General features: G+C 51.5%; 2 protein-coding genes and 1 non-coding gene across 5 annotated transcripts; 1 reads left to right on the top strand and 2 right to left on the bottom strand.

Annotated features, from left to right (window-relative positions):
• Nucleotides 1–18,118: 18,118 nt before the first annotated feature.
• USHBP1 (USH1 protein network component harmonin binding protein 1) lies at nt 18,119–27,417 on the bottom strand. 2 transcript variants are annotated; one of them, XM_038740317.1, is made up of 15 exons: nt 27,330–27,417; nt 25,722–25,786; nt 25,124–25,296; nt 24,605–24,720; nt 24,154–24,305; nt 23,709–23,954; nt 23,280–23,402; nt 22,891–23,033; nt 22,508–22,648; nt 21,918–22,100; nt 21,462–21,723; nt 20,180–20,404; nt 19,935–20,026; nt 19,542–19,664; nt 18,119–19,026 (listed from the first exon to the last, which is right to left on the bottom strand). In XM_038740317.1, exons 2-15 carry the CDS (start codon nt 25,773–25,775, stop codon nt 18,846–18,848), a joined length of 2,214 nt encoding a protein of 737 aa, XP_038596245.1. In that variant the 5' UTR covers nt 25,776–25,786; nt 27,330–27,417; the 3' UTR covers nt 18,119–18,845. The 2 variants fall into 2 exon arrangements, with proteins under 2 accessions (XP_038596245.1, XP_038596246.1); XM_038740318.1 differs by lacking the exon at nt 27,330–27,417 and having other exon boundaries at nt 25,722–25,869.
• An 8,775-nt stretch (nt 27,418–36,192) lies between these two features.
• BABAM1 (BRISC and BRCA1 A complex member 1) lies at nt 36,193–61,105 on the top strand. Of its 2 annotated transcripts, none has more exons than XM_038772831.1 (9): nt 36,193–36,365; nt 44,383–44,719; nt 45,837–45,895; nt 46,694–46,814; nt 48,191–48,269; nt 55,124–55,148; nt 55,489–55,618; nt 56,082–56,168; nt 59,086–61,105. In XM_038772831.1, exons 2-9 carry the CDS (start codon nt 44,390–44,392, stop codon nt 59,284–59,286), a joined length of 1,032 nt encoding a protein of 343 aa, XP_038628759.1. In that variant the 5' UTR covers nt 36,193–36,365; nt 44,383–44,389; the 3' UTR covers nt 59,287–61,105. The 2 variants fall into 2 exon arrangements, with proteins under 2 accessions (XP_038628759.1, XP_038628758.1); XM_038772830.1 differs by having other exon boundaries at nt 44,379–44,719.
• Nucleotides 49,297–49,434, bottom strand: LOC119920263. Its single transcript, XR_005448022.1, has one exon. It is a non-coding gene; the product is annotated as a small nucleolar RNA SNORA7 (small nucleolar RNA).
• Nucleotides 61,106–65,905: the final 4,800 nt, after the last annotated feature.

Raw genomic sequence — 65,905 nt, 5'->3', positions numbered from 1 at the left:
CCGGGTTGCAATAGTCTAGGGGGTGGGGGGGTGCTGCCTAACCCCAAGGTATCCTTCCCAGTTTCTTTGCCTTTTTTTTTCCTTCTTCCCAGAAAGTCACTTCCCCCGGGCCCCCAGCATCCTCCTGGCAGCGTTCATACCAGAACGAATGGAGATGGGGGAGGTGAAGCCGGGACAGAGCTGGCTCTGTACCCTGGAGGAGATGCCGGCCTGAACCCCCCCTCCCCCCGACACACACATACACACACGCAAACACCCCTTACCCCATGCAAGTCATTGTGTTTTATTTGTGTCATTTTAAATAATAATAAAGGCACTGCCGTCAGCAAAACGTGCGCATCTGCCCCTCCCCACCATCTCCCCCTCCCCCTCACACACACACACCCCTTAGCCTTAGTAGTGAAGCAAAACCTCGGGCTAGGGCGAGCGTGACATTTCATTTTAGCTACACATACCAGGGGGCCTGGGGAAAGTAACTGGGTTTGAACCCGGGAGGTGAGGGGGGGGGGGAGCCACGGCCAACCGGTTTCCCGCCCCTAGGCCCAAATCTCCGGCCTTCCGAGGAGGCCCCACGGCCACCGGGGACTGGGGTCAGGGTGTCCTATGAAACAGAAGCTCTGGGATCCATTAGCAGATCCCGCCTCCTCTCCCCCTCCTCTCTCCCAAACCTATCCTTCCCATTTGCCCCGCTCCCCTTTTTTCTTACTTTTTTTCTTTTCAAAAAACAGAAAACGTTTGGAGTGGAGCAAACAAATGCCTTTCCGAGTAAGATCTGCTGCTAAAGCAAACGGATTTCAAATGTGCACGCAGTCCTGTTTCAGGGGTGGGGGTGGGGGTGAGGGAGGCACGCAGGCGAACTGAGTTGAAACTCTCCTATCTGAACTATTTTGGAATTGCCCCAAATTCCTCTGCATCCTTCCAAACCGTGATATCACCCCAAAATCAGCTCTGTCCCTCTTCCCCAACACCAGCTAACTGCAGGGAGAACCTAGAAATGGGGGAGAAATTGATCACCTTTTCCCTGACTGGACGTCTCCTCTCTGATGGGTCTCCCTGTTCCTGGATCCGGGTTCTCGTAGGAACGGGCTGTGTTGGGTGTGTGTGATTTTTGGAAACCTCCGGGCGAGACATTGCTAATCCTGTCTGGTGAGCCCAGAGCTCCCCATACATCTCTCTCTGCCCCCGCCCCCCCCCCCCCCAACACACACACACAGCTGCCCAGGGAAGGGGCACCAAGTTCTCCAATACTGCCTTGCCCCTGAGGACCATGAGCCTGGGTAGGGGGGAAAACACAACTATTTACATTTCTGATCACCCTGTTCTCCAAAAAAGGGCTCTTCTCCAAGGTCTTGGAAATCTGCGCCCCCACCCCCACCCCCCCACCCCCATCGTGGGCTGTCACCCAAGCCCAAGCAGAACTTTGTGAAGTCCTTTCATTTGGAAACCTCCCCTCTGCCTTTAGAGCTCATGGGGTGGCCTGCTTCCTCTCTCCCTGCCGGCTAGAGTTGCCCCGGGTACTGCCCTTCTCAGATTGATACAAAAAATGGGCTCAAATATGCCTAAAGGAGGAGAATTTGGGAGGCCTCAACACCCAGACAGCCTGGCCAACTAGGCTGTGACCTCTGACTTGGTCCACCAGTTCATCCAGTCGCATATCAAATCTGTCCAACAGCCCATATCAATCAATCAATCAATCGTATTTATTGAGCGCTTACTGTGTGCAGAGCACTGTATTAAGCGCTTGGGAAGTACAAGTTGGCAACATATAGAGACAGTCCCTACCCAACAGTGGGCTCACAGTCTAGAAGGGGGGTCACAGTCTAGAAGGGGGACTTCTAGACATATCTGAAGGGATTGGCTTTTCTCTGATTTGGATTTCACTGTCAGATGCAGGTGCTCCCCCCCGACACCCCAGCAACTTTAGCCATACCGCTAGATGTAAACTATGAGACGGAAAGGAGAAAATTTATCTGGAGGCTTAGAGAGAGAGAGAGGTCCAGCTGTAGGGGTAGGAGAGGGTTGGGTAGGTGGTTAATGAGTCTTCTAACTCCATTTTAATTTTAGTTAATGGAGTCTCAGTATTAACAATCCAATCCTAGTGAAGTGATCGGAAGGGTGGCAGCCCGCTCCATTGTGCCTCTGCACGGCTCACTTGTTAACGTTAATAATTAACCACCCCAGCGAACTTCAAATGGGGCTCCAGGCCTGGGAAGAGGATCCTCGGGGTTTAATGTCCTGGCCTTTCACCCCTGCATGCCAGCTTGGGCCACAGCAAAAATGAGTTGGCCGGGCCTCAGCTCCTCCCCTCTCCCACCCAGTGGCTGTTATGCCCTCTTCAACAGCACCCTGGTGGCTAGGGCGGGCAATAGGTGAGGGAGGGAGGGAAAGAGGGAGGTCAAGGCTGAAGGGTGTGCCCCTAGAAGCGTGGGAGTCCCAGATCTGGAAGGGCAGAAGGTGACACAGGGCAGGTTGGAAGGGCGTGGGCACAGCCAGGGAGGGAGGCAGAGCAGAACTTGAGAGATTGGAATGGCAGAGCCATTCAGACAGGACAACAGGACAATAGAACAGGCCAGGCAGAGGGTTTGGCCTCTGAGCCCAGCATGAAAAAAGTGTCAGGGTCACCCTGACAGTTTGGAACCGCATTTCCTTGGCAAAGTTTGAGGGCAGGGTACTGTTTCCCTAGTGCCCATGTATCCAGGTGCCACTCCAACCATCCACACAGTAGCAGACCCACCCCCTTCCGGGTGCCTGTGGGCCAGGTGGGGATGGAGTTCAAAAACACTCTCAGCCTGTAACCAGAGCCTTCCGCCCGGTGGAATGCAACCCTGGACACATGCAGTCTGCTTGCTCGCTTTATCTAAAGCTGCTGCCTGCATTCAAGATCCCTTCTGATCATGGCAGGGTGGCGCTGAAGCAGGCTTCAGGAGCCCAAGTCTGCTCCACTTGAACCAGGCCCCCTGAAGCTGGCAGCTAGAGCTCCTTCATCTCAAAAGACAAAACAAAAGCTGCCACCCCAGAGCTCAGCTCCCCCACAGTCCAGCCCTAAGATTGAGTGAGCCCTGCCATGAGACAAAAGAGAAAACTTCCTAACACCACAGTGAGTGACCCGACCTGGCAAGGTTGTGAAATCTCCTTCTCTAGAAATCAGGAGGTGAGACAGTCTGGGTAGATTTAAGGACTGGCTAACCCGGAGGCAGGGGAATGGACAGGATGGTCTGTGGCTGGGGGGGTGGGGTGGGGGGCCTGGTGGGCAGGGGACTTGCTTCCAGCTCCAGAATTTGGTATTCAGAATGATTGAGCACATGCTGGGCACAGGACACCCCACCAGGATCTTGGGGAACAGAGGAAGGAAATAACCAGCCCTTCCCTGGCCTTGGAGGGGCTCACAGTCTAGTGGGGGGATTCAGTGGACATAAGGCCCAGGGGAAATAACAGTGATGGGGCACTCAGAACTTCCACAAGGGAGACTTCCAGTTAGGCAAGTTTGAGGGGAACAGTGTCAGAGGGAAGAGAAACTGCTGCACAGAGTCCGGAAGCCAAGGAGCCAAGCCTGCTTAAGAATCCTCTCCCAGAGGATCTGCCTCTTCTTGCCCCCCACCCCCACCGCCTCTGAAATCCACACCCCAGAAAGAAGGGAGAAAGCTGGAAGAGGCTTCCTCTCCCTACTCTGGCCCCTTCCCTGCCTCAGCCCCCTCTGGGAGGATGTGTTTATTTTGACATAGTGTCCAGTTGGTGATGCCGTTTGATCTCCGGCAGGGACTGGACTGCCCGGTACTGCTTGGCTAACCCTGATGGCCTGCAACATAAAAGAGCTCACCGTCCTCCCCTCCCCACCCCCCCACCCCCACCCCTATGGCCCTGTCGAGAACCCTGGATGGGAGAGGGAGGTCAGGGGATGAGGCACAGGCGGGGGTGGTGGTGGTGTTTTCTTTCAAAAGGAAGAGGATCGGGGGCAGCCCAGTCAGGGGCACAACATTCCTTAACCAAAAGCCAGAACAGAACAAAGAGAAAAGGCCGGCCCCAGGGAGAAGGTTTAGGGGGGCAGGGAGACAAAGAACCCCACCACCACCACCACCACCCACCTAGCTTTCCTCCTCCCTCCAGTTCCCATCCCAGACTCTGTTGCAACTCAGAAAGACTATTGGTTGGCCTCCACTTGGTGTATGCCGAGTTCCTCCTACTTTATTACTCCTCCTACATGGCCCTCTGAATTTGGAGCCTCCCGCAGATCCCCTAGACTGTAAGCTCATTGTGGGCAGGAAACACACCTACCAACTCTGTTGCATTGGACTCTCCTAAGTGCTTAGTGCAGTGCTCTGCATGCAGTCGATGCTCAATAAATGCCATTGATTGATTGATTGATAGGTAGGGAGTAGGGGCATGTAAGGAGGAGAGAGGTGCTGGCTGTTGCCCGAGCAACTACCCCAAGAGGTTACTCAAGTTTCCCGTGGCCCCTGCACCCTCAGAGTCAGATGGACAGTGTGTCTTTTGAGTGGCTACACAAGTTGTAGTTTGGGAGGGCAGGACAAGAACTCCTCCCTCCCCCACAGCTCCCAATCAATCAGTGGTTTTTATTGACGCTTACTGTGTGCACAGCACTATACTAAATGCTTGGGAGAGTACAGTACAACGGAGTTGGTAGATACATTCCCTGCCTACAATGAGCTTATAGCCTACAGGTCTGTAGAGTACTATAACCACCTCTCCTTCCCATTTTGTGAGTCAGTCCATCCACCTACAAGGAACTGACATGGTTGAGTTTGATGCCAGCTCTCCCAGAAGTGGTGGAAGAGAATTTTTCTAAAACATTGTTCTGCATGTGGCTCCCCGCTCCTCAAAATATGCCCAACCATTTCCTCATCAAACTAAAACTCCTCACCATTGGCTTCAAGGAGCTAAATCGTCTCTCCCCCACCTCCTTATCCTCATTCCCCTCCCACTGCAACCCAGACTACACACTTTGCTATTCTAACACTATCCTACTCACTGTACCTCATTCTCATCTCTCTCACCTTCGACCCTTTGCTCACATTGTCCCTTCTGTGTGGAACTCCCTCCGCCTTCATATCATGTCTGTCTCCCCCTCTAAACTGTGAGCTCACTGTGGGCAGGAATGTGTCTCTTGTTATAGTGTATTCTCCCAAGCGCTTAGAACAGTGCTTTGCATACAGTAAGCTCAATAAATACAATCGAATGAATGAATGAATATCCTAGAAACCACCACTTTCCCCATCTGCAAAGCCCAAATAAAATCATATCTCTCCCGAGAAGCTTTCCCTGACTAATCTCTCTTTTCCCTACCCTCTTCTTCCTCCCTTCTGTATCTCCTGTGTACTTGGGTCTGTACCCTTTTAGCACTTTGTTGCTCACCCAACCCCCATCCCCACAGCACTTATGACCATATCCTTATACTCTGCTTCTTCCTCCATCTGTGTTTATTTTAATGCCTAGCTCTCCTACTAGACTGTTAGCTCCTTGAGGGCATGGATCTTGTCTCCCAACTCTATTGTATTGTATTAGGTGTGGCATAGTAGAAAGAGCATGTGCTTGAAGTCAGGAGACCTAGATACTAATCCCAGTTTTGCCACTTGCTTCTGTGTGATCTTGGGCAAGTCATTTGACTTCCCTTGGAGAAGCAGCATGGCTCAGTGGAAAGATCACCGGCTTGGGAGTCAGAGGTCTTGGGTTCAAATCCTGGCTCCACCACTTGTCAGCTGTGTGACTTTGGGCAAGTCACTTCACTTCTCTGAGCCTCAGTTCCCTCATCTGTAAAATGGGGATTGAGACAGCCCCATGTGGGACAACCTGATCACCTTGTATCCTCCCCAGCGCTTAGAACAGTGCTTTGCACATAGTAAGCACTTAAAAAATGCCATTATTATTATTATTATTATTACTCTCCCATGTGCTTAGTACAGACTACTGTGCTTAGTCAATACCTTCGATTGACCAATGGAGTGTTTGGTTGGTGGGGAGCTGTGGTCTTGAAGGAATATTGGGCTGGACAGAACTGGGAGAGACCCTCTCAGACAAAATCCAACCCGCAGTTTCCCCAGGCCGGACAAGAATCTTTTCATGGGGAAACTGAAACCTGGAGAGGTACAGGACCAGAACCAGAACATTGAGGATGGAACTCATGCTTTTTGACTCTCAACTGTCGGCCTTTTCTCCCCAGGCTCCTTCGGGAGATCTGGTCTGCTCCAGGGCTACCCCTCCATCCTCAGCAGATGGCATGGACCCCCAATCCTGAAAGGAATAGTAATAGAATTGACTAAGTGCTTACAGTAGTAGTATTAGTCATCACTGTTGTCATCATGATGATGATGATGGCATTTGTTAAGAGCTTACTATGTGCCAAGCACTGTTCTAAGTAATAGTATTAGTAGTAGAAGTAGTAGTAATAATTATTAAGTGCTCACTATGTGCAAAGTGCTGTACTAAGCACTGAAAAAGAAATACATGGATCAGAGTTGGACACAAGGCAGAAAAATAATCCAAGCTTCCTTCATCTGGAAAATTGGTGATGGGAAAGGTGGGTGGGGTTCCTCTCTTCTCTTCTTCTGCCCTTTCTCCACCTACAACCCCTCTGGGACCAGCCCCCCTACCTGGGATTTCCCTAGCCCCAACCCTTGATCACCTAAAGGAGTATTTTCTCATTTGCTCTTTTCCCCAGACGCCCACCGACCCAGGGGCAAAGCTTGGCCAGCAGGGGTTCTGAAGGGGAGACCAGTCCCAGAAGCTTCCCTGTTCTTTCGGTTGGGCCTCTCTTCCCCTAAAATTCCCACCCCCTCCCCCAAACTTCCCTTCTCCACACTCCCACCCGCCCCCAACCCAGCATGGCCTCCTGTGTCCAGGGGAGCCAGGAGCTGGGAGCCGAGGATTTAGGTTTCAGCCTCAGTGAAGCTAGAGAATGAGGGCTGTCACGGGTGCGTGCTCAATCCCGTGATCAATACTGCGGCCGGGGGCAGGGGCCCCACGTCATCCAGCCCCCCTCTCGGCTCCACGCAAGGCTGAACACAGCACAGTCCGTCCCCAGTCCTGGAGTTTGCTGGGGGGACCCAGCCAGGAGTCTTCGCCTTCCTGGACCAGGCTTGGGCCACCCTGGTTCCAGGGTGCCAGAGAACAGCAGGAATTGGCCCCTGATGTGAAAGAAAATTTTCAGGGCCCCGCAACCCGGCCCCCACATCAAGCCATTCTGAGCTGGGGTGGGTGTGGGTGTCTGGGGCAAAGCCCAGGAATTCAGCCACGTCAGGGACAAAACCCTGCTCATTTTTCAGACTAAGGAAGAATAAGGCTCTTTCCCTCCACCCTAAAGCCCACCACACACCAGAAATCCTCCAATCCCCCGTTTCCATTTCCCTCTCTGAAGTTGAGAAATAGGACAAGGGGGTCTGTTGGAGTGTGAGGGAATGTGGTAGCCTCTCCCCTCTCCTCCTCTCCCCTCCCCTCCCTCTCTGGCTTCCTTTCCTCCTAACCATTAACCCCAGGGCTGCTCCCTTCCTCCACCCCCTCTCATTGCGGAGCAGCGACCTTTGCCCTCTTCATCCTGTGGGGCTGGGTTAACATTTGACCTTGCCGGGGCTGAAACGCCAACCTTAGGCCTGGGCGGGAGGAGGTGAAGCTCTCCCAACAAAAGGGCCATCCCACTCCCCGCGTCCCAGGACCATCTGCCAGGCTGGGTCCTGTGAGAACCCAGGCCGCTAGCCGTTCTCATTTTCCCCCTTGCTGCCTTGAATCCAGAGGAGCAGCCCAAGGAATTCAGTTCTGCAGGAATGGGTCCGGGGAGGGGGATGGCCCCGATGTTAATCACCCTGCCCTCCAAACCTCTCTTCCCCATCCCCTAGCAGACTTTCTGAATCCCTCTCTCCCCACTTCCTACCAGCCCACCCCCACCGGCCCACACAAACTGGGGAAAACTGCTAAGAGGTAGTGTGACCTAGTGGAAAGAGCATGGGATTCTAATCCTGGCTCAGTCATTTGCCTGCCTTGTGACCTTGCTCAAGTCACTTCTCTTCTCTGTGATTCAGATTTCTCATCTGTCAAGTGAGGATTCAGTATCTTTTCTCCCTCCCCGTTAGATGGTGAGCCCCGTGTGAATCTACTACAGTGCTTGGCACATACTAAGCACTCAACAAATTTCACAATTATTGTTATTAAGTCCTGAGGGGCAGCAATCCAGAGGCCGCCCAACCCCTTTGAAAGGAGGAGTCAAGAGTAGAAGCAGCCAGAGCCAGGCCACCTGGCAGAGCAGGAGGAGAGCACACCTTCTATCCCATGTGGGACAGGGACTGTGTCTGACCTGATCATCTTTTATCTACCCCAGTGCTTAGTGTGGTGCTTGGCTCATAGTGAACACTTAACAAATATCATATTATTACCATTAATTACAGTATTTGTTAAGTGCTTACTATGTGCCAAACACTGTTCTAATTGCTGGGGTAGGTACAAGTTAAACAGGTTGGACCCGGTCCCTATCCCACATGGGGCTCACACTCTTAATCCCCATTTTACAGATGAGTTAATTGAGGCTCAGAGAAGTTAAATGACTTGCCCAAGATCATACAGCAGATAAGTGGTGGAGCCAGGATTAGAATCCAGGACCATCTGACTCCCAGGCCCGTGCTCTATCCACTAAGCCACGCTGCTTCTCTATCATTATTATGATTATTACAAGAGCAGTGTGGCTTAGTAGAAAGAGCATGGGCGTGGGAATCAGAGGAATTAGACCTGGGTTCTAATTCCAGCTGTCCCAGTTGCACCCTGTGTGAACTTGGGCAAGTCACTTCTTCTCTGGGTCTCAGTTTCCTCATCTGTAAAATGGGGATTCAATTGCCTCTTCTCCCTCCTGCTTAGACTGTGAGCCCCATGTGGGACAGGGATTGAGTTTGACCTGATTATCTTGTATCTACCCCAGTGTTTAAAACAGTGCTTGACACATAGTAAGCACTTAAATGGGCAGGGAATTTGTCTGTTTATTGTTGTATTCATTTATTCATTCATTCAGTCACATTTATTGAGTATATACTGTGTGCAGAGCACTGTACTAAGCACTTGGGAAAGTACAATACAGCAATAAAGAGAGACAATCCCTGCCCACAAAAGCCTACAGTCTAGAGCAGGGAGACAGACATCAATAAAAGAAAACAGACATCAATATAAATAAATAAAACTGCAGATATAAACATAAGTGCTGTGGGGCGGAGGGGGGGAAGAGCATAAGGAGCAAGTCAGGGTGATGCGGAAGGGAATGGGAGATGAGGAAAAGGGAGCTTAGTCTGGGAAGGTCTCTTGGAGGAGATGTGCCTTCAGTAAAGCCTTGAAGGGAGGGAGAATAATTGGTGAATTTGAGAAGGGAAAGCATTCCAGGCCAGAGGTAGGACTTGGGCCAGGGGTCGGAGGCGAGACAGGCGAGAACAAGGCACAGTGAGAAAGTTAGCACCAGAGGAGTGAAGTGCTCGTGCTGGGTTGAGGTAGGTGCTTAGTACAGTGCTCTGCACGCAATAGATGCTCAATAAATACGATGGAATGAATCAAATGAAATACAAAAATAATAATATGTTATTGTTATCATTATTGTTATTATTATTTCCCCAGCTAGAATCCTAGAGTGTCCTAAAATCCTAGAATCTCCCTTTTGTCCATTCCCAGCCAGGAGGCAGCTGGAAGGCCATTTTAAGTTGTGAAAACAGAGAAAAAAGAGAGATACCTAAAGGTCACGCAGTATGTCAGTGCAGAGCTGCTGGTTGGTGGGGAGGAGTGGGGAGGGAAGGGTCAGGGCCAGGGGTTGTCAGTGGATGGGGAGGTTGGGTTGGGTAGCAGCCAAGGTCGGGTTGGGGAGGGAGGGCCATTCCCCACCCAGCGTTTCCTGCCCCTTCCTGGTCGACGTTATTTTCACACTCAGAGTGGGAGTCCGACTGTGTCTTCCTGTCCTCTGGGTCAGAGGCTAGAGCTGCAGCCACAGTGGGTGGGAGGGGAGTCCAGAGATCAAGGACTTCCATGCCAGCTCCCAGCTGTACTCCTAACCGGGCAGAGAGACCCCATTGCTGCCCCCTCCCCCACACCCCCACTTCCTCCCACCGGATCAGCCCAGGCAAAGGGAGGAGAACTTTGTTCCTGCTCACCTTCCCTTCAATCTCTCAACTCCTTCACCCGACCAGGGCCTCTTGCCATCCCCTGACCTTGTGGGCCCTGTCAGCACCCCGACCTCTGTTCCCGGGAAAAGCAGACTCCCCCTGCCCCACCCTGCCCTACCACTCCTGGGGTCAGAGCCAGACTCTAAAAATACCTCCCCCAGGATCCCACCAGTCTGGCCTCAGAGCTCCCAGGCCAGTCCTGTCCCTCTCCCTCTCCCCTGGGTCCTCCCCCAATCAATCAATCAATCAATCAATCATATTTATTGAGTGCTTACTGTGTGCAGAGCACTGTACTAAGCGCTTGGGAAGTACAAGTCGGCAACACATAGAGATGGTCCCCACCCAACAGTGGGCTCACAGTCTAGAAGGGGGAGACAGAGAACAAAACCAAACATATTAACAAAATAAAAACTCCCCACTAAATAATAATGCTGGCATTTATTAAGTGCTTACTATGTACAAAGCACTATTCTAAGTGCTGGGGAGGTTACAAGGTGATCAGGTTGTCCCGGGGGGGCTCACAGTCTTAATCCCCATTTTACAGATGAGGGAACTGAGGCCCAGAGAAGTTAAGTGACTTGCCCAGAGTCACATAGCTGACAAGTGGCGGAGCCGGGATTTGAGCCCATGACCTCCGATTCCAAAGCCCGTGCTCTTTCCACTGAGCCACACTGCTTCATAAAAGGACAAAGAACATTCATTCATTCATTCAATTTTATTTATTGAGCGTTTACTGTGTGCAGACCACAGTACTAAGCGCTTGGAAAGTACAATTTGGCAACAGATAGAGACAGTCCCTACCCAACAACGGGCTCACAGCCTAGAGAACAGAAAATTTCAACTTGGAAATGCAGTTCATTCATTCAATCGCATTTATTGAGTGCTTACTGTGTGCAGAGCACTGTACTGAAAGTGCAATTCAGCAACAGATAGAGATAATCCCTGCCCAACAACGGGCTCACAGTCTAGAAGGGGGAGACAGACAATAAAACAAAACAAGTAGATAGACATCAATAGCACCAAAATAGATGAATAGAATTATAGATATGCACACATCATTAATAAAATAAATAGAATAATAAATAAGTGGGAGGGGAGGGGAGGTGGGGGCAAGATTCAGGACTAGGCAGCCCCTTCTGCCCACCACCTGCAGGGGCACAAATGCTGGTCCTGGTTTCCAAGCAGAGGGAGGAGCTAGCTCCAACCCCACTGGGGAAAAGAGCAGAAGGAGAGATGGAAAGGACCCTGACCCTTTTTGCCTGAACACCCCAAAACCACTCCAGCCAGACCGGCCAGACACCCTCATCCCTCTGGGAGTAGTGGTTGTAAGATAATTTATTAAGTGCTTACTGTTTGCAGAGCACTGCACTAAGTGCTGGGAGAAAATACACAGGAGGGAAGTAAACACGGTCTCTGTCCCTCATGGGGTTCACAATCTAAAAGTTTATGTGGGGAGAAGGGATTGGAGGCAGACACAACATTGTCCAGAGTGGTCCATAAGGGGAAGGGGGGGGTTGCCCCCCGCCCCACCCACTAGGGGAAAAAGCTTCTGGAGACTTGACCTGTAGGGTAGCAGACTCAAATCTGGATCCCTGGTCCCTGGGCAGTACACAGCCCGGCTTTCCTGGTCACCCCTTTCTGCCGCATGACACTGGTAGTAGTAGAAGTAGTAGTAGTATTTATTGAGTGCTTGCTGTGTGCAGAGCACTGCACTAAGCACTGGGCAAGAATATACAAGTGAAAACTAGGTATAGACCCTGTTCCTCGAGGGGCTTGCCTTCTATGAATATAGGTGTGGTGGGGACGACTGGAGACATGGTCTGATTCCCTCTCTCCTCCTGCCACACCTACATTGGCAAAGATGAAAGGTCCCTGGACAGTCCATCAGGAGGGCTGGGCAGAGGGGTGGAGGGTGGGGGGGTGTTCTCTCTTCCTGCTTCTGCCACTTCCTAATAGCAGAAATAAAGCTGGGGAGGGGAGGCTCCTGAGAGCCCCTGTGACTTGCAGCCACCTGGTAATTCGGGGTTAGGTTACCACCTCTACCCCACCACCCCACAGCTGGGAGTCACTGCTGCTTAAGCCCCCTCCCCTCTCCCCCGGCTCAGCTCTGTGTCTGTCTCTCTGGGCGTCCCAATTATAGAGACACCTGTGATCCACGCTGCTGGGAAATAATGTCACTCATTCCCATCGGTCCTTGAGGCCGGTCCACAGGGTCCGAGGGGCTACTGCAATCACCCCTTCACTTTGGCTGACTTGTCAGCAGGATTGGGCAGCCTTGTCAGAGAAGACAAGCTCAGGGAAGGGGGAAAAGGGAGCTGAAGAGGGGGCGTGGGCAAGATGGAGTCATGTTGCGAGCAAGGCTGGCTGGGTCCCAGCTTAGTCATCGCGGGCTAAAGGAGGGGCTGGGTGACTGGGAGGGGTATCAATGCATTTTGCCATTTCTGAAATACCATGCAAATGATATGCCAAACAGCATGCAGATCAGCGTTTTGGAGTCAACAGCTCAGCCACTTCTGGCAGTTACAGGACTGCAATCCTGAAGGACAGAGGTCAGTACCAGTTCAGGGACTTGAAGGTGGGGAGGGGCTAGAAAGGCTTAGGTTAGCTGGTCTCCTTCAAGGCAGCTGCCAAGACACCACCAACAAACCACCAGTCAGTTGCCCAGGGGAGATGAACATAGTGCCAGGGGGATGATTCTAGGTGAGCTTCTGGAGTAATAATAATAATAATAATGGTGGTATTTGTTAAGCACTTACTATGTGTGAAGCACTGTTCTAAGCACTGGGGGGATACCAGGTGATCAGGTTGTCCCACGTGGGGCTCACAGTCTTAATCCCCATTTTCCAGGTGAGGTAACTGAGGCACAGAGAAGTTAAGTGGCTTGCCCAAGGTCACACAGCTGACAAGAGTCAGAGCCGGGATTCGAACCCATGACCTCTGACTCCCAAGCCCGTGCTCTTTCCACTGAGCTTGGGCACCTTGCCGGCCAGAGCAGAGGGGTCGTCACAAGAATTGGGACCTGCTAATGACAAGGGGGACATCGGGCCCATACCAAGGGAGTGTTAGATGATGCTTGGCTCTGCCACTGGTTCTCTGGGCAGCTTTGGCAAGGATCCCTGGCCCATTGGGCCCCTGGCTCTTCAGAACAGTTTGCATCCTCCTTGGGAGTTGGGACAATGAATGGAGCCCTTGGCTGGTATCAGGACTCCTGCATGTCAGGTTGTCTGTCTGTCCCCCCCCGCCTCGACCCCATCCCTCCTCCTTGACCTGAGCCTCTCTGGGCTGCCTGGAAGGGGCAGATGGGTCCAAGTAACCACTGAATTCCAGGCAATCCAAGTGTCCAGGAAAGCACAGGGACCACATTTCTATTAATATTTGTAATTAATGAATGTGTGCGGAGAATCTCTCTAGAGTGGAAACAGAGGAGGCCACGAGTGACTGTCTCTCTTTCCAGCAAGGGAGTCTCCTCAACTTTCCCTTTTCTCTGCTTCAGCTCTCTGTCAATCCCTGGCTCTCTAGGTGTCTGGATCCCTGTCTCTCTTTCTGAATCTCTGACTGTCTCTGTCTCCCTCTTTGCACTCTGTTGGTTTCTCTGTCTCTGCCTCACTGTCCCCACAGTCTCTGGGCACATGTCTCTGTGCCTTCTTCCTGACACTGTCCTCTTCCTCTCTCTGTCTGTCTCTGTCCCTGTGTGTGTCTCTCTCTCTCTTCTCTCTCTTCTCTCTCTCTCTCTCTCTCTCTCTCTCTCTCTCTCTCTCCCTCTCGGTCTCTATTTCAAAAGCTCAGTTGCTCTGTGGGCTGTTCCCAGCTTGTCTGGGAGTCCGAAGGGACCCAGAAGCAGAGAGAGGCCTGATTTGAATATGAAAAGGGCCCTGGGCCAGAGAGCTGACCTTCACCCTGGGGGTCAGACTTTACATTCCGTCTGCCACCCGGGCTGGGCCTGCTCCCCCCGGGATCCCCTATGTCAAGAAGGGGACAGACTTACAGCAGCCCGGAGTCAAAGAGTTGAGAAGGGGGCGGGGGTGAGGGCAGAGGGGGATCAGCTGAGCAGGACAATGGGCCAATCCTCAGAGCTGGGGGCAGGGAAGGGGGAGATCCAGACTGCCCTGAAACTGGGTAGGGACAGGACTGAGTTGGTCAGGAGATCTGGAGAAATCTCGAAGCTGCTTTGTGACCAGAGTAAGCAGACTCCCTCCTGTCCCCTCTCCCTGCCCCTCCCCACCCACTCCGTCATCACCAGGACCCAGTGAAGATTCCTCTAGCAGGCTTGGGATCAGCAGAGTTCAGAATGAATGGTATTTATTGCGCATTTACTGTGTGCAGAGCACTGTACTAAGCCCTTGGGAGAGTACAATATAAAAGAATTAGCAGACACATCCCCTGTCCATAATAAGTTTACAGTCAAGAGGGAAGTCAGGAATGGCCCCTTGGGGGAGAATGGGAGCAGGAAGTAATATCCAAGGGCAGGCTCTGATCTGGGCACTACTGAGACAGGGTCAGGGGGGATATTTCTCCCCTCCTTTGCCCCACCCCATCCTCCCATTACTTCAAGTTTTATTTTAAAACCTTCACACCCATACCATCACCCCTCTGCCTCCTCCTCCATCACCCTCCAAAAACATAGCCAGAGAGAAGGTTACTCTGTTACCACCAGTAAGGCAAGTGATGAGTCCAATGTAGTTGGGAACTGAGTGAGAGGAAAGCAGGTGGGCTGCTCCAGCCAGGCAAGATAAGGTAGGATGGCTAGGGATCTGCCTATCTCTCAGCACTCAGAGTGGGGGAAAGCCTCGCAACCCACCTCCTACTTCTTTTTCCAGGGCATATCACTGCTGTTCAAGATGCCCAGGCACAGCTCCCTTCACAAAAGTCTATTTTTTATCCTAGGCTCTCCTTCCTCCTGCTCCCAACACCCCCTGCCAGCACATGAGGTTAGGCAGCCTGGGGTCATTTCCATTTGAAAGGCCGGTGACCTTGGTCGACATCACTCCCACCTCTGGACTCTGACACTTGACCCCTGCCAAGGACTGCAAAAGCTGAGCAGGATGGATGAATAGGACTGAGAGGGTCAGTGACCCCTGGGACAGGCCAATCCCCAGAGGCTCCACAGTCCTGAGCCTCAAAGTACACTAAGGTGGGTGAAGAGAGAGGTTGCTCTCCCTGTAGCCAGCAGGTGACTCTTCCAGGAGAAGGGATTGGTCTCTTGACCTATCCCTCGCCAACCCAATGTTTGTAGAAAGTCCAAGGCCAGTGGAAGGGTCCTGTGAAACTGATGATCCCTGCTCTGTACTGTCAGGTAAGAGATCTGGCCTGTATCTCCCCATTTGATTCTCTAAATCTTCAGATAAGCCAAAGGAGCAAGAACTTTGTCAGCCATCAGCTGCAAGCTGCTTTTCTGAGGTATGTATGGAAGAGGCAGTTAGGGCTTCTGCCTGGCTCCCCCAACTCATGGATATTCTTCCAGGGCCTCCTGCCAACACCACCATCACCTCTCATCTCTCAGTTGTCAGGAGGAGGGACAATTTATTTATTTTCTTAATGATGTGTATATATCTATAATTCTATTTATTTTGATGGTATTGACACCTGTCTACTTGTTTTGTTTTGCTGTCTGTCTCCCCCTTCTAGACTGTGAGCCCATTGTTGGGTAGGGACTGTCTCTATATGTTGCCGAATTGTACTTTCCAAGCACTTAGTACAGTGCTCTGCACACAGTAAGTGCTCAAGAAATACGATTGAATGAATGAATGAATCTTCATCTGGGTTTGGGGTAGGCTAGTGGTCAAAGGGGATGGGAAGCAGGTTTGGGGAAGGTCAGGTGAGTTCTTCTGAATAAAATATGGGCAAGATGGTATAGGCTCTTTGACGTGGCATGGCGTAATGGATAGAGCACAGGCCTGGGAGTCAGAAGGTGATGGATTCTAATCCTGTCTCCCCCACTTGTCTGCTGTATGACCTTGGATGTCACTTCACTTCTCTGTGCCTCAGTGACCTCATCTGTAAAATGGGGATTGAGACTGTGAGCCCCCATGTGGGACAGGGACTATGTCCATCCTGATTAGCTTGTATCCACCCCAGCACTTAGTACAGTGCCTGGCACATAGTAAGCGCTTAACAAATGCCATCATTTTTTTTATTTGGTCTGTGATAGTCTACCAGAACTCTGGATCTGCAGGGCCAGGGGAGTGAATGGTCCCCTTACTCCATAGAGCCATCAGCCCTCGGGGCCATCTTGTGTCCAGAACAACCCCTAAAGGGGCAGACTGAATGAGGTCTAGAGTCCTTGACTCTCCTAGTCTCTCCTCTCTGCTCTCCACTACCCACTGGTTCCTGATGCAGCCTGAGCAATCCCTGTTGAATCACACTGACAAACTAGAATGGGGTCACCCTGTCGCCTCCAACCTCCCCCCTACCCCTTGTTGCATGTTCCCCACCCTTCCAGAGACAGCCAAGTGGCCCCCAGCCAGAGACTGGGCTCTAAGCACTCACTTTACTCTGGAAGACAACAGTCATCATTTCTTATGTGCTACTGCCTCGATGCCCCAGATGTCACCAGCTCTGGGGAGGAGCACAGCTGCCTAGAATGGGAAAGGGCTCCCCCAGCAATCCACATCTCGGGACACAGGGGCAGGGAGAAGCAAGGTATCGGCTCCTATCGGCCCCACGCATAGGACAGTTGGTTTGCCCAAGCTCCCTTTCCCTGGGCTAGGGAGAAGGCAGAGACTCTGGCTGTTATCTCTTTAATGGTCCTGGTTGGGCTCTTTCTGGCCCTTTAAGAGGTTCCCCCCCCACCCACCCACCGAGTTCTTCCTCCCCGCGAGCCTCCCCCTCTCCAGTAGGAGTCCGCCTGCTTCCAGCTGGGGTCTGTGGGGGTCATGCCGTGGAGGACCCCTCCCGGGACCGCAAGGAGACCCCCATTATGGGCGGGGCGGCTCAGACGGCTGGCCGGGTTGAGGCTCCCTGGGGGGCCGCCCGTGACCCCGCTGACAGCAGAGGCGGCCGAGAGGGCCTGGCCCTAGCTGGACTCTGCCTCTCCACCTCTCGCCAGCGCAGCCCCCGGGGCTCCTGGCAGGCGGGCCGGGTGAGAGGGCTCGGTAGGGGCAAAGGGCATGCTGGAAGGGCCAGGGGAGGAAGGGGTAGAGTCCAGTCTCAACCTTCTCCCCCGTCCCTGGGCCTGAGTCGATTGATGTCCGCTCCCTCCCCAGTGCCCCAGTGCCCTCTCTCTCCCGATCCCACGTCTCTTGACATTTTTCCGTCGCGACGGCTTCGCACCCCATCCCAATGGGGCGAGTCCTTCAGGTCACGGGGCAGGCAATCCTGGCCCCGAGGGGGCAAAGCTGGCACGTTGGTTGGTGCCCTCAGGAGGGCGAAAGAGTCTGGCTATGCCCACCTCTGTCTCTCCTACTTGGCATCCTAAAATCCTTCCTTGCCCCCACCCAGCCTGGGTTTGCCCAGCAGTGCCTGTTCCGAAGGGAGGGAAGGGGGGGGGGGGGGAAGAGGGAGAGAGGGGGCAAAGCCTGCGTGCTTCATTTCGGGCTTCCTCTCTGCTCCGGTGGCCTGGAGCACAGAGGCTCGGAGCAGCTGCTCCCTCCCTGTTTCCTGCGTGAGGCTTTTTTATTTTATTTTTTTATTATTTTTTTCTTTGCTTCCAGCTCTCCGGCAGACCAATTTGTCCTGGGAGGCGTCAGAGTGGGAGTGATGAATAGGCCGACGGGGCTGCTGCAATGCAGCGCTGTGTCTCTGCAGGGCTCGCCAACTCGGCTCTCCCCGCGTCCGCCCCCTTTCGCCCCCTCCCTCCCCTGACCCCTAGGCGGGTGTGTGCGGGTGGGGGAGGGGATTGGGGGCCGACGGGGGTGTGTGTGTGTGGGGAGGGAAACACGCCCTGCCTCGCTCCCCCCAGGCTTTTCCAGGAGATGAGTCAAACGAGGGTCCCTCGGTCGACCCCGCCTCCCGCCCCCTCCTCAGCCTCCCGCTCACCCCCCCTCCTCCACGCCTTAGGCTTTAGCAACCCTAGGGGCCGGGTGGTGTGGCTGGGAGCCGACAGCCCCTCCCCGTTCCGGGATCTACCCCACCTCCTTCTCCCTCCTCCACGGCTCCGGGTCCTTGACCGCAACTCTGCAAGGACCGTCCGTTCCCTAGCCCAGGAGGCATCCTTCCGCCCGCCGCCCGGCCTGCTGCTCGGACTGCCTTCTCCCCCAAGTTCTGCCTGGATGGCGAGGGGTTTCGGGCTCCCCGCAAGGACCCCACACGCTAGCCGGGAAAGGGGAAGAGAGAGCAGTCCCGGCCCGGTAGTAAACCAGCTTCAGTCCGAGAGGGCCCTTGACTCGCCCTTTAGGGGATCAGCCCCCACTGAGCTCCCCAACCCGGCCATGCCTAGCCTCGCCGGGATCTAAATCGGCGACCTCAGACCAGCCGCTAGGCTCCCTCCATCTAGGGCGTTGGTGCCCTGTGTACAGGCGCCCTCGCTGGGTAGGCCCTGGTACTGCAGCCACGAGGTCTAGGCTTCAGGAGTGGTTGGGATCCGGGCAAGGGGTAAAGAGGGAGAGGTCGCCGGGAGGGAGAGGCTTCCCAGAATTGAGAGGATGACCATCTGGAGGCTGGCAAGGGGGCAGGCAGAGGGAAAGCTGGTCGGGGGAGAAAGTGGAGGCGTGGCTATTCACTCGTCCTAGCAGTATGGCCCAGCCCTGGGGAGGCGGCTGGGGCGGGACAAGAGCCTCAGAGGGAAGTTTCGCCCAGAGGCCCCACGGCCCGGCGCTCCTCCAGAACCCGGGCCGTGCAGGCCAGAGTTTCAAGCCGCTCCGCATGCCGGGCTGACATCAGCCCCATCTGTGCATCCAGCTGCCGCAGCTGCTCATCCTGCTTCCGCTTGGCGTTGCGGAAGGCCAAAACCAGGGCACTGTGGAGAGAGGGACAGGGCTGGCACGAGGTTGGGGGTGGGGTGAGACCAGTCCCAGGGGAGAGAAAGATCCTACAGGGGTAGGACAGGAGACTCTTAACAGGATCCTGGGGAGGGGGGTTGGGGGGAACTTTCACCGACAAAAGAGACTGAACAAGATGAAAAACACTGAAGTTGCAGCATGAAATGCTCAGAATAGGCAAAAGGAAAAACTTCCTAACTGTCAGGGGGCTTCAGAGTAGGAACAGGCAACCAGTGGAGATTGTGAATTTTCCACACTTTCCTGGAAGGTTTGGGGCATTCACCAAAGCCCTCTAGGCAGGGGACTGGATCAGATGACCTCTCAGGGTCCCTGGCTGTTCTGGGGATTCTGTTTAAGATGAGGAGCTGATGGGCAGAGGGCAGGGTCAAGGCTTGGTGTAGGGAAAGAGTGAAGCTGGATTTAAGTCAAAGCTTGGTGTAGAGAAAGAGTGAAGCTGGATTTAGGGTTGCAGGAGGCACGATCCCTGGCCCACCTGTGGGCTTTGAAGAAGTCACTGGTGAGTTCCACACACTGTGCCCTCTGGACTTGTCCGGTGCTGGCAAGTTTCTCCAGTGATGCCAACAGCTCTTGGATTCGGCTTTGCAGTTCCTGGCCCCTAGCACCCAGGAGCATCACAGCATCCAAGGAGGGTGAGATGTCTCCCAGGGCCCCAGAGATGCCCCGGTACCTCTCTCTACCCAGGGTATCCTGAGACCTTCCCCTCCCCAGCCGGGACTCAGAACCCGATCTGGCAGGCTAGTAGTGGCGGGAGGGGGGTTGCTGCCCCCATCTCCCCGCTCCCCCAAAATGATGCCCAGGACCTCTCAGAGGTCCCAGCCTGGCACAGCTGCCCCTCCTGCAGCATTAGGTCATAGGAAATGCTTACCGAGCCAGAGAACTTTCCAGTTCCTGTGCCATCACCTTTGTGTCCCGGGCCACCCTAGGTTTCCCCAACATTGCATCTCCATCGCCAGGTTCCTGCAAAGACCATGGGGTCTTAACCCCATGGCAAAGCCAACGAAGGGGAAGGGGGCCCAAAACACCCAGAATTGCCACCCCCACCTTGGTACCAGCTTCAGGTGGATCCCTCCCCCAGGTGCCAAGGCTCAGGGCGGGCATCACGGCACTCACCCCAGCACAACTGCTGCAATCACTGTCGCTGCTGATGCTGCTGCCACCGCTGGAGCTGAGCACCGTGCCAAGCCACCCGGGCCCATGGCTCAGCTCCCACTGCAGGTGCTCAAGAAGCAGGAGGTAGGTGGCCCCCTGGGCACGGTGGGCATAGTCCCGCAGCTCCAGCCCACGTTTCTCTTTCTCCAGAAGGCACAGCTGGGTCTTCTGGTCAGCCAGGGCCTCCTATGGCAGGAACAGCAGCTGGGCCCGGATCCGGCTACCCCGAAAGGCCCCACCAGCTTGCAGGAGGTCTCCCCTCAGCTGGGTCTGGTCCGTTCCAGACAATTCCCTTCCTATCACCTCCCACAAATCCTGGCTTCTGGGTGAGTGGTAGGCCTCTGCCGTAGGCTAGGTGCCTGCAGCTGGGTGTGGGTGAAAGAAACCTAAGTGAGTCTTTATCAAAACCATTTTCAAACCCTACGCCCAGCCCCAGGGCTGAGTGCTCAGTGCTGGCTGGGGGTGGGGCTGGGTAGTGAGATTGTCTCTTGGTGGCTTGGTGCCAGCTCTAGAATACCTAGGCACATAATAATAGTAATGATGGTATTTGTTAAGTGCTTACTATGTGCCAAGCACTGTTCTAAGCACTGGGGCATATACAAGGTAATCAGGTTGGACAAAGTCCCTGTCCCACATGGGACTCACAGTCTTAATCCCCATTATCCAGATGAGGTAACTGAGGCACAGAGAAGTGAAGTGACTTTCCCAAGGTCACACGGCAGACAAGTGACAGACAGGATTAGAACCGATGCCCTCTGACTCCCAAACCCGTGCTCTTGCCACTAGGCCATGCTGCTTCTCCCTGCCACCCTTTGGCTTGTGCCCTCTCATGCTTCCCAGGCTCCATTTAAGATTAATAATAATAATAATAATGATGATGGTATTTGTTAAGCACTTACTATGTGCAGAGCACTGTTCTAAGCGCTGGGGGATACAAGGTGATCAGGTTGTCCCACGTGGGGCTCACAGTCTTCATCCCCATTTTACAGATGAGGGAACTGAGGCACAGAGAAGTGAAATGACTTGCCCAAAGTCACACAGCTGACAATTGGCGGAACCGGGATTTGAACCCATGACCTCTGACTCCAAAGCCCTTTCTCTTTCCACTGAGCCATGCTGATTCCCAGTAGATAGCTCCTTGCCCCCTAATGCTAGGCCAGGGACCCCAGCCCCCAGCATAGCAGGAGTTTCCTCTTGCCAGGATTGAGGCCAAAGGGGTGGGATGGTGTCAGCTGGTACCCACTCTGATGGTGGCCAGCTCCTGCAGAATCTGCATCTTCTCCAACCTTGGAAGAGCACCTCCAGGCTGGGCACCCAGCACCGCCTGCATGATATCCTCTAAGTTGGGGCGGATGGGGTCAGGGGCTGGGTGGCAGCCATCCACTTGGGAGATCTTCAGCAGGGCCTGGCGCTCCCTCAGATTCTGGATAAAGCTCCTCAACAGTGTGGCCGCCTCCTGGGAATTCGCCGGTCTTGTCAAGGGATCCACACTGCTGCCCTCAGGACTGGAATGCACATCAAGAGCAGTGCCAGTCCCAATGGGCTTTATCATGCTAGCCCTTGGGGGGGCGGGCAATGAGAGCAACCAGGGTGCCCCGCCCATAGACCCCCCACCCCCACCCCGCCAAACCCCAACAATTCCTGGTACCAGCTCTCCTTCTCCTTGTTCCTTGAGACTGATATGCCAACAATCTCTTACCTGGGATGGGCACCTCTTCCCTCTGGAGGCTCCTCTTCCGCCAGCAGTTTCCCAGCCTCAGCCAGGACCATTTCCATCCTGTCGAAGTTCTCTGGGATTCCTTCTGCTCCGAGGACTGGCGCAATCCCCAGTTCTGCCTGACTCAGCGCAAGCAGCACCCCGTAAGCTTCCGCACATTGCTCGCTGTTGGGACGACCACAGCCCTGAGCCTCCAAAGAAAAAAATGCCCCTCACCCAAACTCCAGCCCTCCCGTACCGCTAAGGTGTCGCTCCCTTCTGTGAATTAAATCCAGTTCCAGTCTCCTTCCCCCAGGCCAGGGGCAACTATGCCTCTGACTAGTGCTCCAGATCCACCAGATGGAGTAAAATACACTTAGGAGGAACTCAACCAGGCATTTTTTTTTAGGCAGGGCCAGCTCCACTTAACCCAGTGAGGGGACATTAAAGAGAAAGGGGCTGGGGAGTATAAAGGGGAGCGGGCATATTCTCTGTACACTTTGGCATCAAATGAGCAATATGCAAATGTATGCAAAAGTAGTAGACTGATTTCAAGAGTCAACAGCTCAGGAGCTCTCTGCAACTGGCCTCACCTGTACTGCAGGGCCAGACGCAGGGCCGTGCTGTCAGACTCCTGCTGGCCCAGCCGCATGCTCAGTGCCTCCGAGTCACTCTTGCACTCCCGCAGGGCTGCTGAGAGCAGCTGGTTCAGGCACTTGAGTTTCTCAATGTTCCTGCCTCCGGACAAGAAGGGTGGCGGGGTGGGGGGAGAAAGGGCGAGAAAGTGAGAGTGCAGAACCAGAAAGGCCAAGGCCCTAGTGCCTCCTCCCAGAGACCCCCCCTCCCCTCATGCCAAAGGGTGCTCTGTTTCCAGAGCAACTCCTGCCCTCACTTGCCCAGGCCATCCTGTGGGTGCTCCCGGCCAGGGGAACCCAGGTTCTTCCCTGCCCTCCCCGTGCCAGGGTTGGGATCTCACCCCCGCAGTTGTTCCATTTGGACTTCCAGGTCTTGCATCTGGGGAACGAGGGGCTGAGGCTGGGGCCGGAGGTGGCCCAGGAGCTGGGCACTGGAGCAGCTCCGGGCTCGTCGGAGCAGGGGATGAGACACAAAGATGGGGTCCTGCCAGGAGAGCACCAACCGTGACCCACCTGGGCCCACCAGAATGATGGGGGGGGCGGGGTGTGTGTGTGTGTGTTTGGGGGGCGGGGGGAGGGACACGAGGGAAGAGAGAATCCCGGTCTCTTCTTCAAAAGTCATGAGTTCAGCATAGCCACAGCTCCTGACACCCTGGCCTGCCCCAAATCCCATCACTCCCACCCCCATTTGCTGCTACTAAGGTACACCTGTTCATTGGCACATACCCACCTGGGATCCCCAGGTCTTGCCCGCTGCTCCCGGGCTGCTAGAGCCACTGATGGAGCCTGCCCTTCTGAGGGGCAGGGGTGAAGATGGCTCCAGCCTCAGCAGAGAATCCTGCAGCTCCTGGACCTGAAGGGGGCAGGGGTGGGGTGCAGGAGAAGGGTTGGCATAAGTACTGAGGGGGCCCCATCCCTGCCCCCTCCCCTCACCGCCAATTCTAGAAACCTAGCTTCTGGCCCAGCTCCCCACCCCCAAGACAGAAGAATGTCTGTTCTTGATTTAAACTTCGCACACCCTCCTGCGGCCTGTGTGCCCCAGCCCCCTTATGTCTAACCCACCTTCCCCTGGCTGTAGTCTGTCCCATCTCCCCATCCAGCCTTTGTCCTTCTCTCTCTGTCCCCTCCTCCTCTTCTCCCTCCTCTCCATCTTCCTTACCTTTTTCTGCAACCTTTCCTTCTCCTCCTGGGCGGCCCGTAAGGCTCCCCGAGAATGGCTCAGCTCCTCTTCCTTGTTCCCCAGTGCCACCCGGAGAGAAGCATTCTGCTCCATGAAGCTGGCCACCTCCCGCCAGTACCAGCTCCTCTCCTCTGTGGGCAGCCCTTGGCCTGTCTCACTCCCGCACTTCCCTTCTTTCTGCCCTCCTGGGTCCATCTCCCAGCTTTCAGCCAGCTCTTCCAGTTTCTGGAAAGATGACATCACCCCACCCACCGCCCCGCGACCCCCATTATCACCCAACCACCCACCCCAGCAGGAGCTCAGGACTGGGCAGGAAAAAGCACTCTTGGTTAGGCCTACCCCTGGCCCTGGGACCCCCTCTGGCCCTGGCCCACCTTGCCCCACCCTGCCCCCTGTATACATCTCCATGCAAGGCCAGGCCCACCTGGTTTGCCTGTCCCAACTCCTCTGTCACTGGCCCCTTCCCATCAGGGTCTGTGCCCTGGTGGCTGGAGGCCCCCTGGCGCCAAGCAAATGCTGCCTTCTCCAGTGATGTCACTGCCTGCTGCAGGTCCAGGAACACATTGGGGCGGTGTCCTGGGGAGAAGCCAGATGCCCCAGCATGAGAGGTGAGAGATGGGAGGCAGAGGAACTGAGGGCTGGGGGAGTTGGGGCGGCGGGGGCGCTGAGGAGGTGGGCTCTGTAGAACTGAAGACCCTTCTCTTTGGGGGGGATAGAAGGGCAGATCCACGAGCCTGGAACTCCCCAGGGACATACCTCTAAGGGCAGGATCCGATCTTGAAGAGGGAACTCAAGTAGCTGGGGGAAACCTAGGGGCACTGGGTAGCTCCATCATCTCTGGGCCCAGCCATCTTCCCAGATGGAACAAAACTTACCCTCCTCAGTGCCCCCAGAAGGAGGCAGACAGAGGCCGCAGGCAGGGGGCTTGGCCCGGCCCTCCCAGGGCAGAGTGTTGTACTCCGAGCTTCGCTCTGCATCCTCTTCTCCCTCCCTGCGGGGATAAAGCTGGAGGCCAGAGACCAAAGAACCCAGGAATCCATGTGCCAAAGCCAACAGCAGGAAGAGGGCACTCCCCACTTCCAATGGCGGCTGGGTACTTCCACCCAGTTTAACCTGGGCCCATCCCTTGAGCAGATCTGGATACCAGTGAGTGGGAACCAACCAGTATGGGCCTTGGAGTGCAGGCAGCCACACGTGTTCATGTGTTTGTGTGTGTACGTTTGTGTGTCCTGTCTCCCCATCAAACTGTCAGCCCCTTGAAAATGGGGCTTGCTCTGCCCCTCCCCACAGCACCCAGTACAGTGTGTGTGGAGAAGGAAGGAGGGTGGGGGGGTGGGGGTTGTGCAGACCCCACCGTAATCTCCCATTCCTCCTGGTGCACAGCATCTCCTTACCTTGCCCTAGCTTGCTGCAGCTGCTCCAACTTGCCATGCAGCTCGGCAATGGTCACTAAGAGCTCGGTGATCTGCTCCTCATACCGCAGGACGGCCCTCTCATCCGGCCCCCCAGCTGCCGCTGCCACCACCTCAGTCTCCTCTGCGCTCTCCGCCACGGGGTCCAGCTCCCCCTATAGCCACTCAGCCTTTTAGAAACCCCCCAACTCCCCGACCTGCCCCCCCCACACAAAAAACCCCTGGGATCTTGGCCCTGCTTCTGCTGCGAAGGCAATTGATTCTGCCTGACCCCCACATCGGCCTCCCCACTCCCTGACCATCCACAAGATTTTCCGTCTGCCCGGCTCTCAGGATGGGCCTTCTCCCACATTCATTCATATCACCCCGTCCCCACCGTTTCACCTGTCCCCTCCCCACTGGACTGCCTGTCCTTCCCCACTGAATCCTGTGGGATCAGGGTGGGAGAGGAAGCGGGAGCCTCCGGGATGGCTTCCTGTTTTCAGAGAGAACAATGAACGGGTCGGCCGGTGGGGTGGGGCCCAGGACTGCTCGCCTCCCTGCTTTCCTCTCCCCTGCTCCCGGCTTTGGGACAACTCACAGGGGGTGGAGCTCGGCCCCTACGGCTGCGGGGCCGGTTAGCCCTGCTGCTCATGGGCTCCTGGCCTGTAAGAGACAGAGAGGGCAGGCGGGCTGAGACCAAAAGCAGAGAAAGAGGCAGAGATCCAGGGAGAGATCGGAGCTTCACCAAGCCAGCAGTTTCCATCTGAAACCGCAATGGAGTTGGGGGTGTGGGGTGGGGGGTGGGTTGTGTGTGTGTGTGTGTGTGTGTGTGTGTGTGTGTGTGTGTGTGCGCGCGCGCGCGCTTGCATATGTGTTTCATCTCTACTGCCACCAGCCTACCCCAACCCATGGGATCTCTGCCTCTCCCACCTCCGGGCTCTGTAAATCCTAACAAGTTTGGGGTGGGCCTGGGGGGGTGGGACATGACTGCCAACTGATTCGATTTTCCCCACCTGGACCAATTTATAGGCATCCACCAGCTCAGTCTACACTGGGCATTCCCTGGGTCCAGAGCCGTGGACTGAGGGCCTAACGGGATCAATCAATGGTATTTATTGAGTGCTTACCGTGTGCAGAGCACTAGACTAAGCACTTGAGAGAATACAATACAGTAGAGCTGGTAGGCACAATCCCTGCCCACAAGGAGCTTATAGTCTAGGCAGCTCTACTCAGCCTCCAATGCAGGATGCCCAAACCTTGACTGTGGGAGCCCAGAATGCAGAACAGGGCACACTCATAGGGCTCTTCCTCTGGGTGTTTGGGTGCACTTATCAAGTCAAGCCCTGTCCCCTTATGGGAAAGGTGAAAACTGAGGCCTGGGGACTTGCCGGAGCCATGTGGAAAATCAACAGAGATGGGAAAGCAAAACCCAGGTAGCAGCATGGCGTAGTAGATCGAGCACGGGCCTGGGAATCGGAAGGCTGTGGGTTCTAATTCCGACTCCACCACATGTCTGCTGTATGACCTTGGGACAGTCACTTCACTTCCCTGGGCCTCAGTTACCTCATCTAGAAAATGGGGATTGAGACTGTGAGCCCCACAGGGGACAGGGACGGTGTCCAACGCGATTTGCTTGTATTCACCCCAGTGCTTAGTACAGTACTTGGCACATAGTAAGCGCTTAACAAATACCACCATTATCATTATTATTTCAAACTTCCTCCCTTTTCCCCCTCCCCACTTTCTCAGCCATTCCCTTTATTGTATTGGAAGCAGAGGTTCTGATTTCTATACTCAACTTTCAGGCTTCCTCCTTCCCAGGATCCCCTGCCCTGTAGCAAACTGGGGGCAGCAAGCCCCACTGAGTGTGCTGGCATTCCCCATGGGTGCCATGATCCATCTAGTCCCCATTTGTTCTAACCTTTCCCAAACCCCACCCATTGAGGTTTCCATGTTGGAGCACTGAGGATGTCAGGCAGGAGAAATCCTGTGCCCTTCCAGTGGGGAGGGCATCATTTGCCCCCTCCCAAGCCAGGTTTTCCTAATTGCCTCCCCTTCCAGCTGCTTCCAGCTGCTTAACTGACAAGGGGCAAACATGAAAAACCCCAGGGCCAGAGCCTAGCCATATTCCAGGGAGTGGGAGAAAGCGCCCGCTAAGAACCACCCCCCTCCCCGCACTAGAAAGGGCATGGCATTCCCTCTCTACCTTACAGCTCCTGGCTCCGTTGGCTGGCCACGAGCTGAGACGAAGGGGCCGGGATGCGGGCAGGTGACCTGGTAGTTGGACTGCCCTGAAGCTGCACTTCCTGGCAAGGCACACTGGAAGCCCCTTCCCTGCTGCTGCTGGCCTGGGAGGTGGTTGTGACCAGAATGAGGGTGGAAAGCTGAACTCCCCCCACCCCTACCCTTCTGTCACATGACCTGGTTATTGTTTTTCTCCCAAACCCCTGAGTTGCAGCTGTTTCCTCTCCTCCTCCATCCTCGGGAAACACCTCCCCCCCCTCAATACGCACATACAAACACCCCATCCTCTGCCAGTCTAGACAGGCTCCTTGTAAGGGAGTGGCAGGAGACTGGGGCTTAAGCAGGACCATGCTGAGGAGGTGACAAGCCTTCAATAAATATCACTGATTGACTGATTGATGTGACAAGAATATACTCAACTGCCAAATTGTATATTCCTCAATTTAGGTCTACTGTCTCCTCCATTAGCCGGCATGTTCCTCAATCAATCAATCAGTGGTATTTCTGAAGTGCTTACCGTGTGCAGAATACTGGACAAAACGATTGGGAGAGTATGATACAGCAGCCCTGCCCACAACCATTCATTCATTCAATCGTATTTGAGTGCTTACTGTGTGCAGAGCACTGTACTAAGCGCTTGGAAAGTACAATTTGGCAACAGATACAGTCCCTACCCAACAACAGGCTCACAGTTTAGAGGGAGGAGACAGATAACAAAACAAAGCAAGTAGACAGGTGTCAATACCATCAAAATAGATAAATAGAATTATAGATATATACACATCATTAATAAAAATACACATCATCTAGGAAAGCAATGTGGCTCTAGTGGATAAAGCATGGGCCTGGAAGCCAAAGGACTTAGGAGCTAATTCATTCATTCATTCATTCAATCATTTATTGAGCACTTACTGTGTGCAGAGCACTGTACTAAGTGCTTGGGAGAGTACAATACAACAATAAACAGACACAATCCCTGCCCACAACGAGCTCACAGTCTGGGAGGGGGAGGGCGCAGACATTAATATAAATAAATTACAGATAAGTACATAAGTGCCGTGGGGCTGGGAGGGGGGATGAACAAAGGGAGCAAGTCAGAGTGACGCAGAAGGGAGTCAGAGAAGAGGATGCCCACTCCACCATTTGATTGCTCTATGACCTTGGGCAAGTCACCTCTCTTCTCAGTGCTTCAGTTTCCTTAACTGCAAAATAATAATAATTATGGTAATTGTTAAACTCTTACTATGTGCCTAGCACTGTTCTAAGCGCTGGGGTAGATACAAGTTAGGTTGGATACAGTGTCGGTCCCACATAGGGCTCACGCTCTTAATCCCCATCTTACAGATGAGGTAACTGAGGCCCAGAGAAATGAAGTGACTTGCCCACGGTTGCACAGCAAACAAGTGGTGGAGTCAGGATTAGAACCCGTCACCTTCTGCCTCTCAGGCCCGTGCCCTATCCATTTACACTGTTCTGCTTCTCCAATACAGTGTAGCCCTTAGAACTGTGTTTGACACATAATAAGCACTTAACAAATACTATTTTAAAAAAAACAACATTTTCAGTCTAGAGGGCAAGAATCTAGTCCCTCCATGGATATGTACCAACACCTAGGGTAATCTGTACATACATCATCCTCCCTGTTTTTGAAGTCTGCAACCTCCACAGTATCCTTGACTCCTCATGGCCTAGAAGAAAGAGCACACACTTGCGCATCAGAGGACCTGAGTTCTAATCCTGCCTCTGCCACTTACTTGATGTGCAACTTTGGGCAAGTTACTTGACTTCTCTGGGCCTCAGTTTCCTCCTCCATCAAATGGGGATAAAATGCCTGTTCTCCCTCCCACTTAGATTGTGAGCCCCATGTGAGACAAGAACTATTTCTGACCTGATTATCTTGCATCTACCCCAGTGCTTAATAATAATATTGTGCTCAATAATAATATTATATTATATTATAATAATTATATTATTATGCTTAATAATAATGATGATGGCATTTGTTAAGCGCTTACTATGTGCAAAGCACTGTTCTAAGTGCTGGGGAGGATACAAGGTGATCAGGTTATCCCACGTGGGGCTCAGAGTCTTCATCCCCATTTTACAGATGAGGGAACTGAGGCACAGAGAAGTGAAGTGACTTGCCCAAAGTCACACAGCTGACAATTGGAGGAGCTGGGATTTGAACCCATGACCTCGAAATCCCAAACCTGTGCTCTTTCCATTGAGCCACACTGCTTCTCCACTGAGAAAATACCACATCTATTATTATTATCTCTCAAACTCAGCCGCTTGCTAAATCCTGCCGCTTCTTTCTCCACAACATTTGCCAGAGCAGCTCCTTTCTTTCCACCCATTTGGCCACCCCCAGCGGCCACCTTGGCTCAGGAACTTGTCATATCCCAGCTTGACTCCTAGATCAGCCTCCTCATTGGTCTCCCGACCTCCAGTTTTGCCTCTCTCCAGGCCACACCTCACTCCGCCGCCCGGATCAATTTTGTAAAACATCGTTCTACACTCGTCTTCCCATCTCCTCAAAATCCTTCATTGTTGAAAAAAAGCAATGTACTAAGTGCTTGGGAGTTAGTCAATATTATTTATTGAGTGCTTACTGTGTGCAGAGAACTGTATTAAGTGCTCAGAAGAGTACAATAGAGCAATATAACAGACATATTCCCTGCCCCTAACTAGCTTACAGTCTAGAGGGGGAGACAGCTGTTAATATAAGTAAACAAAATTACAGATATGTACATAAGTGCTGTGGGGCTAGGAGGGGTATGAATAAAGGGAGCAAGTCAGGGTGACGCAGAAGGGAGTGGAAGAAAAGGAAAAGAGGACTTAGTAAGGGAAAGCCTCTTGGAAGAGATGTGCCTTCAATAAGACTTCGAAGGTGGGGAGAGTAATTGTCTTGCTGACCTCCCAGCCTCCTGTCTTTCCCCACTCCAGTCCATACTTCACTCTGCTGCCCAGATCACTTTTCTACAAAAACATTCTGGACACATGGCCCCACTCCTCAAAAGACTCCAATGGTTGTCCATCCACCTCCGTATCAAACAAAAACTCCTCTCCATTGGCTTTAAAGCACTCCATCACCTTGCCCCCTCCTACCTCACCTCACTTCTCTCCTTCTACAACTAAGCCCGCATGCTTTGCTCCTCTAGTGTTAATCTTCTTACTGTGCCTCGATCTCACCTGCCTCACTACCGACCCCTCACCCATGTTCTGCCTCTGGACTGGAACACCCTTCCTCCTCTAATCCAACTGACAACCACTCTCCCCCGCTTCAAAGCCTCATTGAAGGCATACCTCCTCCAAGAGGTATTCCAAGACTAAGTCCCACTTTTCCTCATCTCCCACTCCTTTCTGCATTGCCCTGCCTTGCTCCCTTTGCTCTTTCCCCCCTCCCAGCCCCAAAGCACTTATGTACATATCTGTAATTTCATTTATCCTTTTGCCCTTCCCAACTCCCAGCCCCAAAGCACTTAAGTACATATCTGTAATTTTATTTATGTGTAATGAGGTCTGTCTCCCCCACTCTAGACTGTGAGCTCATTGTAGGCAGGGAATGTCACTGTTTATTGTTATATTATACTTTCCCAAGCACTTAGTACAGGGCTCTGCACAGAGTAAGAGCTCAATAAATCTGACTGAATGAATTAATATGAAGAGGGAGGGAGTTCCAGGCCAGAGGCAGGACTTGGGTGAGAGGTTGGCAGCAAGATAGACGAGATTGAGGTACAGCGAGCAGGTTGGCATTAGAGGAGTGAATTGTGCAGGCTGGGTTGCAGTAGGAGAGTGGCAAGGCGAGGTAGGAGGGGGCAAGGTGATTGAGTTCTTTAAAGCTGATGGTAAGGAGTTTCTGTTTGATGCAGAGGTGGATGGGCAACCACTAGAGTTTCTTGAGGAATGGGGTAATGTGACCTGAATGTTTTTGTAAGAAAATTATCCAGACAGCAGAGTGAATCCTCCCCGCTTCTAGACTGTGAGCCCGTTGTGGGCAGGGATTGACTCTATTTGTTGCTAAATTGTACTTCCCAAGTGCTTAGTACAGTGCTCTGCACACAGTAAGCTCTCAATAAATACAGTTGAATGAATGAGTGAATGAATGAAATATGGACTGGAGTGGGGAGAGACAGGAGGCAGGGAGGTCAGCACGGAGACTGATACACTAATCAAGGCAGGATAGGATAAGTGCTTGGATGGAGAGGAAAGGGTGGATTTTTAGTCAATTAATCAATCTATGGTATTTACTGAGTGCTACTGTGTGTAAAGTGCTTGGGAGAATACAGTAGAATTAGTGGATATGATCCCTGCCTGCTCTCTAGGATTTAACAATCTAGAAGAGATTTAAGGACTCAATAAGTATTATTGATTGATTAGCTGATTGAGATTAGTATGTTTGAAGAGCCACTGACTGTTCAAAATCATTTTGTGTGTCTCCCCTGCGAGAGTGGCTAGAGCTCAAGCCTGGGAGTCAGAAGGACCTCGGTTCTAATCCTGGCTCTCCCACTTGTCTGCTCAATGACCTTGGGCCAACAAGGTCTTCACTTCTCTGGGCCCCAGTTCCCTCATCTGTAAAATGGGGATTAAGACTGAGCCCCTGTATGGGACAGGAACTTTGTCCAACCCAATTTGCTTGTATCCACCCCAGCCCTGTGCTCCTTCCACCAGGCCATTGGACTTCATCTACTGTATTCTATTCCTCCAGACTGTAAGCTCATTGTGGGTAGGGAACGTGTCTACCAACTCTATGAATTGTACTATCCCAAGCACTTAGTCCAGTGTTCTGCATACAGTAAGTGCTCAATAAATACCATTGATTGATTGATGGATAGGAAACTGTTAGACTGTCAGCTCGTTTGTGGGCAGTGAAGGTGTCTAACAACTCTGTTGAATTGTATTCATTCATTCATTCAATCCTATTTATCGAGCGCTTACTATGTGCAGAGCACTGGACTAAGCACATGGGAGAGTACAATAGAACAATAAACACATTCCCTGCCCACAATGAGCTTAGTCTCTCCCAAGCGCTTAGTCCAGTGATCTGCACACAGTAAGTGCTCAATAAATACAATTTTTTAATGGTATTTGTTAAGCACTTACTATGTATCGAACACTGTTCTAAGTGCTGGGGTAGATGCAAGTTAATTAGGTTGGACACGATCCCTGTCCCGCATGCGGCTCACAGGCTAAATAGGAAAACTGAGGCACAGAGAAGCAAAGTGATTTGCCCAAGGTCACACAGCAAGGAATTGGCCAAATTGGGATTAGAACCCAAGTTGTCTGACTCCCAGGCCCATGCTCTTTCTACTTGGCTAAGTTGCTTAATAATAATGATAATAATAATAATAATAGTACTTGTTAAGTGCTTACGATGTGCCAAACACTGTTCTAAGAATTGGGGTAAATACAAGTTAATCAGGTTAGACACATACCATGTACTACATGGGACTCACACTCTTAATTCCCATTTTACAGATGAGATAACTGAGGCCCAGGAAAGTGACTTGCCCAAGGTCACACAGCAGATGAGTGGCAGAGCAGGGATTAGAACCCAGATCTTTCTGACTCCCAGGCCAGGCCTCTATCCACTAAACCACACTGCTTCATTTGATTCATTCATTCATTCAATCATATTTATTGAGTGCTTACTGTGTGCAAAGCACTGCACCAAGCGCTTGGGAGTGTACAATACAAGAACAAATAGACACAGTCCCTTCCCATAACGAGCTCACCCCAGAAACAGATATATACAAAAATAAATACATAAATTGCAGCTATATACCTATGTGCTGTGGGGCTGGGAGGGAGGATGAATGAAGGGTTCAAGTCAACAAAGGGAGTAGGAGAAAAAGAGAGGAAGGCTTAGTCAGGAAAGCAGCATGGCTTAGTGGAAAGAGCCCAGGCTTGGGAGTCACAGGTGGTCGGTTCTAATCCCGCCTCCACCACTGATCAGCTGTGTGACTTTGGGCAAGTCACTTGACTTCTCTGTGCCTCGGTTACCTCATCTGTAAAATGGGGATTAAGACTGTGAGCCCCACTTGGGACAGCCTGATTACCTGGTAATCACCATGCCAACCTCGTTCACTTCAAGTTTATCCTTTCCTGCCTTAACTCAGCCCTCTCTTCTGCCAGACAAAACTATTTCTCCTGCCTTATTGACACCCATGCCCATCACCCCCGCCAGCTCTTCCGTACATTCAACTCCCTTCTCAGGCCCCCGGTTCCTCCCCCTCCTCCTTCCCTCACCCCCAACGATCTGGCCTCCTACTTCATTAACAAAATTAAATCCATCAGGTCCGACCTCCCCAAAGTCTCTTCCCCCCTTTCTCCATCCCCCCGGCTCTCAACACTCTCTGCTACTCTCCCATCCTTCCCAGCGGTATCCTCAGAGGAACTCTCCTCCCTCCTCTCAAGTGCTACTCCGGCCACCTGTGCTTCTGACCCCATTCCCTCTCATCTTATGAAATCTCTCGCTCCATCCCTTCTCCCCTCCTTAACTTCCATCTTCAACCGCTCACTGTCCACTGGTTCCTTCCCCTCTGCTTTAAACATGCCCATGTCTCTCCCATCCTAAAAAAACCCTCTCTTGACCCCACCTCACCTTCTAGTTATCGTCCCATATCCCTCCTACCATTCCTTTCCAAACTCCTTGAACGAGTTGTCTACACGCGCTGCCTAGAATTCCTCAACAACAACTCTCTCCTCGACCCCCTCCAGTCTGGCTTCCGTCCCCTTCATTCCACGGAAACTGCCCTCTCAAAGGTCACCAATGACCTCCTGCTTGCCAAATCCAACGGCTCATATTCTGTCCTAATCCTCCTCGACCTCTCAGCTGCCTTTGATACTGTGGACCACCCCCTTCTCCTCAACACGCTATCTGACCTTGGCTTCACAGACTCCGTCCTCTCCTGGTTCTCCTCTTATCTCTCCGGTCGTTCTTTCTCAGTCTCTTTTGCAGGCTCCTCCTCCCCCTCCCATCCTCTTACTGTGGGGGTTCCCCAAGGTTCAGTGCTTGGTCCCCTTCTGTTCTCAATCTACACGCACTCCCTTGGTGACCTCATTCGCTCCCACGGCTTCAACTATCATCTCTACGCTGATGACACCCAGATCTACATCTCTGCCCCTGCTCTCTCCCCCTCCCTCCAGGCTCGCATCTCCTCCTGCCTTCAGGACATCTCCATCTGGATGTCCGCCCGCCACCTAAAGCTCAACATGTCGAAGACTGAGCTCCTTGTCTTCCCTCCCAAACCTTGTCCTCTCCCTGACTTTCCCATCTCTGTTGACGGCACTACCATCCTTCCCGTCTCACAAGCCCGCAACCTTGGTGTCATCCTCGACTCCGCTCTCTCATTCACCCCTTACATCCAAGCTGTCACCAAAACCTGCCGGTCTCAGCTCCGCAACATTGCCAAGATCCGCCCTTTCCTCTCCATCCAAACTGCTACCCTGCTCATTCAAGCTCTCATCCTATCCCGTCTGGACTACTGCACCAGCCTTCTCTCTGATCTCCCATCCTCGTGTCTCTCTCCACTTCAATCCATACTTCATGCTGCTGCCCGGATTATCTTTGTCCAGAAACGCTCTGGGCATATTACTCCCCTCCTCAAAAATCTCCAGTGGCTACCAATCAATCTGCGCATCAGGCAGAAACTCCTCACCCTGGGCTTCAAGGCTCTCCATCACCTCGCCCCCTCCTACCTCACCTCCCTTCTCTCCTTCTACTGCCCAGCCCGCAACCTCCGCTCCTCCACCGCTAATCTCCTCACTGTACCTCGTTCTCGCCTCTCCCGCCGTCGACCCCCGGCCCACGTCATCCCCCGGGCCTGGAATGCCCTCCCTCTGCCCCTCCGCCAAGCTAGCTCTCTTCCTCCCTTCAAGGCCCTGCTGAGAGCTCACCTCCAGGAGGCCTTCCCAGACTGAGCCCCTTCCTTCCTCTCCCCCTCGTCCCCCCTCCATCCCCCCATCTTACCTCCTTCCCTTCCCCACAGCACCTGTATATATGTATATATGGTTGTACATATTTATTACTCTATTTATTTATTTATTTATTTATCTTACCTGTACGTTTCTATCCTATTTATTTTATTTTGTTGGTATGTTTGGTTCTGTTCTCTGTCTCCCCCTTATAGACTGTGAGCCCACTGTTGGGTAGGGACTGTCTCTATGTGTTGCCAATTTGTACTTCCCAAGCACTTAGTACAGTGCTCTGCACATAGTAAGCGCTCAATAAATACGATTGATTGATTGATTGATTGGTATCTACCCCAGTGCTTAGAATGTGGCCGGCACATAGTAAGCACTTAACAAATACCATCATTATTATAAGTATTAGTGGATAGAACATGGGCCTGGGAATCAGAAGGTCAAGGGTTCGTAACCCAGGTATATCACTTGTCTGCTGTATGGCCTTGGGCAAGTCACTTCACTTCTTTCTGCTTCAGTTACCTCATCTGTAAAATGGGGATTAAGACTGTGAGCCTCCTGTGGGGCAGAAACTGTGTCCAACCCAATTTGCTTGTATCCCCTCGGTGCTTAGTACAGGGCATGGTGCATAGTAAGCACTTAACGACTACCACAGTCAAGGCTTCTTGGAGGAGATGTGCCTTCATTAAGGCTTTGAAGTTGACTGTACTCTTCCAAGCGCGCAGTACATTGGTCTGCCTGGAGTAGGTGCTCGAGAAGGCCATGATGTTTGTCTCCCCCTCTCTAGACCCTGGGCCCGTTGTGAGCAGGGATTGTCTCTTTCCAAGCGGTTAGCACACAGTAAGCGCTCAATACACACGACTGGATGAATGAACGTCTTAATCATTGCAGGGTTGGGGAAGGGGCCTGCGGGCGACTCCAGGCCCCTAACCGTTCTCGGCCCCTGGTGGAACTACAACTTCCAGCAGGCAGTGCGGCCCGCCCTGATTTCCGGGAGAGAAGATGGTGGCCGCCTAGCTGGGCTCCGCGGCCTGGGCCAGCGACTCCGAGCGGATCGAGGCGGTCGGCGCTGGTGAGTTGGGCCGGGTCGAGCCGGGGGATCTAGGGGTGCCCCGGATCGAGGAACACGAGGGAACTGTGGCTCTTTCTTTTGTGGTCCGGATGCAGCCGCGTTCCCCCCCACCGGTCCTTCCCCTCATTTCCCCCTTCCGGGTTGTTCGTTTTCATGGTATTTGGTGAGCGCTTACTGGGTGCCGGGCACTCTCCTAAGCGCTAGGGCAGGTGCAAGGTAGTCAGCCCCTACAGGGGGCGCAGTGGATAGAGTACGGGCCTGGGAGTCGGAAGGTCGTGGGTTCTAATCCCGCTCCGCCACTTATGAATAATAAAATAATAATAGTTAAAATGATATTTGTTAAGCGCTTGCTATGTGCCAAGCAGTGTTCGAAGCGCTGGGGTGTACACGAGGTAATCAGGTTGTTCCACGTGGGCTCATCGTCTTAATCTCCATTTTGCGGATGAGGTATGGAGGCACGGAGAAGTTAAGTGGCTTACCCAAGGTCACCCAGCAGACAAGTGGTGGAGCGCGATTAGAACCCACGTCCTCTGACTCCCAAACCCATGTTCTTACCACTAAGCCACGTGTAACCCTGGGCTTCACTTCTCTGGGCCTCAGTTACCTCATCTGGAAAATGGGGATCTAGACTGTGAACCCCACATGGGTCAAAGACAGTGTCCAACCGAGTTGCTTGTATCCACCCCAGCGCTTAGTACAGTGTCTGGCACTTAGCACTTAAATACCATAATTAGTATTATAATTATTAATCCCCATTTTACAGATGTGGTAACTGAGTCACAGAGACGTTAAGTGACTTACCCAAGGTCCCACCGCAGACAAGTGGCAGAGCCGGGATTAGAACCTAGGTCCTTCTGTCTCCCAGGCCCATGCTGTAGCTACTAAGCCACACCATGTTGCATTGTACTCGCCCAAGCACTTAGTACAGTATTCACCACACAATAAATTATTTTTTTAAACGGCATTTAAGTTCTTAGTATGTGCCAGACACTGTACTAAGCTCTGGGGTAGATATGAACTAGTCAGGTTGGGCATAGTCCATGTCTCACATAGGGCTCACAGCTTTAATCCCTATTTTACAGGTGAGGTAACAGAGGCACAGAAAAGTCAAATGACATGCCTAAAGTCACCCAGCAGACAAATGGCATAGCAGAATTTGAACCCAGGTCCTCCGACTCCCAGGCTCGTGGTCTTTCCACTAGGCACACTGCTTCTCCCATTCAATAAATACCATTAGTTGATTGATATAGGGGATCTCATGTTTTCGTATTTTGCCAATTAGTAGCGTGTATTGAGGTCCAATTTTTGTTTGTTTCTTTTAATGGTATTCACTATGCCAGGTACTTTATTAAGTGCTGGAGTAGATACACGTTAATCAGGTTGGACACAATCCATGTCATTCATTCATTCATTCAATCGTATTTATTGAGTGCTTACTATGTGATACAACCAAAAACAGTTACATTCCCTGCCCACAACGAGCTTACAGTCTAGAGGGGTGGAGACAGACATCAATACAAATCAATAAAATTACAGATATGTATATAAGTGCTGTGGGGCTGGGAGGGGAAAGAGCCAAGGGAGCAAGTCAGGGTGATGCAGCAGGGAGTGGGAGATGAGGAAAAGTGGGACTTAGTCTGAGAAGGCCTCTTTTAGGACATGTGCCTTCAATAATCAATCAATCAATCGTATTTATTTGAGCGCTTACTGTGTGCAGAGCACTGTACTAAGCGCTTGGGAAGTACAAGTTGGCAACATGTAGAGACAGTCCCTACCCAACAGTGGGCTCACAGTCTAGAAGGGGAAGACAGAGAACAAAACCAAACATATTATCATCATCATCATCAATCGTATTTATTGAGCGCTTACTGTGTGCAGAGCACTGTACTAAGCGCTTGGGAAGTACAAGTTGGCAACATATAGAGACAGTCCCTACCCAACAGTGGGCTCACAGTCTAAAAGGGGGAGACAGAGAACAAAACCAAACATACTAACAAAATAAATAGAATAGATATGTACAAGTAAAATAAATAGAGTAACAAATATGTACAAACATATATACATATATACAGGTGCTGTGGGGAAAGGAAGGAGGTAAGATGGGGGGGATGGAGAGGGGGACGAGGGGGAGAGGAAGGAGGGGGCTCAGTCTGGGAAGGCCTCCTGGAGGAGGTGAGCTCTCAGTAGGGCCTTGAAGGGAGGAAGAGAGCTAGCTTGCCGGATGGACAGAGGGAGGGCATTCCAGGCCAGGGGGATGACGTGGGCCGGGGGTCGACGGCGGGACAGGCGAGAATGAGGCACGGTGAGGAGATTAGCGGCAGAGGAGCGGAGGGTGCGGGGTGGGCTGTAGAAGGAGAGAAGGGAGGTGAGGTAGGAGGGGGCGAGGTGATGGAGAGCCTTGAAGCCGAGGGTGAGGAGTTTCTGCCTGATGTGCAGATTGATTGGTAGCCACTGGAGATTTTTGAGGAGGGGAGTAACATGCCCAGAGCGTTTCTGGACAAAGACAATCCGGGCAGCGGCGTGAAGTATGGATTGAAGTGGGGAGAGACACGAGGATGGGAGATTAGAGAGGAGGCTGATGCAGTAGTCCAGACAGGATAGGATGAGAGCTTGAACGAGCAGGGTAGCGGTTTGGATGGAGAGGAAAGGGCGGATCTTGGCAATGTTGCGGAGCTGGGTCCGGCAGGTTTTGGTGACGGCTTGGATGTGAGGGGTGAATGAGAGAGCGGAGTCGAGGATGACACCAAGGTTGCGGGCTTGTGAGACGGGAAGGATGGTAGTGCCGTCAACAGTGATGGGAAAGTCAGGGAGAGGGCAGGGTTTTGGAGGGAAGACAAGGAGTTCAGTCTTGGACGGCAGGCAGACATCCAGATGGAGATCAATCAATCAATCAATCAATCGTATTTATTGAGCGCTTACTATGTGCAGAGCACTGTACTAAGCCCTGAAGGCAGGAGGAGATGCGAGCTTGGATCCCGGAGGAGTTGGGCCGCGATGGACACGGGATGCCTTTCGCCATTAGAAACGCCTCCGGTCACACGGCTCTCGATCAGCGTGTCCGCCACGTGGCTGAGGCTCAGCTCCACCATCCCCGATTCTACCTGCAGGGCATAGGAGAGTAGGAGCCTTCAAATAAGCCTTTGAAGGTGGGGGAGAGTAATTGTCGGATTTGAGGAGGGAGGGCATTCCAGGCCAGAGGCAGGATGTGGGCGAGAGGTCGGCAGTGAGACAGGCAAGATCAAGGCAAAGTGAGAAGGTTAGCGCTAGAGGAGTGAAGTGTGCAGGCAGGATTGTAGAAGAAGAGAAGCGAGGTGAGGTAGGAGGGGGCAAGGTGATGGAGTGCTGTAAAGCCAATGCCAAGTTTTTGTTTGATACAGAGGTGGATGGGAAACCACTGGAGGTTTTTGAGGAGCGTCATGACATGTTCTGAGCATTTTTGTAGAAAAATGATTTGGGCAGTGGAGTGAAATATGGACTGGAGCGAGGAGAGACAGGAGGCTGGGAGGTCAGCAAGGAGGCTGATTCAGTAATCCAGGCGGAAGAGGATGAGTGATTGTATCAACGTGGTAGCAGTTTGGATGGAGAGGAAAGGATGGATTTTAGCGATGCTGTGAAGGTGGGACTGACAGAATTTGGTGATGGATCGAATATGTGGGTTGAATGACAGAGTCAAGGGTAACGCCAAGGTTACAGGCTTGTGAGAGTACAGTGCTCTGCACATAGTAAGTGCTCAATAAATACGATTGATGATGAAGGATGGTGGTGCCATCTACAGTGATGAGAAAGCCATGTCCCACATGGGGCTCACAGTCTTAATCTCCATTTTACTGATGAGGGAAATGAAACTCTGAGAAGCGAAGGTCAAGGTCTTTTAGACTCCCAGGCCCATGCTGTTTCCACTAGGCCAAACTTCTTCTCATGTTACTGAGATATGTATATTGCCGACTTGTACTTCCCAAGTGCTTAGTACAGTGCTCTGCACACAGTAAGCGCTCAATAAATACGAATGAATGTTACTGTGTGCAGAATGTTGGATCAGGCGCTTAGGAGAGTAGAAGACACGATCCCTGCCCTCGAGGGACTGATGATCTAAACAGGGAAGACAGCCGTGAAACATTTTACAGGAAGGAGGTAAAAGAGTGGAGAGATGGAGTTGCAGATGGGTCAAGGTTGAAATAGGGTCTGTCAGATATGGATCTCAGTGCCCACAGTGGCTGAGATCGTGTAGGTGCTGAGTGCATACATAAGTATCATTTGGAAGGGATGGGATTTCAAATGGGTTTTGAAGATGGAGAGAGCTGTGGTCTGGATCCCAGTGGCCAGGTGACTGCTTCAGCCCCCTCATTGGTCTTCTGGCCTCCAGCCTCTCCTTTCTTCAGTCCATACTTCACTGTCTTGCCTGTAGCATTTTTCTCAAACATCATTCTGCACCCATCTCCCCATTCCTCAAAAACCTGTATTAGCCATTTGTCTCCTCATCAGAGACTCCTGAACATAGACTTTAGGCTGTCTATCAGCTCTCCCTCTTGCTCTATTTCTCTCTCTCTCTATTTCTCTATTTCTCTCTCTCTCTCTCTCTCTCTCTCTCTCTCTCTCTCTCTCTCCCTCTCTCCCTCTCTCCCTCCCTCCCCCCGACTCCCACCTCTCCTATCCAGCCACTCTCTTCTCCCACTACACTATACCCCTGCTCATACTCTTCATTCCTGTCATGATTACCTACTCACAGTACTTAGTTCATGCCGTTCTCCAAGCCTGGAACTCCCACTCTTCCCCAATCCAACAAACCTCAAGCTCTCCCCATCTTCAAGGCCTTTCTGAAACTACATCTCCTCCAAGAGGCCTTCCCTGATTAATCTGGACTCTCTCCAGATTATGTCCCCCCAAAACCTGCCTGAAATCACATTTTCTCCAAGAGGCCTTCCCTGAGTAGCCCCCATTTCTCCTATCTGCACTCCCCTCTGTGACACGTATGCACTTGGCTGTGTATCCTTTAAGCACTTTGATACCTCATCCCCACAACTCTTATATACAGATCCTTATACTTTGCCATTTTCCCTATATGTCATTTGTTTTAATGTCTGTTTCCCCCTCAAGACTGTAAACTTTTTATGGGCAGGGATCTTGTCTACCAGTTTTTATTGTATTGTGTTTTTATTGTATTGTATTGTACTTTCCCGAGTGCTTAGGCCGAGTGCTTAGGCCGAGCACTGTATTAAGCACTTGGGAAAGTACAATGCAACAATATTGACAGTCCCTGCCCACAACAAGCTCACAGTCTGCAGGCGGGGAGACAGGCATCAATACAAATAATCAATCAATCAATCAATCAATCATATTTATTGAGCACTTACTGTGTGCAGAGCACTGTACTAAGTGCTTGGGAAGTACAAGTTGGCAACATATAGAGACAGTCCCTACCCAACAGTGGGCTCACAGTCTAGAAGGGGGAGACAGAGAACAAAACCAAACATATTAACAAAATAAAATAAATAGAATAGATATGTACAAGTAAAATAAATAAATAAATAGAGTAATAAATATGTACAAACATATATACATATATACAGGTGCTGTGGGGAATGGAAGGAGGTAAGACGGGGGGATGGAGAGGGGGACGAGGGGGAGAGGAAGGAGGGGGCTCAGTCTGGGAAGGCCTCCTGGAGGAGGTGAGCTCTCAGTAGGGCCTTGAAGGGGGGAAGAGAGCTAGCTTGGCGGATGGGCAGAGGGAGGGCATTCCAGGCCAGGGGGATGACGTGGGCCGGGGGTCGACTGCGGGACAGGCGAGAATGAGGCACGGTGAGGAGATTAGCGGCAGAGGAGCGGAGGGTGCAGGGTGGGCTGTAGAAGGAGAGAAGGGAGGTGAGGTAGGAGGGGGCGAGGTGATGGAGAGCCTTGAAGCCGAGGGTGAGGAGTTTCTGCCTGATGTGCAGATTGATTGGTAGCCGCTGGAGATTTTTGAGGAGGGGAGTAACATGCCCAGAGCGTTTCTGGACAAAGACAATCCGGGCAGCGGCATGAAGTATGGATTGAAGTGGGGAGAGACACGAGGATGGGAGATCAGAGAGAAGGCTGATGCAGTAGTCCAGATGGGATAGGATGAGAGCTTGAATGAGCAGGGTAGCGGTTTGGATGGAGAGGAAAGGGCGGATCTTGGCAATGTTGCGGAGCTGAGACCGGCAGGTTTTGGTGACGGCTTGGATGTGAGGGGTGAATGAGAGAGCGGAGTCGAGGATGACACCAAGGTTGCGGGCTTGTGAGACGGGAAGAATGGTAGTGCCATCAACAGTGATGGGAAAGTCAGGGAGAGGGCAGAGTTTGGGAGGGAAGACAAGGAGTTCAGTCTTGGACATGTTGAGTTTTAGGTGGCGGGCAGACATCCAGATGGAGATGTCCTGAAGGCAGGAGGAGATGCGAGCCTGGAGGGAGGGGGAGAGAGCAGGGGCAGAGATGTAGATCTGGGTGTCATCAGCGTAGAGATGATAGTTGAAGCCGTGGGAGCAAATGAGGTCACCAAGGGAGTGAGTGTAGATCGAGAACAGAAGGGGACCAAGCACTGAACCTTGGGGAACCCCCACAGTAAGGGGATGGGAGGGGGAGGAGGAGCCTGCAAAAGAGACTGAGAATGAAGGACCGGAGAGATAAGAGGAGAACCAGGAGAGGACGGAGTCTGTGAAGCCAAGGTTGGATAGCGTGTTGAGGAGAAGGGGGTGGTCCACAGTGTCGAAGGCAGCTGAGAGGTAGAGGAGGATTAGGATAGAGTATGAGCCGTTGGATTTGGCAAGCAGGAGGTCATTGGTGACCTTTGAGAGGGCAGATTCCGTGGAATGTAGGGGACGGAAGCCAGACTGGAGGGGGTCGAGGAGAGAGTTGGTGTTGAGGAATTCGAGACAGCGCGTGTAGACAACTCGTTCAAGGAGTTTGGAAAGGAATGGTAGGAGGGTTAAATAAATAATGTTACAGATACATACATAAGTGCTGTGGGGCTGGGAGCGGGGAAGAGCAAAGGGAGCAAGTCAGTGTGATACAGAAGGGAGTGGGAGATGAGGAAAAGTGGGGCTTAGTCTGGGAAGGCCTCTTGGAGGAGATGTGCCTTCCATAAGGCTTTGAATCGGGGGAGAGTAATTGTCTCTCAGATTTGAGGAGGGAGGGCGTTCCAGGCCAAAGGCAGGACCTGGGCCAGGGGTTGGCAGCGAGACAGGTGAGATCGAGGCACAGTGAGAAGGGTGGCACCAGAGGAGTGAAGTGTGCAGGGTGGGTTGTAGAAGGAGAGAAGAGAAGTGAGGTTTGAGGGTGCAAGGTGATGGAGTGCTTTGAAGCCAATGTTGAGGAGTTTTTGTTTGTTATGGAGGTGAATAGGCAACCACTGGGGATTTTTGAGGAGAAGGGTGATGTGTCCTGAACGTTTCTGTAGAAAGATGATCCGGGCAGTGGATTGAAGTATGGACTGCAATGGGGAGAGGCAGGAGGTTGGGAGGTCAGCAAGGAGGCTGATGCAGTAATCTAGGTGGGATAAGATGAGTGATTGTAATGACATGATAGCAGTTTGGATGGAGAGGAAAGGGTGGATTTTAGCTATGTTGTTAAGGTGGAACTGAGTATTGCCACTGGTTACAGTTTAAACTCATTTGCTTGTGTTCAGTCTTTGAATAGCTGTTTTGAGCCTGTGAAATCAATCAATGGTATTTATTGAGTGCTTACTGTGTGCAGAACACTGTACTAAGCACTTGGGAAAGTACAGTGGTGTGGGACAGAAACTGTGTCCAACCTGGTTATCTTGTATCTACCCCGGCACTTAGAACAGTGCCTGGCACATAGTAAGCACTTAACAAATACCATAATGATTATTATTACAGTATGATAGAGCTTGTAGTCACGCTCCTAGTTAAAGTTTCTCCTCTCCAGGCTCAGCTCTAGTCTGGCGGGGTTTTTCCTGAACCAGCCTCCAGGTGCTAATGGAGGCTGCTTCAGGTCGTTTGTCAGCTTTCTTGACTTTGAAAGTCTTGACTTTAAAAGCCAGTTCCCCAATGGAGACAATCGAGCCTGGAAACCCAGTTGTTGAGGAGGAAGAGGAGGAGGAGGAAGAGGAAGAAGAGGAGGAAGAAGAGGAGGAGGAAGAGGAGGAGCAGGCGGCCGAGCAGAGACCCAGGACCCGCTCCAATCCCGAGGGGGCCGAGGACCGAGCCCTGAGTGCCCAGGCCAGCGTGGGGAACCGGAGTGAGGGGGAGGGAGAAGCGGCCAGCACCGACGACAGCCCTCAGAATCTACCCAGCACTAATGGGAAGCCCTGGCAAGTCCCTGTGCAGGCTGTGGAGCTCCAGATCCGCACCCCCAGGGTGAACTGCCCAGAGAAAGTGGTAGGTGGTTGCTTTCCAGGCGCTTACCGGTTTTTCTGTCGAGCTCCTGTCTGATCTCTGGTAGGATTTCCCCCAAGAGGAGCCGCCGACACCATTTTGCCAAGCCGGGGTTCTGAAGCCCGGGCCCCTCTTGCCCCTGGAAGCCATTGCTGGGAGCTAAAACATTCACTAGGTGTTTCTGTGGTCTTGGGTATTTTCTTAGAGTATGATAACAACAACCTGACAGAGATGCCCACTCCGGGTGCCCCCACCAATTGGCCTGCCAGCGGATAGAAAGCGAGGCTAGTCGATTTGATGCTTACCCAAATCCAGATGCTTGTAATCTAACTGCCAGCGGCTGGCTGTGTTCAGAGAGCCACCTGATCACTGAGTGCTAGGCCAGGCCCTCTATCTGTTTCTTCCCAAATACTATGTTGCCTCATTTTTGCTCCCAGCAGGGCGCTACTATATTGCATTGTTATAGGTTTGCTTTGGCCACCATGAATTTCCCTGTACTCTACACCCAATTATCCTCTAATGCGAGGGTTGTGTTCTCTCAAAATCCCCTGCATTAAGGAAAACTCAAGCTCCTATTCTGAACCCACACGTGAGTGCCAGTATTCTTTCTTCTGATACTATCGATTGTTTGGTCTATTGATGACAGCCAAACGGGCTCACGCTGTCAGACAAATATTCCCCGATTCCCTAACGGCATTCTAGTGGAGTGAAAATGCATTATGAAATAACTGAGTGTATCTCTTTGGTGGATGGCATCTGGGCAAGACCCAGCACACTCCGTGTTTCAGTCCTGCACGGTTTGAACTGAGGAAGGTGGCCCGTGGCGATATGTCGGCTTTACGGGCCGGGGCTGCAAAATCCAGACGGATCTGTGGTCCCGTCCAAAGTCTGGTGGTGGCATCCAAGGCAATCAATCAATCAATTGTATTTATTGAGTGCTTACTGTGTGCAGAGCACTGTACTAAGCACTTGGGAAGTACAAGTTGGCAACATATAGAGATGGTCCCTACCCAACAGTGGGCTCACAGTCTAGAAGGCAGATTCAGGAGTTCAACTCCATGTTTCTAGAAGGCTATCCATCCACTTTCTCATAATCCATGTTCTCTTTCCTTGCACACAGATCATCTGTCTGGACCTGTCAGAGGAGATGTCTTTGCCCAAACTGGAGTCTTTCAATGGGTGAGCAGATGGGCTTTGGCTTCTGGTTCACTGCTTTGCCCATCAAAATGAGCTTTCAGTGGCCACCAATCCTTCCCCCTAACTCCCACACCCTCCCCTAAACATTCGCTCAGTCTCTTCCAATTGTGACCAGGGCAGATGGAGCGAAGTAGGGGAGAGGAAGAGGAGTCTGTCTGCCCTCCATCCTCTGTGAGCCATCATATTGGATCAATCTCCATGAGAGATTATTAGCAATCCATCACGGCCAGGACAATCTCCCCACCCCCCCTTCCATTTGTAAGTTCCTTGTTAGGCTGTACGTGGGGGACCGTCTGCCATTAAACAGAATGCCAAGTAGCAGTTTGCTTTCAGTGGCTCTGTGTCAGTGGGCAGAATAGATAAAGGAGATGTCAGTCATATTTATTGAGCACTTATTGTGTGCAGAGCACTGTACTAAGCGCTTGGGAGAGTAGAGTACAATAATAAACAGTCACATTCCCTGCCCACAACAAGCTTACAGTCTAGAGGGATACATCCCATCACCAGGAGACCCTGCCACGTCGGGGGAGCTGGGTAGGTCAGCCAGGGGCTCTGAAGGGGGCTGCATGCTGCCACCCATCCCTGAAAGGCCTTGTGCAAATCCCAGAAGCCCCCAGGGACAGCTGCTCTCTGGGCCGGGCTGGGCGCCCGCTCCCAAAGCCTCAGTCACACTTTCCCCGAAGCCATCTGGCTCTCTGCCCCCCGGGAAAGAGGTGGTGGTCTCTGGGGAATGGGAGTCTGGGAGTGGCTAGGGCAGAGTGGGCCCTCTGTCCCGTGCAGCTCCAAGACCAACACGCTGAACGTTTCCCAGAAGATGATCGAAATGTTTGTGAGGACAAAACATAAGATTGACAAGTGCCACGAGTTTGCCCTGGTGGTGGTGAATGATGATGCCACGTGGGTGAGTGAGAATTTGCCTTCTCCTTGTTCCTTCCCTTCTTCCTTGCCCCTGACCCCGGCGGGCAGGTGGTTCCAGAACCAAAGCATTAGTCTCTTCAGCCTGGTCTCCCGACCTTAGCAGGAACCCCTCTGGTGTGGCTTGGTAGATGATGACCCAGGGGTGTCTGGCAGGGCTTAGCTGATGCTTGATCACATTGCCAGGTGAGTTGGAGTCCCCTGCCTGGTCCTTCCTGTGCCCCACCCTTCATCATCATCATCATCAAAAACACTTACCGAGCTGCCTGTGTTGGCATTCAGAGTGGGAGGCTGTCTGTGGGGACTCATATTAGGAAGAAAACTTAGGCTCTGCCCTCAAGAAGCTACAGAGAGGCAGCATGGTCTGGTGAAAAGACCAGGGATCTTAGAGGGCGGAGACCTAGGTTCTGGACCCAGCTCTGTGGCTGACCAGCTGGGTGACCTAGTCCAAGTCTTTTGACCTCTCTGGGCCTCAAGCTATAAAATCAGAATGCCTGTCAACCTACGCATCAAGCAAAAACTCTTCACTCTTGGCTTCCAGGCTCTCCATCACCTCGCCCCCTCCTACCTCACCTCCCTTCTCTCCTCCTACAGCCCAGCCTGCACCCTCCGCTCCTCTGCCGATAACCTCCTCACTGTACCTCGTTCTCGCCTGTCCTGCCGTTGACCCCCGGCCCACATCCACCCCCTGGCCTGGAATGCCCTCCCTCCAGACATCCGCCAAGCTAGCTCTCTTCCTCCCTTCAAAGCCCTACTGAGAGCTCACCTCCTCCAGGAGGCCTTCCCAGACTAAGCCCCCTTTTTCCTCTCCTCCTCCCCATCCCCCCCGACCCTACCTCCTTCCCCTCCCCACAGCACCTGTATATATGTTTGTACAGGTTTATTACTCTATTTATTTTACTTGTACATATTTACTATTCTATTTATTTTGTTAGTGATGTGCATTTAACTTTAATTCTATTTGTTCTGACGACTTGACACCTGTCCGCATGTTTTGTTTTGTTGTCTGTCTCCCCCTTCTAGACTGTGAGCCTGTTGTTGGGTAGGGACTGTCTCTATATGTTGCTAACTTGTACTTCCCAAACGCTTAGTACAGTGCTCTACACACAGTAAGCGCTCAATAAATACGATTGAATGAATGAATGAATGAATGCTACCCACCTCTCCCTACCTTCCTGGGTGGTTGGGAGGATAAAATCAGATGGTTTGTGTGACAGCACTTTGGAAAAATCAAAACACGCTATGCATTCAAGGTGGTGGTGGTGTTCTTCATCGTCTAAGGGGAAGAGAAAAGACTGGATGGGAAAATATAATAGCAGGTGAACCAAGGTATGTGAACAATCCTCTTTGTTTTGCTTTCAGCTGTCAGGATTCACCTCTGACCCCAGGGAAGTGTGCAGCTGCCTGTATGATCTGGAAACTATCAACTGCAAGTCCTTCAGTATCCTTTAAGGGGCCGGAGGGAGGTGCTGAGAGGATTGGAGCCTGTTAGCCACCCTAGCTGACTCTGGGATCGTTCCCCCAGTGGTCAGATCACTGGTGGGCAGGGGCTGGGGTTTGGTCATTGGGTTGTAGTATATGGAATGTTGGTCTTTGAGGATATTCCAGTAGGGGAAGGGGGCAGTCTGAGGCGGGGGGGAATAAAATCCCAAAGAAAGTCCATAATTGTGCAGATTCCAGATCCTCTCTATTCTCCATAAGGTTAACCTAGAATTAAGCAATGGTATGTATTGAGCAGTCTTCTATGCAAAGCACTATACTGAGCGCTTGGGAGCGTAGAGTAGATGCAGGAAAGACGATCCTCGCCCTCAAGGGGTTTCCAATCTAACCAGGGAGATGGACACATGGTGATTTATAGATAGGATGAAGAAGTTCTTAAATAGGTAAGTCGACATGTCCGAAAATACAATGGTAGGTTGAGGGTGCCAAGTGCTGAGGTGCTGAGATAGTTTGGTGAGGATGAGGGAAGTTCGGGATGGAGTGACAGACTGACTGTGCGAGTTGGAAGAGAGCGAGGCGTCAAAGAGAACGCACAGGTTGCAGCCTTTAGAACCCTGGCAGTTGGTGATGTCGGCTGGGATGGGAGAGCTAGCTAGAGGGGAGGATTTGGCCGGGGAGGTGAGAGGTTCAGTTTTTGACATATTGAGTTGGAGGTGTCAGTAGTCCCTGTGGAGGGGTCCTGCAGGCAAGAGGAAATGCGAGATTGCAGATGGGAAGAGCGATTGGGACTCGTGAGATAGAGTCTTGTCTTATGCCGTCGAGTCATTTCCGACCCATAGCGACACCACGGACACATCTCTCCCAGAACGCCCTGCTCTCCATCCGCAATCTTTCTGGTAGTGTATCGATAGAGTTTTCTTGGTAAAAATACGGAAGTGGTTTACCATTGCCTCCCTCCACGCAGTTAACTTGAGCCTCTGTCCTCGACTCTCTCCCATGCCGCTGCTGCCCAGCATGGGTGAGTTTTGACTTGTAGTAGATTGCCCTCCACTTGCTAGCCACTGGCCAAGCTAGGAATGGAATGGGTAGGCCTCTGCTTGACTCTGCCTCCCATAGCCGAAACTGGTAGAGTACTGGAAACTCTCCAGGTGCGACCCTGAGAGGGCAATAGATGTTGAGGAGACATGAATGTAGAGATGGTCGCTGACGCAACGGGGATGGATGAATTCCTTAAAGGAGTGAGTTTAAAGCAAGAAGAGTAAGGGACCCAACCACAACCTTGAGGGACTCTGCATTTGGGGCAGGGGGAGGGGGACAGGTGGAAGAGGAGCCAGAGAAAGAGATGGAGAGAAGGAGGTAGGAAGAGAACCAGGAGACGATGCTGTTTGTGAAACCAAGTTTAGATGGTGTTTCCAGGAGAAGAAGGTGGCCATGGTGTCAGAGATGGCTGAGAGGTCCAGGAGGACTAGGAGAGAGTAGAGACCATGGGATCTGGCAAGGAAGAGAGCATTAGGGACCTTGGAGAGTGTGGGCTTGTGGAGCGAAGGGGGTCGAAACCAGATGGTAGTGAGTCAAGGAGGCAATTGGAGGAGAGAAAGTGAAGACAACCCATTCGAAGAGTTTGGACAGGAGTGGAAGCCAGGAAATGGGGAGGTAGTTGGAGGATGCAGTGGGATCCAGAGAAGGCTTTTTTAATATAGGGGAGACTTACAAGTGTTCAAAGGCAAAGGGAAGGGAGCCATCAAAAGAGAATCAACCGACCAGTCAAATTTATTGAGTGCTTACTTTGTGCAGAGCACGGTACTAAGTGCTTGGGAGAGTACAGTGTAACAGAGTTGGTAGACGTGCCCCCTGCCCATAAGGAGGTTGCGGTCCAGAGTGGGAGACAGACAGTAAAATAAATTATGGATGTGGATGTTAAGTGCTGTGGGACTGAGAGTGGGGTGAATATTAAGTGCTTAAAGGGTACAAATCCAAGTGTAAGGGTGAGGCAGTGGGGAGAGGAAATAGGGGAAATAAGGGGAAGGCCTCTTCGAGGAGATGTGATTTTAGGAGGGCTTTGAAGGTGGGGAGCATGGTGGTCTGTCGGATATGAAGGTAACGATTATAGGTGACAGAGAGGAGACTAGGGTAGAAGCTTGTATTTTTAGAAGGGGGTGGGGTCCGAGGCCTGTGTAGAGGGGGTAGCTTTTGAGAGCAGGGGGAGAGCTCCTCTTGAGATGGCTTGGAAAAGGAGAGAGAGGAGGGGATTGCTGCCTCAGCCTCCTTGCATACCTCCCTGCCTCCTGTCTCTCCCCACTCTAGTCCATACTTCATTCTGCTGTCTGGATCATTTTTCTACAAAAAAGTTCAGTCCATGTTTCCCCTCTCCTCAAGAACCTTCAGTGGTTGCCCATCCACCTGCAAATCCAACAGAAACTCTTTACCATTGGCTTTAAAGCACTCAGTCACCTTGCCCCCTCCTTCCTTACCTCCCTGCTCTCCTACAACTCAGCCTGCACCCTTAGCTCTTCTAATGCCAACCTACTCACTGTACCTTGATCTTGTCTATCTCACCGTGGACCTCTACCACTCGCCCACATCCTGCCTCTGACCTGGAACATCCTCCCTTTTCATATTCGACAGACGATCACTCTCCCTGCCTTTAAAGCTTTATTGAAGGCACATCTCCCCCAAGAGGCCTTCACCGACTCGGCCCTCATTTCCTCTTCTCCCACTCTCTTCTGTGTTGCCCTTGCACTTGGATTTCCTCCCTTTATTCACCCCTCCCTCAGCCGCACAGCACTTATGTATGTATCCATAACTTATTTAAATATCTGTCTCCTCCCGAGACTGTAAGTTTGTTGTGGACAGGGAACTTGCCTACCAATTCTGTTATATTGTACTCTCCCAAGTGCTTAGTACAGTGTTCTGTTCAGAGTAAGTTCTCAAATACAATTGATCTATTGATTGATTCGGGGAGGGAATTGTGGGAAGCTTGCACCTGATGTTTTCAATTTTGTTGAAGTAGTTGGAGGTGAGAGAGGAATGGGCGCTGGGAGAGACAATGGAGTTAAAGGTCTGGACTATTCAATCGTATTTATTCATTCAGTTGTATTTATTGAGCCCTTACTGTGTGCAAAGAACTGTATTAAGTACTTGGGGAAGTACAATATAACAATAAACACACACATTCCTTGTCCACAGTGAGCTTGCAGTCTAGAAGGGGAGTAAATGTTGAGGGCCAGAGGCATGGGATTTAAGGAAGAGGAGAAGTAATGTTCTCCTCCAACAGGAGGAAAGTAGGGGTGAATTGGAAGAGGCCAAAGCTGCCGTGGTCCTGAATTTCTGCCAAGAGTGCTCTGTGGCTGGAACGGAGGAAGTCTGCTGGAGGTTGGTGGTTCCAGCTGGACAGAGTGACAAAGGGGTGAGGGGCTGGAGCTGTGTCGAGGGTGTGGCTTTGTGTATCGAGGGAGGGGAGATTCGGAAAGGAATCTAAAAGCATTGAACAGAGGAGGTCCAGGTTTGTGGGGTTGGGGGGGAATGTGACAGCCATTGCAGATTAAGAGGCTGTGTTTAGAAATGGTGAGGTGGTTTGGGACGGTGGAATTCATAGAAATTCAGGAATGTACCTAATAACAATAATAATATTAGTAGTGGTGCGAGTTAAGGGCTCTGTGCCAAGAACTGTACTAAGTCCTGGTGGGGGATACAAGATAATTAGGTCAGACACAGTCCCTGTTCCACATGGGGCTCTGGTCTAATAGTGGGAGGGAGAACAGGTCTCTTATCCCCATTTTACAGATGAGGCAACTGAGGCACAGAGAAGTGAAATGACTTGCCCACGGTCAAACAGCAGGTGTATGACTGGTCAAAAAAAGTGAGCGGCGGAGCTGAGATATGGATCCAGGTCCTCTGATTCTTAGGCCTTCACTCTTTTCACTAGGCCTTGCTGCCACAGCCTTGAAATCAGGCTCTGAGTCCTGAAAGTGTTGGGTGTGCTTCAGGTGTGAGGGTTTTGCAAATTTCTTCAAGGGTAGGGTCACTGCTGGCTCCATCCAGCGAGACTTCCAGCCCCATGGTGACAGGCTATTTGGTGGAACCCTGACCATCTTGGACAGTGTGGTCTAGTGGATAGAGCATGAGCCTGGGAATCAGAAGAACCTGGGTTTTAATCCCGGCTCCACCACTTGTCTGCTGTGGGACCTTGGGCAAGTCACTTCTCTGTGCCTCAGTTCGTTTATCTGTAAAATGGGAATTAACACTGTGAGCCCCCTGTGGGACAGGGACTGTGTCCAACCCAATTTGCTTGTATCCATCCCAGTGCTTAGTACAGTACCTGGCACATTGTAAGCACTTAAATACCATTATTTTATTATTGATGGTGGTGATGGTGATGATTATTATTACCATCATCATCCTGACAGGCCTTGAGAGCTGTCTACCAGCAAGCCTCAGGCTCCCTGTCTCCCCTCTCCTGTATCACCCTAGCCAATTCCCTTCCAGCTCAGCTTTGTCTTCCCAGAGCTTTCTCAGGCTTCCCTCCCCAACCCCAAAGCCTTTGCCCGAAACAGTCGCCACCTCTTTTAAACCACCGCTCGAGGAAGCTATCCCCGAGTAACTCCAACCTGATAACACCATCTCGACCCACTCCACCTCCTCAGCTCTTTTTTGTAATGGCTGTACTCTGTGTGCTTGGGCGCGTGTGTGTGTGTGTGTGTGTGTGTGTGTGAACTGAAAGAGACTATGTTTTCACTGTGTGTCACATGTGGGTTGCCTTTTGTTGAGTTGCCGTGACCTACTTTCAGTTGGGGGCTGCTGCCTGCCTGACTCTTGCTTCTGATTAAATAGCCTCTTGGTGCCACCGTGTTCCAAGGTCGGGGAGCTGTGAGGAGGCTGTCCTGATCCCCACGGATCCTATGCTATTGTACTCTCCCAAGCACATCTCAGTCTGGGTGTTACAGGAATAGGGGCCTGGTGGGTTCAGGCTCCTAAGTAATAATAATAATATTAGAGGGAGGCTCCTAAGTAATAATAATAAGAAGAAGAAGAAGAAGAATGATATTTGGTAAGCACTTAGTATGTGCCGAGCACTGTCAGGATGAAGCCCTGAAGATTTGAAGTGCATCTTGCCATAAGCACCTTGAGGCCAGGAACTGCATCTATTCTAAAAGTGTAGAGCTGTACCCCCTGATGATGGGGGTGGGAAAGGCTCGTGGCCCCACGGTAGCAACTCCGCCCACAAGCCGAAGCTGTCGAGCAGGCTTGATCCCAGTCGTCCCGGGTGCCCGGCTTGGGGTGGGTAGATTTGGGCCAAGATCCGTCCTTTCCTCTCCATCCAAACCGCTACCCTGCTTGTTCAAGCTCTCATCCTATCCCGTCTGGATTACTGTATCAGCCTCCTCTCCAATCTCCCATCCTCCTGTCTCTCCCCACTTCAATCCATACTTCACGCTGCTGCCCAGATTGTCTTTGTCCAGAAATGCTCTGGGCATGTTACTCCCCTCCTCAAAAATCTCCAGTGGCTACCAATCAACCTACGCATCAGGCAGAAACTCCTCACCCTCGGCTTCAAGGCTCTCCACCACCTCGCCCCCTCCTACCTCACCTCCCCTCTCTCCTACAGCCCAGCCCGCACCCTCCGCTCCTCTGCCACTAATCTCCTCACTGGGCCTCGTTCTCGCCTGTCCCGCCGTCGACCCCCAGCCCACGTCATCCCCCTGGCCTGGAATGCCCTCCCTCTGTCCATCCGCCAAGCTAGCTCTCTTCCTCCCTTCAAGGCCCTACTGAGAGCTCACCTCCTCCAGGAGGCCTTCCCAGACTGAGCCCCCTCCTTCCTCTCCCCCTCCTTCCCCTCTCCATCCCCCCGCCTTATCTCCTTCCCTTCCCCACAGCACCTGTATATATATGTTTGTACGTATTTATCACTCTATTTATTTTACTTGTACATATTCTATTTATTTTATTTTGTTAATATGTTTTGTTTTGTTCTCTGTCTCATCATCATCATCATCAATCGTATTTATTGAGCGCTTACTGTGTGCAGAGCACTGTACTAAGCGCTTGGGAAGTACAAGTTGGCAACATATAGAGACAGTCCCTACCCAACAGTGTGCTCATAGTCTAAAAGGGGGAGACAGAGAACAAAACCAAACATACTAACAAAATAAAATGAATAGATATGTACAAGTAAAATAAATAAATAAATAAATAGAGTAACAAATATGTACAAACATATATACATATATACAGGTGCTGTGGGGAAGGGAAGGAGGTAAGATGGGGGGGTGGAGAGGGGGACGAGGGGGAGAGGAAGGAAGGGGCTCAGTCTGGGAAGGCCTCCTGGAGGAGGTGAGCTCTCAGGGCCTTGAAGGGAGGAAGAGAGCTAGCTTGGCGGATTTGGGGAGGGAGGGCATTCCAGGCCCGGGGGATGACGTGGGCCGGGGGTCGATGGCGGGACAGGCAAGAACAAGGTACGGTGAGGAGATTAGCGGCAGAGGAGCGGAGGGTGCGGGGTGGGCTGTAGAAGGAGAGAAGGGAGGTGAGGTAGGAGGGGGCGAGGTGATGGAGAGCCTTGAAGCCCAGGGTGAGGAGTTTCTGCCTGATGCGCAGATTGGTAGCCACTGGAGATTTTTGAGGAGGGGTGTAACATGCCCAGAGCGTTTCTGGACAAAGACAATCCGGGCAGCGTCTCCCCCTTCTAGACTGTGAGCCCACTGTTGGGTAGGGACTGTCTCTTTATGTTGCCAACTTGTACTTCCCAAGGACTTAGTACAGTGCTCTGCACACAGTAAGCGCTCAATAAATACGATTGAATGAATGAATGAATGGGTGCTGAATCCATGTTCGCCCTGGTCCTTATCTTCCAACCACCAGATCTGGATGGCCTGTTCAACCTTATGTAAGTCCCAGCTGTCGTCACCTCCAGTCACCTCCAGTCATAGAGGCGGAAGCTTCTCGGTTGGGTTGTGATTCAGAATACAAAGCCCCATTCTCCTCATGCCTGCTGGCCAAGGAGCACATTGGGGTCAGTTTTCACTGTTCTGAAATGTGCCCTCTTCCCCCTCCCTTTCCTTCTTCCTCTTGTTCCCTTTTCTCCCTCCCTTTCCCTCCTCCCTCTCTCTCCCTTCCTTTCCCTCTCTTTTCCTCTCCTTTTCCCTCTTCTTCCTCCCCTTTCCCTTTTCTCCTTCCCTGCCCCTCTTCTCCCTCCCCCGCCTTCCTTCTCCCTCTCCCCGTCCCAGACAGCAAAAGATCGAGCTGCCTGTCACAGAGAACGTGCAGACCATCCCGCCGCCCTATGTGGTCCGCACCATCCTGGTGTACAGCCGCCCGGCCTGCCAGCCTCAGTTTTCCATGACAGAGCCCATGAAGGTGGGTTCGAGAGGAACAGGGATTGTTTAGCCAGAAGTCTGGTAGGGTGGTGGGAACCTCACCTCCTCTAAGGGCCAGAAGGTGGAACAGGTTGTGGATGGACAGTCAAGCACTTTGAGGGCAGGGGATCACATCTGACTCCCAGACCTGGGCTCTTTCCCCTAGGCCACGCTGCTTCCCACTGGAGGCAGGGACATGGCTGAAAAGACTGGTGGAGGTTTTTCCCAGCCCTAAAGTTCTCAAAGAGGAGCTGCCACCCTCCCCACCCTCTCGGTAAGCTTCAGTAAGCCACATTCCAACCAGAAATAGACCCTTGACTCCCCTTTGAGGGTAGAGCGGCTGAGTTGGATCAGATGTTTCCGGGGCCATAGACGCGATTAGGAGCTATTCAATTTGGAGTTAAAAAGGATGCAAGCTACAGGGAGAGATTTAGGCTGTCTTTTTTTTTTTCCTCTCCTCCCAGAAAATGCTCCAGTGTCCGTATTTCTTCTTCGACGTGGTGTGCATCCACAATGGGGCAGAGGAGAAAGAAGAGGAGACAAACTGGAAGGTGAAAAGAGTGGAGTGAAATCCATTGCGGTTGGCTCTTCCCTCCTCAGCCCTTCCAAAACCCAGGGCCAGAGATTTTGGGTCCGGGGTATCTGGGGACAGGTGTCCAGATAGGGTGAAGGGAGTCCCTGCTGTGCATTTCTAAAAGGGGCCTGGCTGTCTCTCGGACCATCTGGGGGGTATGGGGGGTAGAGGGGGCGGGGGGAGGGGAATGACCGGGGAACGTTTTGACCAGGCCGGGGTCCCGGTGGAAATGTCTGTGGAGAGCAGAGAGTGGAGACTGCAATTTTTCTAATTCTAATTCATTCGTAGTTATTGAGCACTTACTGTGTGCAGAGCACCATATTAAGTGCTTGGGGGAGAGTACAATATAACAATAAACCACCACATTCTCTGCCCACAACGAACTTACAGCCTAGAGGGTGAGAGACATTAATATGACCAGGCTGGCCACTTGGACTCCAGAGGAGCCAGGAGAGGCAGCAGAAATGGTAAGGGGCCTGGCACGGACCCAATCCCTGGGCACAGTGACATCAGACCCAATCTGGCAATCGATGAGTGGCATTTAATGGGTGTCTACTGAGTGATAGGCACTGCACTAAGCCCTTGGGAAAATACAACAGTAGCGAGACACAATATCCTGCCCTCAAGGAGCTTACCGTTTAATAGGAGAAAGACAAGAATTTTTTACACATAACGAACAAGGATAACGCAGGAAGCAGTACGCACCCATCAGGATGAAACAGCGAAACAAACGCTTGCGCATACTAGTAGAGAAATGATCTGTAAAGCTATGTATATTTAGGGTATGAACAAGAATGCTGACACTAGGACACAAACTAGAAACTGGGATGAGATCAACATTTTTCACTTATATCCAGAAGTGAAGAAAGGAGGGCCATCTCCAGGGGAGTCTGGAAAAATAGACCCGAATGACTGGCTCCCAGTGAGAGGTGGGAGAATACTGCTACCAGGCCACCAGCAAGCCAGGATAAAAAACAGTTAAGGCAGATTGGAAATGCCTCAGGGAGAGCCCACCGACCCCAGCTCCCTGGTTGCTCAACTTCTGCCCACCGAAGGCCCCACCCAGAAGAGTTATCTGGATTCAGGCCTCAGAGAGGATTGCATTGTGTTGCCACATGGACTAGTGGAAAGAGCCCGTGCCTGGGAGTCAGAGGACCTGGGTTCTAATACCAGCTCTGCCACTTGTCTCGTGGATGACCTCGGGCAAAGTCACTTCACCTCTCTCTCTCTTTTTTTTTTTTTTTTAATGTGGTATTTGTTAAGCACTTACTATGTGCCGGGCACTGTACTAAGCACTGGGGCAGACACAAGGTAATTGAGTTGGACACAGTCCCTCTCCCACATAGGGCACCCAGTATTAATCCCCATTTTGCCAGTGAGGTAACTAAGGCAGAGAGAAGTTAAGTGACATGCCCAAGGTCACACAGCAGACAAGTGGAGGAGCAGAAATTAGAACCCCAGGTCACCTGATTCCCAGGCCCTTGCTCTTTCCATTAGGCCACGCTGCTACTCTGTGCCTCAGTTTCCTCAATTGCAAAATGAGGATTTGATACTTGTTTTCCCTCCTACTTAGACGGTGAGCCCCATGTGGGAGAGGGACTGTGTCTGACCTGACTGATATGTATCTACCTCAGTGCTTGACACATAGTGAACACTTAACAAATACCATAATCATTAGTATTAGTATTATTATTATCATTCCCTTGCTGGGTGCTGACCTGCCTCCTGTAGCTGTGCCTCCTCCGGGAGGAGGTCAGGGTATAATGGTCAGAGGGCAATTATGAAAGAGCTGGGAAGAGAAAGCCTAGCCTACCATTCTCCACATGCCCTTCACTGTCAGAAACATTCCCCGCCCACCCCCTGCAACAGCCCATCCACCCACTGCGGGCACTGAGAAGCAGCGGCACCTGGGGGAAAGAGCCGTGTGCCTGGGAGTTAGGAGATCTGGGTTCTGGTCTTCCCCTTTTAGACTGTGAGCCCACTGTTGGGTAGGGACTGTCTCTATATGTTGCCAACTTGTACTTCCCAAGTGCTTAGTACAGTGCTCTGCACTCAGTACGTGCTCAATAAATAAGATTGATTGATCCCAACGCTGCCACTTGCCTGCTGTTTGACCTTGAGCAAGTTGCTTCACTTCTCTGGGCCTCAAGTTTCTCATTTGTAAAAAGGGGAAAAGGTATCTGTTCACCCTTCCCTACGGCATGTGAGCCCCATGTGGTTCAGGGACTGTGTCCTATCTGCTTACATTATAGCTCTTCCTCAGCGCCGAGTGCAGTGCTTGGCACCAAGGAAGTACTTAAGGAATGATGATGACGATGACCGAGACCATGGCAGCCAGGGCCAAGTTTTGGACTCCTGTTGAAATTTGAAAGTTCAGTGAAAAGACAGCAGGAGAAAGGGCCTCAGGAGGAAAAGGAATTGGGCTTGTTTAGTCCAGAGAAGAGGCCGAGGGATGTTTGTAGGGGGGCTGGATCCCCCCCGTTTGTGGTCGCCAGCCTTGAGGTCTCCAAAACATAGAGCAAAAGCTGTGCCTCAGACACACCCAGAGCCCAGCGGTCATGCCCAGTGTCTTTTCCTGTCTCTGGAGGTTGAGCTGCAGGGTTTTGGACAGGAGGAGTCATCCTCTATCATCCCTGGTCCCCTTCAGCCTCCCTACTGCTAAAGCAGGCAGGGACAGAGAGAAGAGAGCAGCCACACAGGAACTCCAAACAGTAACAGCTCTGAAACCAGAAATGCTCATGCCCATGCCAGGCAGGATGGCCCAGGGTGCCACCCTCTGGCCCGGGTGCCAGCGTTTGCCGATCCCCCTGCTCTAGAGGGGAAGTTCCCCCGGGGCAGTGAGAGTGTCTCATCGATGGCCTTACCCCAGCTGCCACCCTGTTTTCCACCCCCAGGAGATGTACATGTTCTTTGGGAACCTGAACTCCAGAGGCACCAACTACAAGTACGAAGTGTCTTCAACCGGGCCAGCGGTGGAACTGCACAACTGCATGGCTAAACTGCTAGCTCACCCGCTCCAGAGGCCTTTCCAGACCCACGCGTCCTACAGCCTCCTGGAGGAAGAAGAACCAGTGGAAATTGAAGCCACCGTGTAGCCGCTGGATGTCACGTCCCGCGATCCTCTTCCACCAGGGGTGCTCACCAGAGCCATGTGTGGAGCTCATCCCTAGCCCCCGTCCAGTTTTAGCTCAAAGCCCAAGAGTCGAGTTTTACTTGACTCTCATTTTCTGCCCCCATCCCACAGATCACTCTGACTGTACAAGCAGCAGTTGATCTGTTGTACTGTTAGCCATCACTGATATACCCTGCGAAAATTAAAAGATCCACTGTTGGCCTCTGATTGAAAATGGGAAGGTCATTTTGTCCTACCTCTCCTTCAGGTGGTTGGGAAGGGGAAAAATGAGCTTGGAGTGGATGAGTTGGTGGCAGGACTTGCAGAGACAATAGCTGTAGCTTATTCCCCAGGACTGGGACTTTGCTTAGTGCTCTTAAGAAGAAGGGTCAATGTCAATCAGGGGCTTTTCCAATGAGATTCTGTCACATGGTGAGTTTGTGAACTTTTGAGCTGAACTCATGGAACTTCATTCCTAGTGGGGAAACTTTTTTCCAGCCAAGCAAAATGGTTTGTCTTTTGAGGGGATGGGGAGAGCCTAAATTGGTCAAATGTCTTTCTTCTGCCCTGTGGATTTGGGGAGAAAAGCCTCATGGATTTTCCACAGCAGCGATGGATACCTCTCTCGAGGTCTCAGTAACAGCAAATCTTCCTTCTCTCTGACCTCCGGCACTGCAGCAGTTGCAGTTTACATCAGACTTCACTGGACTGGAACTGTTTTCTTATGTGACCATGGTGAGACTCATGCCACCCTCCCCTCTTCAATCAATCGATAGATGGTATTTATTGAGTGCTTACTATGTACAGAGCAGCATACAGAGTCATTGGGAGAGGACAGTAAAACAGAGTGGACAGCCATGTTCCCTGCCCACAATGAGCCTGATCGGTTTCCCTTTATCTGCCATTTCTGTACTCCATTAGCACAGATCACTGAGAATTGTCCAAATACCTTCCAACGGAGTTGACTGATAAATTCAGATCCAGTTCACTAGACTGTTCATTCATCTGCACAGATGCAGAGGATGAAACAGCCTCACAGTAATGAAGATGCCCTTTCACTAAAGTTCGTGTCGGCGGGGGATAAGGCAGTTGGAAGAGCGCTAGTGTGGATGAATCGAAAGAAATAGCAACTAAAACCCAAGGGTCGGGAACAACTGCCTTGGTGTTCCGCTTGGATCCTGCCGGTAATTGAAAAGTCCCCATGGGACCTTGTTGACCGGTTCCCACGGGGTGAGGGAGGGTGCCGTCAGGATCCAGCCTCTCCCACTCTGGCCGTCCTGGAGTCTGAGGAAAACTGGCTCCTGGGTCTCTTGTGGCTTGGCACCATGGTAGCGACAATTTAGAGAGAGAAAAGGTAATCCTTTGAGGGAGCCTGAAATCCCTTCTCCAACTCCCGCCTTGTTTGCTGTAGCAAGAAAGAGATTGTCTGCTGCCGAGCCAGGATGGGCAGCCTCAACAAGCCCATAATCAGACCGCAGAGCCAAGAAACAAGCAGCAGGAGAGAACAGATCCAACAAAGGAGAGGCAGACACTAGCCTCCCAGGCCCTATCAGATCTAGACATAAACTACTCTTGCTGGTGCTGATTGATGGGCCCTGGATGGATGAAAAAACTGGAGGTTTCTGAGGTGAAATGGAAACCATCTTGTGCCCTGCACACAGTAAGCGCTCAATAAATAGGACTGATTGATCTTGGTCTGTTGCCCAACTTCTGGGTTTTAATGATCGTAATAATGATGATATTTGTTGTTTTATGGAAGCCCTAGGAAGAGTACAGTAGAGCAGAGTTGGTAGACACGTTCCCTGCCCACAACGAGCTTATGGTCTAGAGGGAAAGACATTAAATAAATTAAATTGTGGATATGTATATAAGTGCTATGGGGCTGAGGGAGGGGTGAATAAAAGGTGCAAATCCTAGTGGTTGGGTGATGCAGAAGGGTGTGGGAGAGGAGGAAAATGAGGGCTTAGCTGGGGAAGGCTTCTAGGAGGAGATGTGATTTTTAATAAGGCTTTGAAGGTGGGGAGAGTAATGTCTGTCAGATATGAACACGGAGAGAGTTTCAGGCCAGAGGCAGAACGTGGGCAAGAGGTCAGCGGTGAGATAGATGAGATGGAGGTAACGGTGCTGGGGATTGTGGCTGAAAGATGTTAAAATGGGGCAGATAACTGAAGAAGTGAATTCTGTAGTTAAATGCTCTAGTGAGCTGAAGCAGTAGCTGATGCTCTTGTTCCATGTAGGTTGAGTCCCCTTTGTATGGAATTGGATATCAAATTTTGTATTTCCTTAAGTTGTTTAAGCAGCGGGCCATAGTGGAAACAGCATAGATCTGGAAGTCACAGCAAGTGGGTTCTAATCCTGGCTCTGCCACTTGTCTACTGTGAGACCTTGAGCAAGTCACTTAACTTCTGGGCCTCGGTTTCCTCATCTGTAAAATGGACTTTTTACAGATGGCATAGTGGACTTTTTACGGTAGCAGCATGGCGCAGTGGGTAGAGCATGGACCTGGGAGTAAGGTCATGGGTTCTAATCCCGTCTCTGCCACTTGTCTCTTGTGTGACCTTGGGCAAGTCACTTCACTTCTCTGGGCCTCAGTTACCTCATTTGTTAAACGGGGATTGAGACTGTGAGCCCCGTGTGGCACAGGGACTGTGTCCAACCCGATTTGCTTGTATTCACCCCAGGGCTTAGTTCAGTGCTTCGCACATAGTAAGTGCTTAACAAATACCATAATTACTATTTAAATCCTACTCTCTTCTACTTAGATTGTGAGCCCCCATGTGGGACAAAGGGAATGTGTCCTACCGAGTCATCTTGTATCTACCCCAGCTCTTAATACAGTGAGTGCTTGGTACATGATAAGCTATTAACAAGTACCATAATTATTAGTAATAGTAATAGCAACCCAAGATGCTTTCACACCAGAGGTGAACTATGCTTAGAAACCAATTGATCTTCCTAACACATGCCCTTAACTGAAGTAAATTTTACTTCTTTTGAGGGGCACTGTTTGAATCAAATTATGAGGCCCTGCAGACAACATTATGGTTTCAATAAATATAATATGAAGAAATCCATTACCTACTACTAATAAGCTAAGTCATTTCGCTTTCCAGGTTCCACTGTGACCTCTGGTGTGTTGTGATACATAACTGAAATTAACCCAATCACTTAGGGGCGTTAGCTTATAGGCTCAATCTGCTATCCAGGCATAGAAAACATTTGTGGGTTTTTGTGTTGTTTTTGTTTGCGTTAGTGGAAGTTGCATACGCTAGTCATAATGTCTGCTGATATTTGTCAATATCAATACTGCATTTTGTTGTTTTTGTTTGGGTTAGTGTAAAGTTGTGTACATTAGTCATAATGACTGTTGATATTTGTTAATATCAATACTGCATTAGCTGCCAGACTACATTGCATTTGGTGAGAGATTCTTTGGGTCAGGTTTACACTCCTTTCAACCTATATGTTGAGAGGTGTAGAACCTTGCCAACTCCCCAGGGCCATCAATTGGCTGCGTTGAGTCACCAGCCTGGGTCACTCATTTAAGTGACTGGGAACCAGCTCCAGATAATGGTGTCCTTTGTTTCATTGGAACTTGGGAAGAAGATGTTTTCTGGAGCCAACTCAGCTCACCCTGGGTATCCTCAAAATGAAGGAAGATGGGTCGAACACTAGTAGAAAGGTTGCCCAGTGGTTGATTTGGTCTCATCTGCCAGGGATCTATACCTCTAAAACAGTTGTATGCTATTTCAGCAGATCATCATGCTCCTGTTGAAAGGTGGTGGAATTTGCGTAGCCATATTGGAAGGCTGTTTCTGGCAATGAAATAAAGCTCCTATCATCAAATGCTGTGTCTTGGTCCTTTAAAGCAAGATGCTTATTGCAAGCTGACACCTGGAGCTTAGGTCAGGTCCGAGGCTCCATAATATTACCTGCATAAAGCCCAAGAGCTGAACATAGTGGGCTTCATAGAGGAGAGGACTAGATCACATAAGAAGCAGCGTTGTGTAATGGTTAGAGCACGGGCCTGGTAGTCAGAAGGACCCGGGTTCAAATCCCAACTCCGCCACTTGTCTGCTGAGTGGCCTTGGGCAAGTCGTTTTACTTTTCTGGGCCTCAGTTCCCTCATCTGTAAAAGACTGTGAGCCCCGTGTGGGACAGGGACTGTGTCCAACCGGATTACCTTGTATCTATCCCAGTGCTTAGAACAGTGCCTGGCACATAGTAAGCACTTAGCAAATACCCTATATTATTATAGGTTGGCATTAGAGGAGTGTAGTATGCGGGCTGGGCTGTAATAGGAAATCAAGGAGGTAAGATAGGAGGGGGCAAGGTGATTGAGTGCTTTAAAGTCTTCAAGCCCTTACTATGTGCCAAGCACTGCTAAGCACTGGGATTGTTCCATTTAAGGATATTAGACACAGTCCCTGTCCCACATGGGGTTCAGAGTCTGAGGTAGGGAAAACAGGCATTTGATCCCCATTTTACAGATGAGATAACTGTGGCCTAGAGACGTTCCGGTCACTCGGTGGGCTAGCAAATGGTAGAGCTGGCCTAGAGAAGCAGCATGGCTTATCGGATAGAGCACGGGCCTGGGAGGTCAGAAGGGCCTGGGTTCTAATCCCAGCTCCTCCACTTGTCTGCTGTGTGACCTTGGGCAAGTCACCTAACTTCTCTGCGTCTATTACCTCATTTACAAAATGGGGATTAAGACTGTGGGCACCGTGTGGGACAGGGACTGTTTCCAACCTTTGTATCTACCCCAGTGCTTAGAACAGTGCCTGGCACATTGTAAGCTCGTTGTTGGGTAGGGACTGTCTCTATATGTTGCCGATTTGTTCATTCATTCATTCATTCAATTGTATTTATTGAGCGCTTACCGTGTGCAGAACACTGTACTAAGCGCCTGAGAAGTACAAGTCGGCAACATACAGTCCCTACCCAACAACGGGCTCACAGTCTAGAAGGGGGAGACAGACAACAAAACAAAAACATGTAGACAGGTGTCAAAGTCATCAGAACAAATATAATTATAGCTATATGTACATCATTAAAATAAATAGAATAGTAAATATGTACAAGTAAAATAGAGTAATAAATCTGTACAAATATATGCAAGTGCTGTGGGGAGGGGAAGAAGGTAGGGTGGGGGGGTGATGGGGAGGGGAGGAGAAGAGAAAAAAGGGGGCTCACTCTGGGAAGGCCTCCTGAAGGAGGTGAGCTCTCAGTAGGTCTTTGAAGGGAGGAAGAGAGCTAGCTTGGCGGATGTGTGGAGGGAGGGCATTCCAGGCCAGGGGAAGGATGTGAGCCAGGGATCGACGGCGGGACAGGCAAGAGCGAGGCACAATGAGGAGGTTAGTGGCAGAGGAGTGGAGGGTGCGGGCTGGACTGTAGAAGTAGAGAAGGGAGGTGAGGTAGGAGGGGGCGAGGTGATGGAGAGCCTTGAAGCCGAGAGTGAGGAGTTTTTGCTTGATTCGTAGTTTGACAGGCAACCACCGGAGATTTCTGAGGAGGGGAGTGACAAGCACAGAGCGTTTCTGTACAAAGATAATCCAGGAAGCAGAGTGAAGTATAGACTGAACTGGGGAGAGACAGGAGGCTGGGAGATTAGAGAGAAGGCTGATGCAGTAATCCAGTTGGGATAAGATGAGAGATTGAACCAACAAGGTAGTGGTTTGGATGGAGAGGAAAGGGTGGATCTTGGCCATGTTGTGGAGGTGAGACCGGCAGGTTTTGGTGATGGATTGGATGTGTGGGGTGAATGAGAGAGCGGAGTCGAGGATTCATTCATTCATTCAATTGTATTTATTGAGTGCTTACTGTGTGCAGAGTACTGTACTAAGCACTTGGGAAGTACAAGTTGGCAACATATAGAGATGGTCCCTACCCAACAGTGGGCTCACAGTCCAGAAAAATCTCAAAAATCCTCAAAAATCCTCCTCAAAAATCTCCAGTGGCTACCAATCAATCTGCGCATCAGGCAGAAACTCCTCACCCTCGGCTTCAAGGCTCTCCATCACCTCGCCCCCTCCTACCTCACCTCCCTTCTCTCCTTCTACAGCCCAGCCGGCACCCTCCGCTCGCTAATCTCCTCACCGTGCCTCGTTCTCGCCTGTCCCACCGTCGACCCCCGGCCCACGTCATCCCCCCCGGCCTGGAATGCCCTCCCTCCGCACATCCGCCAAGCTAGCTCTCTTCCTCCCTTCAAGGCCCTACTGAGAGCTCACCTCCTCCAGGAGGCCTTCCCAGACTGAGCCCCCTCCTTCCTCTCCCCCTCGCCCCCCACTCCATCCTCCGTCTTACCTCCTTCCCTTCCCCATAGCACTTGTATATATGTATATATGTTTGTACATATTTATTACTCTATTTATTTTACTTGTACATATCTATTCATTTATGTTAATATGTTTGGTTTTGTTCTCTGTCTCCCCCTTCTAGACTGTGAGCCCACTGTTGGGTAGGGACTATGTTGCCAACTTGTACTTCCCAAGCGCTTAGTACAGTGCTCTGCACACAGTAAGCGCTCAATAAGTACGATTGATTGATTGATTGATAGAAGAATGAATGAATGAATAAGCACTTAAATACGATAAGAGGATGAC

Source organism: Tachyglossus aculeatus, chromosome X1 (assembly GCF_015852505.1).
Source record: "Tachyglossus aculeatus isolate mTacAcu1 chromosome X1, mTacAcu1.pri, whole genome shotgun sequence".
In the NCBI taxonomy this organism is placed as follows: Eukaryota; Metazoa; Chordata; class Mammalia; order Monotremata; family Tachyglossidae; genus Tachyglossus; species Tachyglossus aculeatus.
The sequence above is the reverse complement of the archived record's forward strand: the minus strand, read 5'-3'. Positions and strand labels throughout refer to the sequence as shown.

Coding starts and splice junctions, on each gene's coding strand:
- BABAM1 (XM_038772831.1), top strand. CDS start 44,390: ATGGAGACAATCGAGCCTGGAAACCCAGTTGTTGAGGAGGAAGAGGAG. Junction 44,720..45,836: donor TGAACTGCCCAGAGAAAGTG/GTAGGTGGTTGC, acceptor CCTTGCACACAG/ATCATCTGTCTGGACCTGTC. Junction 46,815..48,190: donor TGAATGATGATGCCACGTGG/GTGAGTGAGAAT, acceptor TTTTGCTTTCAG/CTGTCAGGATTCACCTCTGA.
- USHBP1 (XM_038740317.1), bottom strand. CDS start 25,775: ATGAGCAGCAGGGCTAACCGGCCCCGCAGCCGTAGGGGCCGAGCTCCA. Junction 22,649..22,890: donor CAAATGGAACAACTGCGGGG/GTGAGATCCCAA, acceptor GTCCGGAGGCAG/GAACATTGAGAAACTCAAGT. Junction 19,665..19,934: donor CTGGAAAGTTCTCTGGCTCG/GTAAGCATTTCC, acceptor CCTGGGTGCTAG/GGGCCAGGAACTGCAAAGCC.